The sequence below is a fragment of the Tenrec ecaudatus genome, chromosome 6 (genome assembly GCF_050624435.1).
Source record: "Tenrec ecaudatus isolate mTenEca1 chromosome 6, mTenEca1.hap1, whole genome shotgun sequence".
Taxonomy (NCBI): domain Eukaryota; kingdom Metazoa; phylum Chordata; class Mammalia; order Afrosoricida; family Tenrecidae; genus Tenrec; species Tenrec ecaudatus.
In genome coordinates, this window is record NC_134535.1 from 25901816 (window position 1) to 25955122 (window position 53307).

General features: G+C 45.7%; 1 protein-coding gene across 2 annotated transcripts; it reads right to left on the reverse strand.

The window, feature by feature from the left end:
* Positions 1-13193: 13193 nt before the first annotated feature.
* GAS2L3 (growth arrest specific 2 like 3) lies at positions 13194-52930 on the reverse strand. Of its 2 annotated transcripts, none has more exons than XM_075551105.1 (10): positions 52813-52930; positions 42991-43141; positions 39711-39753; positions 29861-30029; positions 28659-28774; positions 25221-25362; positions 23271-23334; positions 21638-21776; positions 18323-18430; positions 13194-16587 (listed from the first exon to the last, which is right to left on the reverse strand). In XM_075551105.1, exons 3-10 carry the CDS (start codon positions 39726-39728, stop codon positions 15280-15282), a joined length of 2064 nt encoding a protein of 687 aa, XP_075407220.1. In that variant the 5' UTR covers positions 39729-39753; positions 42991-43141; positions 52813-52930; the 3' UTR covers positions 13194-15279. The 2 variants fall into 2 exon arrangements, with proteins under 2 accessions (XP_075407220.1, XP_075407221.1); XM_075551106.1 differs by having other exon boundaries at positions 42991-43138; positions 52813-52908.
* Between the last annotated feature and the right edge of the window lie 377 nt (positions 52931-53307).

Sequence of the window (53307 nt, forward strand, 5' to 3'; positions counted from 1 at the left end):
TAGGAAAACACAGACTCGGTGTGATGGCAGAGACGGTCCAAACGCATCAACAGTCACAGCCGAGGGAAACCAAAACAAACTCACTGCCACCGAGTCGATTCTGACGCCTGGGGACCCTGTAAGACAGGACAGAACTGCCTTTGTGGGTTCCTGAGACTGGAGCTCTCTGTGAGAGTGGGAAGCCTCCACTTTCTCCTGCAGAACAGCTAGTAGTTTCAAACTGCTGACCTTGAGGTCAGCAGCCCAACCCATAACCACTATCCCACCAGGGCTTAATTAAGCCCACATATTACGATGGAATTAAACAAGACATATGAAGATGACTTCCCCATGGAATTAAACAAACGAAAATGTTTACATGGGGCGCCTCTACATGAGTCATTCCATTTCCTCTGCGGGGTGAATGTGTGGGTTAGTCATCATTTGGCCTAAATACTTTTTTGTAAGAGATTTTGGTGGCGCCTAGCAACTGCAAGTACAGTGCTTCAAACCCAGCTGCGGATCCAGAGGATAAAGGTGTGCTCATCCCAGTAACGTTCCACAGGGTGCCAGATGTCAGAGTCAAGGGCAGTGAGCGGAGACTTTGGCGGGCACAATTTTAACTTTGGCCTACATTTGGTACAAGCTGTATTAGCGATGGTGATTGAAGAGTGTCTCTTGGAAAGTTCTTCATCTGGAAATTGCAAAACACTGAAGATGTAGCACATGGAAGGGCGAGTGAGACCTATGGGAATGATGAAGAGACCACCTCTCTCTCCCAGCTTTGTACACACAGTGGGTTTGTACTGTGTGTGAGAAATAGGTTAACAGGATCATTTTCTTCGAAATGCAGCTACGAACACACACACACACACCCCAGCCCCACCGCACACACCGAAGGCAACCCACGGCCACAGAACGGTGATCATTCATTCATCGCAGTGTCAGCCAGAAGACCATCATCCTTGCCCAGCAATATCCACAGTAAGGAACGATGTAATTATCACTCGGTTAACTGGCTGCTTGTGGCACTCTTGCACGGGAGCCAAAAGCTCTCCTTTGCCTCTTAAGCTCAGCAGCCAGAAAGAAGCTGAAAGACGCCAAGTTTTGTTCTTCAATGGAGCTAATTACAGAGCCCCTTCCTGCCCTCAGTGTGAAGTCAGAATGAGAGTGCCTTTAAGCTGAACTGCTTCTCAAAAAGAACCTGCGCTTCGATGTTAATTACTCTCATAGGAATTGTTACATTAAACAGGACCGCCTTTGTGTTTGTGTTCTTTTACAATTCTGTTCACCAAATACCCTGCCATCAGAATGCTCTAATTTTAGTATTTCTACAGATGGTTTGGCAAAGATGTGAACTTTCCCCACCACCTTGACCCCTTTATTTCCTCACTACGTTTATTTTAATCCTATGTCACAGTCACTTTTAAATAATTTGTACAGTACGGAAAGCAGTAAATATGACGTGATTCGTTCTTCTACCCCACCAACCATTTATTAAAATCCACTGCCATCAGTTGATACCAACTCATGGTGCCCTTCGAGACAGAGCAGGACTCCTGCACTGGGGGAGCCAGCCCCCCCTCCGGATGTGTCCTAAGGGATGGTTATGTAATTGAAGGAAGACATTAAGAAAGAGACAAAAGTTGTGGGGTGTTCACCTCTAAGGGGCCAGCAACCAGGTCCAGGCAGGAGAGAAAATGTATTCTTAACATCAATTTATATAGTCTCGCGGCACACAAGCTCCCCCTAATTACAGGTAACTGCATATGTAACAAAGTGAGCTGTACCCTAACCATAGAGGTCCCTGAGTTTATTGGGGGAGTAACCTAACACCAGTGCTGGGGCAGGTAAGGGAGAGCAATAGCAACAAGTGTGCTCCTATAGATGAAGCCAGATAGCAGTCAGCCATGTTCTTTTCAGAGGTAACTTTAAGGTCCTACTATTATGGAGGACACTGTGGGGATTCTTCATAGTTATGAGAATGTGATTGAGACACATCTCTAACTCACAAGGCCTCCCTCTACCCAGAACCCTGACCTCCCCAGATTTCTTTCTGAGAATGAAGAATTTGTCCTCATGCACTCTCTTCCTGCTCCTCAGTTTCCCGCACTCCGTGGGCTTTCCAAGACTGTATATCTTGACCCAAGTGGGTTGCTTTGTCTTTCCCAGTGATGCGCTTGAACATGGGGGAGTGAGAGAGAGTGGATGAAATGAGGTAAAGGTCTGAAAGGCTCGTGAAAAAGTCAGACCAAATACCCTGCCATTGAGTCAGTTATGACTCATAGCGACGCTTTAGAGCAGAACAGAACTACTCAGTGGGTTTCTGAGGTTGTAAATCTTTATAGGAGCGGAAAATCTCATCTTTCTCCTGAGGAGTGGCTGCCGGATTTGAACTAGTGACCATGCAGTTAGAGCTAGGCTATTAACTAGACACTGTGATGGGTGATGCTAAAGAGCAAACCGATGCCTGGTTCAGATGGTGCAAAATTTTCATGGACTCGTTTCTAGAAATCAATTCTCAGGCCTTCCTTCCTACTCCATCTTTGTCTGGCAGTTCCACTGGAGCCTGTCATCACAGCGGCACTGACACATTGCTCATGGGTGTATGTGAAGCACAGTGCCCAGAAATTGTACCTGGGTTGCGTAAGAGGCGCTTCATTAAATATTGTTGAACAGATGAGTAACGAATGAATATTAGATCGTAGGGGACGGATCAAATTTTCAACCACCTTAGGATTCATATTCATTGACTCGATAGCCAGCTTCAGGTCCAAACTGTAAAGCCAGCCATCTGCAGAGACCCAGTTTATAGAACATGCAATATCTGTGGCAGGTGTGATGTTGTATATCTCACAGTCAATTTAGTTCATGTGCCTGTGTTGCTGGCCATGGTGATGCCATGCTTCTTCTTCTTATTATTTATAGTGGCAAATATCCTGTTTTCTTTTATTAAAGAAATGCAAGTTCCTGGGGCTTAATAATGAACCCAACCCCAACCTATAGAAAGTAACAGGCTCCCCCAGTGACTGCCCTCTGGGGACCAGAGGGTTGCTTTCTTAGCTGACACCTCTTTGTTGTGTTGATACATTCCTCTGAGATCATTTGCAAGTGAGGTCAAACCATCTAACTTCAAATAAAACCAGCTGCAGGAATGACCTTGCCATTTAAAACCACAAGGCATGTACAGTTCCATCAAGCATTTTCTGTGCTTCCTGGACACCATGGACCTCTTTTGAAACCTAAGGTCATTACCTGGGGTTCTTTCCTGCGTTTGCGCTCAAGATCACAAGAGGGAGAAAGTTCCTCTTGGAAGAGGCCACGGCTGGGGAAGCAGTGCTGTTTCTAGTGGTGGCAGGCTGGACAGGAAAGGATCCACTCAATGGGCAGCTGGGGCAGCTCTTTTCATACCAGTGAAGCAACTTTGAGTGAGGTGTGTGTGTCAGGCAGGGTTCTCTAGAGAAACGAAACCAGGACACTTATGATTATATATATATGGATAGGTTTATACAGCGAGAAGGAAAAAAACAGCTAATTAGTCCACACAGCAGTATAGAGGGTTCAATTCGCTTCTAAACAACAATTAATATACTGGAAGTTCTTCAACTCACATGAGCTGCTGGGCCCAAGCAGACAGCAGAGTCCTCCCTGGAGCAAGGCAAGCAGAGTCTGCCCACAGGCAGCAAGCAGCAGGTGGGCCACCAACAGTCAGTAGCTTAGCAAAACTCAGTGAAGCAGGCCCAGATGGGATATTGAATGCAAGCAATGCAAGGCGAGGGAATTCACCAACCTCAAGCTCAAGCGATGTACTCACCAGCAACGTGGTGAAGCAGATATCCAAGAATCCTCAAGCTCTAGAAACAGGGTCCATGGGTTGGCCTGGCCCAAAGGTAGTGTAGCTCACAGGTGGAGGCAGAGAACTAGCTACAACTGCAGCACACTCCAATCACGAGAGCAAGAGAGAGGAGGGCAGACCTTGCAGAGCCATTTATCTCTTTGCCCTCCAACGAAACTGAGATCTGATTAATCCCACTTGTTCCTATTGGCCAGGTTGGCACAATAAACTTACCTATCACTGTGGGTTACTGGAACTATATGCACTATGACACTGGTACCCGAAACTCAGGTTGTCTTTGTGATGAGGGAAGAGGGAAACATTTATAATGCGTCTGGCTGTTCTCTGGCCTATGTGCATGGGACGTGCCCACGTGGGCTGGGGGACAGATACACTGGGAATGTCTTCTTAGCTAAAGTGCAGCCATTTTGCAGTGTTAGCTAGTGTCCCTACATTCCTGAATCTCCAAAACGCAAGGGGAACCTTAGAGAAGCCCCCTAAAATAGTTCAGGTGGCACTCTCCAAAAGTCCTGTGAATTATTTCACTTCATTTCTTGATTTTGTTTGGAGAATGTAAGTAACTCTTTCCTGTTTCTGACCCTTTTAATCAACTCAAATTCACTGTCTTCTAGTGAATTATGACTCATAGAAACCCTTTATAGGGCAGACTAGACCCTGTGAGATGCCAAGACTGTAATTCTTTCTTTGCCTCTCTCTTTACAGGAGTCTATTTTTTTTATAGAATAGATAAACTGCCTTAAACTCCGTGGCCTCAGGTCTTCCACAGCCGCTACCCTTATCCTGCCACCCCTGCTTAACCCCAACTTGCTCCCTCCCAACACACACACACACACACACACACACACACACACAAAACCACCTCCCACCACAATCAGAGGAAGTCTACTACGTCCACACACACCCAGAGCGCCCCACTGTGCCTTTTGCTTGTGGGTCCCTGGGTGGTGAAAATGATGAACACGTTGGCTGCTAACTGAAAGGTTGGGGGTTCAAACCTACCCGGAGACACTCGGAAGAAGAGTCTGGGGACCTGCTTCTGGATTGGAAACCCGATGGAGCAGTCCTACTCTGCCACACTCGGGGTTGTCCGGAGTTGACATCGCCTACCTCCACAGCCATGGGTTTTTCTGTCTTTGTGTTTCTGACTCTGCTCACATGATCCCTCCAGCTGGGATAGGGTTCTGTGCTGGCTGTAGCATGGCAGGAAGGGGAGGGTTGTGAGCTCGAGCTTGGGGTTCAAGGCCAGGCACCACCACTTAAACATGTACGACTAAGCAAGGTACTTGTGCTGGTGATTTACCTGTAAACTCTCAGACCTACTCCTTTTCCTCCCCCTCGCCCTCTGCTCTGAGTCCTATGGGTTGTGTGCCCCAGACTCAGGGTCCTCTGGCCCCTGACCAGGGTCCGCCAATGAAAGGCATGCAGGTTAAGCAAAAGGGAGAAGGTAGAGTGTGTCTCCTCCTCTAGCTGCCGGGGGCAGCTGGTGGAGCAGCAGCTGGCTCCAGCTCCCGCTAGACAGGCCTGCTGTGCTCCCAGAGTACTGGAAAGGAAGGAGAGAGAGACCTGCCAAACCATCGAGCTATTCCTGAGGCAGGAAGATGGACCTTCTACAATCCTCACTTACACAGGCCATCTGTCGTCTTTGTGAACTTAGACATTTTGACTTACATCGTTCCGTGAGTCTCTGAATTGAACTCTTCCAGTAGGAACCCTGGTGGCCTAGGGGTGCTTTGAGTTGGTCTGCTCACCCAAAGGTCAGCAGTTCGAAAGCACCAGCAGCTCTCGGGAGAAAGGTGTTGCCTTCTACTCTTGTCTCGAGTTCCAGTCTTGAAAGCCCCCAGGGGCTGTTCATAGGGTCTCTCTGAGTTGGAAATGATGCCATGGCAGTGAGTGAATTAGTGAGTTCTGACTCTTTAAGTAACTCATGGAAGTGGACAAAACGGAAAGCTGTCCATAAAGAACCAGAACACAGCGTGAAAGTGCTATTTTGGTGTAGAAGTGTGGAATCTTAGAGGAGGGTAGCCAAGTCAGTGACGGAATGGGAAGCCATTGGGAGTGGGAGTGGTGTGTGGAATTCAAGCTGTAGATTACTGGATTACTAGCGAGGGATGGGGCCTGCAGGGTCGCTGGGTATGCAGTGCATAACTCCAGGGGGTGTCTTTCATGTAGGACATCTTGGGAATGGTGTTCCCTTGCGGTCTACCATGGACAGGTTTGAAACATGGAAACGGGAAGTGTGATCCATGAGCTGTTGGGGAGCTGCTGTCTTCCAGGAGAGGGGAGAGGCGCTAACTCTGAGCTGTAAGAGAGAGGGGGGGGGGGTGGATTGGAGGCTCCTTGATAAATTCAGTGGAGGGTTGTAGTGTGGAGAAAAGGAGGGGAGGTCAGGAGAAATAAGTAGGAGTCGGGAGGGAGGGTGTATTTAGTCACGATGGTAAGTTCCTTTTTTATTTATTAGATCATGTTATTTGGGTCTCGTACAACTCTTATATCCATCCATCCATCCATCCACCGTGTGAAGCACATTTGTATGCATGTTTGTTGCCATCATCATTTTCAAAACATTTTCTTTCTACTAGAGCCCTTGGTATCAGCTTGTCTCTCTCTCTCTTATTTTGGGTAAGTTCCCTTTTAGATAAGAGATTTTACTGCATGACTGCTGATCATGGAGCCAGGCTCGGGGAATGTGGCTGCCCGTACATATCTGGAAATCACTCTCACAGAAATGGTGTTGAAAACCCATCTTTGGAAGAAAGGTTCAAAAGGGAGAGTAGGTGTCAGAAGAGGGCCCAGGCCTGGTGGGTACAGAATCCAGTCAAAACCACGCCAGTGGCTGTGGAGCTGGTGCGGACTCAAGACAGCTCCTGTGTGGGTGTACGTCTATGGTCCAAGGGGTTTCAGCAGCTGATGATTCGGAAGCAGATCATCAGGCTTCCCTGCCAGGCACTGCCAATGTGTCAGTTAGTAGCCGAGCAGGTCAACCATTTGTACCACTCGGCAATAACCATGTGGAAATGGCAGAGGAGAAAGGCAAGTCATGAAACCAGAGTGAAGGATTAGAGAATCAGAAAAACAAACAAGAGAACCATGTCAGATGGACCAAGAGAGGAAGTTCTTACAGGAGGGTCTGGCCATTGTCATACATCCATTACTGAAGGATTTGGCCAGATGGAGTCTCCATAAGCCTATGTCCCTGAGCCACAGAGCAGCACGCTTCAGAGCACCCAGAGGGACATCTGCTATGAACGAGAGCTGGCCTTTATTGTCAGAAACCACCAAGATTGCTGTGGTGGACCGAAATGTCTTAATCTGGCTCCTTTACCCAGGTCTCTGTAACTCCCACCAAGTGATTGGGCGGGACTATGCAAGCAGGAGACCAGTCCCAGGAGAAGAACGTCATGCTTGGGAAAGTAGAGAGGCAGCAAAAGAGAGAGGACCCTAATGTGATGAGAGGCTGCAAGAGTGGGCTCCAGCACAGGGACAAAAGTGAGGATAATGCACGGGGCAGCTATGGGGCAGAAGCAACTCGATGGCACCTGACAACAGCAATATGCAAACACAGCGTATGTGTAACACCGAGAGGGGACTGGTCTGTGTTTTGACATCCAGCCACTAGATGTAAGGATGAGCCATGTTGAAACAGTGGTAGTGGGAGGAATCCCAAGGAACTTAGACGAGCACATCCAAGATCTGTCTGATGTGGCAGAGGCTCCGAGACCAGAGGCATCATAAGACGGTAGCACGGAGACTCAGGGAAGAGGGCCGAGGCTCTGGGGTACTGTGGGCTGACTTCCTGGCCCAGGGAGGCAAAGGCCCAGGGACCACATGGCTGAGAACCAGAGAGAGACTTGGCTATACCATGTGGCTGAGGCTGAGGAGGCCAAGGCTAGATCCTTACCATTTGCTGATCCTGACTTGGGGTAGCCTATTGACTTCCTTAAACCCCTCTCCCCTCTTGACTGTTAGTATTGTGGCCATTGAAAAGACTTATTGGACCCAGAATAGAGGTAGCGTATCATGGGCAGAAAGGATGGAATGTGGAGGCATGTCTGACCCTTGCCTCGTGGCAATAGGAAAGCTGGAGGTTGGTTATGTCCACCTCTATTCACTTTGTCATTGTTCCAGTTTCTGCAGTAAAGCCTAGGCCCTTCTGACTAAAACGGGGTGGCTATTTGGTGATGAGGAATGGGGAGATATAATGAGAAGGTTGAGCATGTTTACAGAGTTAAGGGAAGAAGTTGGACAAGAGAGAAATTGAAGATATGAGAGGCTGGTCTTGGCTCTGGGGGATGCCCAAGGCTATTTAGCCCTGGGCACACCAGGACATCACAGACCAGGCACGCTGGACTCGCACCTAATACACCCAATTAGATGTTCATGGCATAATTAGACTCAGCAGAACCATTTCTAGAGAAAGCTGATGATCAAATGTCTATCTGCCATGATCTAGAGTCAGCCTTTCAGAACAAGAGGAGGAGAGCAACAGCTTGCTCCCTGCCTCAATGTCCTCATCCAGAGAATGGGTTTCATGAAAGAGCCACCTGCATAGGGTGGGAAGACGTAAATGAGCTGCTGTATGGAAACCACTTACAACCGTGACTGAGGATGAGGATCAATAATGTCCTGATCGGCAAGGCCCTGTCCCATTCCTGGATCCTGGGGACTCAGCCACTTTCTCTGAGGTGCTCCAGGATGGGATCTTCCAAACCTTTTGTGGGACCCCAGAACCCTTTCAGATTTGGGGAACAGATCTAAATATGGAGGAGAAATCTGCTAATGGCTGTGTTTGCTATCATTGAAACAACGGGGGTGGGTGGGGGCGGGGTTAAGAAGCGGCGGAAAGCCGGGCTGTATTAGGGGTGGCAAGCACACCGTGAGCCCTAAATACCAATTCACCAGCTCCAAAGCCTCTGATGTCAAGTGAAAATCAATCTTCATTTATCTTCTAAGGCTGTGCGATTTCATCTACGAGCCATTTCTTAAGAGGAAAATAACCAGTCCAAGTCCTTGAGCCAGGTACAGTCCTTGAGCACTTTCAAGAAGTCACTGAAAGTCACGTTGGGACACCATGTGAGAGATGAGAGTGATTGTGTCGGAGAAAATACAGGCTCCGGGCATCATCGCAGAGTCCACAAAATACCAAAAGTACCATTTAAAAAGGCAACCAATCTGTTGTTTCCGTTGCGTGATTCCCACGCACTAATGACTAGATTCAGAGTTCACGCTGACTTTGCACGGTAAGGGTGCGGGTGACCCTCTAGGGATTTAGGATGAGAGTCAGCAAAAGGCTTCTCTGTGGCCCATTTGGGGAGGGGGTGACTCTCCAGGATTCAAGGATAGACCAGAACTGTGGGTTTGGACATTATTGACACCACACCTCAGTAACATCCATTTCTCAGCATTTTTAGCCTCAGGAGTGCAGATTTGGATTCGGCAGGGTCCAGGGGCATCGGGAAAGTAGGTGGTCAGTGAAGGAGAGGGAGATCCTCAGCGCCATGGATGGACCCGGTTGGTGGCCACGCCATGGCACAGGACGGGGAAACGTTCCCCTGTGATTCAAGGCTCTCTGTGAGACAGAGCAAGCTAGGCAGCACCTAATGGGGGACGTATTTGCATCAAGTTGGTCTCAATGACCTTGGAAGAAAATGTCAGTGCCAGAACTGCATGCACAACCTGCCTAAGTAGCTTAGATAAGAAGACATTGGGTCGATTGAACCCTGGACTTATGCTCCAAGGATATGAGATGAATCAATTATGCCCAGCCTTTTAGGGAAGACTTGTTAGTCTGTCACCTCTGCTAAGAGAATTGAGCCCATCAACTGTGGCAGTCATCTTTTAGAGCAGTGTTTCCAGAAGTGGGCGATATCACGCCCGGGTTAAGGGTGGGGGTGGGTGGGTAATGTTGCTGGAACAATCCAGGTGGGCTGAGACAGCAGATACACGTTTTATCTTGGATTATGGGCTATGGTGCAAAAGTTAATTGCCAGCGGTGGTGCTGAGGAGTAGTTTATCTGAAAAGGAGGTGAAGGGCCAGTGGATTTGAGAAACTCTTCTCTAGAGCGCGTGGCCTATCTTCTGCTGACTGGGCAAGGGAGATGAGTCCTGTGACCTAACGGCAGTCTCGGCTGACTACTGAATGAAGACGTGGCTTGGGCCCAAACTCCCTACCCCAGAGGAAACCGTGACAAGGAAGACTTGGACCACGTTGGCAAAAGTGAGGAGTATCAGGTAGTTGCTTTTGGCGAAGATTCAAGGAAACGCAGAAAGTGAAGGCCAAACTTGGAAGCTGGATGAAATGCGTTCCCAGCACAGCACCAGAGCAAAGAAGTTGGAACTGGGGCCACAGAAGGGGAGACAGAGATAGCCCCTCTCCAAGGCGTCCTCACTGCTGAAGGACTGCGCAGTGTCAGTGTCCGAGGCTCGCTGTGCAGTGTTCGGGCTTGCTGACAGATTCCTGTTGTCATTTTGGTTCTGTGAGTCCGCAAGCAACTCAGTTTAACCTCTCTGTTTCTTGAGGTTAAGAGATGGACGACCTCCTCCAGTGTTCCCAAGGTGCCCATGGGCCACTTATGGGTAAAGAGCTGCCAGGAAGATGCTAGGCCCAGAAGGTGCTTCACGATGATTCACAATTTCGACAGGCTGTGTATCGTTTGTCACCTTCTGGGGCAGCAGGACGAGGGACGGTGCAGTGACATCCGAGAAAGTGTCTGTTCAAAGCTGTGCTACTCTCGTTTAACGTGACTGGAGAGGGACCAAGCAGCTTTCCCACGTGGTGGCTCCAAGATAGCACCACCTTGAGCCGCAGCACACGTGGCGATCAATCCCAAGTGTCACAGAACATGTTCTGCAGTTAGAGAAGCAATCCTTTGGAGATTCATTTCTAGATTTTGAAAGTCATGGCTTACCCAGAGAAAGCTCAGATTCCTGTCGGTTTGAATCACTTGCTTAGGATTTGATTCTTGTTGCCTATTTTCAGGGTAATAAATCTTAGCAGCAAATGCCTCTAGTTCTTGTGGTTCGGACACCAATACCAACGGTTTATTTTCCTTTATGGGCACGAATGTGAAGCAATGAGACAGACACACAGTTCTCATCGAGTCCTGATACCACGAGCACAGCTCATCAGCCAGAAGGAACCGAGAGGGCTACATCAAAACAGAATGTCACGGCCAGAGTCAGGTTTTGTTTTTTGATTAATGATTGTAATCTCCTTGAGAGCCCAGTCTTACCACTATCACTCAGGTTTAAATTCCGGCACCAAGACACTAAAAGAAAACCCGCCTGTGAAATGAACACGCTGCTTCACTACAGTGTGGTGGCTCTTTAGAGCCAATCATAAACTCAGGTGACACTGGGAACCTGGGGATCAGACCCAGCGCATTGACGGCCAGCCTTCTTGAGCATGTTAGGACTTCATTCTGCTAAGTCTGCCAATTCGGGGCTCTCCCAGCAAACTCTCGAACCTGAATCCTTCATCTGTTTAATGTGAATCTTGAGTGAAGTAGCGACGGGACCTTTGCTAATCTAAGTCTGTAGCCATGCACTGCGCATCCTCTTAAAGTCTAACCGAGAGAGCGTTTACACGGCACGTTGGATGATGAACTGCGTCTCCTCTGTTAGCAGCCATCTCCGGTCAAACGCTCACATCACTAGAAGAACTCAAGACCTCAGGGCCTCGCTTCACCTTCATCTCCCCACTCAAGCAAGAGCCAGCAGCTCCGATCTGAGCTAGGGGCCGCTATGAAACAGAACTGACTCAATGGCAGCGACGCTTCTCTTGGAACTCTTCCACATTTCCACAGGAGAAACAACAGATCCTTGCTTAGCTGGTGAGCGAGGAAATTAAGCTCCAGATTCACTTTGCACGCACTGATCGCTTAGTTCTAGGAATCAAATGATATTCGTTTCCCTCCCATGGGCATTCAGACAATGTTCAAAATGTAAGAGATGCAATTGTGAGCAAGTGAGACTGAGCACTCCCCCCGCGCCCCCCTTTCTGGTCAGTGCGTGGGGAATGAGCGTGCCCAGCATAGAGCATGGACAGGGAAAATGCAAAGTGGGAAGCCGCAGTGCTGGAGGCTCAGGAAGCTTCTGAGAAAGTGAGGCTTCAGTGGTGCCGGGAAAGGGAACGGTGAGCCGGTGGAGAGCAGGAGTGGCAAAGTCAAGGGAATAGTATTTGTATTTCTTTCTGGAAAGTTCTCTTACGTTCTGATCCCAACTACCCTCCCTCACAGATCGCAAACACGGCACATTTCTCTGCAGGGTGGTCTTCCCACTGTCACCAGGCCGGGGGCTTCCTGACCCACAGACATTGCTTTTGCTGACCCCAACCATTACGAAGCCATAGTCAAGGTACGGGTCCTTTCACTTTGTTTTGGTGCTTAAGATGAAAACAGGAAATAAACAACACAGGACTTTTAAAATGTCCCATTCTGGTCCCTCTCCACTGCTGCGCAGCAGTTTGGCCGATTCTTCAGAAAGGCTTTCCTGCATTCCTGGGCGCCCAGCTAGAAGTTCTGGTGGCGCTGTGGGTTAAGCACAGGCGGCCAACTGCGAGGCTGGCTCCTAAGCTCAGCAGCCCTCAAAGGACAGAGAGGCGGCTGTCTGTGGCCAGGAGAGGCAGTCTTGGGAACCCCACGCGCGGCACTCTGTGCTGCAGGGTGGCTCGGGTCCGGAAGGACTCGGGCAGTGGGTTTGGGGTATCGATCGGGACAGGGCCACGGAGGGGGCCGCGTGACGTAATGTTGAATCACCTTTTTAGAGTCGTTCCGTACAAGCAAAAAGGCCACTTTACCAGCAACTGCATTAAAACGACTCTCCAATTGTGAATGCTGCAAATACGCCAGGGGAAGACTCCACACACAAACCGAGGGTCCCCATGTAGTCAGAACACACAAAACGCAACGTGAGCACAGCCCATCTATATTTACATTGTAATCCTTGAGAAAATATAAGTTAAAATGTGACACAAATGCCGCAATAAATATACAAAATAGGAATTTGAGTGCAGTATGTAAACCTGGATGTAAAAACAGATCCAACCTGTTACTGAAGCCTTTTTAAAAATTAATAGATTTTTAAATAACAGATAAATACATTACAGAAAGAACAGTAATGCCCCCATGCACCCTCCCAAAACCCCTTTCTTGATCTAGAATTATAAACTCAGTGTGGAGAACAAACTTAGACGTCACCTAATTTACCAATGCATTGTGAATATAAAAGCCTTTATTTACTTTCAGCTCAAAGAAACAAAAACAGCAGTTCATTTTCCTCTGAAGATTACTATAATAGATAAGTAACAGGGATATGATAGAAAAAATGCATTCCATTCTTTTTTTAAAATGGTAGGCATGTGTTTTCCAACCAGATAGTCAGTACTTAGCATTTAATTCTTGTTTGACTAAATATTAAAAACCAAACTCTTGCACTATTAAGCAATAAACACTTCTTTTCAACATCAGTAATGCAAAAGTTTGGTTTCAAACTGTGAAAATGATTAGAGAGTGAACTATTTAAGAGCATTTCAAGATACATTTAAAGTGAATTTTTGGCGTTGCTTAAACAAAACCTTTATTTTGAAAGCTAAGTTTTATATATATATATAAATAAATAAAAATTCATTCAACATGAATGTAATTGGACAAATTCCCTACTGGAAAGAATAGAGGTACTTATATATTGACTTGCAATTTCTCTTCAAAAAACAATTCCTTGAGCTCTTTTTATCCTTGGCCATTCTCAGAGTGAAAGTTCCTGACTTGGTTGTATCGGTTGGCTGTCCCAGCAATGACTCTAACTTCTAGAAGGCACTGATATGGAAGCACGCAGGGTCTGCTGGAAAGGAACAGTGGTGGCGGACGGTCACCACGTGGCCTGTGTTCTGCATGGTCAGCGACTGCAAACCACCAGTCGCTCCTCGGGAGAAAGTCTGGGAGTTAATGTCTCAGACCCGCAGGGAGTCGTCGCTATGAGTCAGCACTGACGTGAAGGCAGTGGGTTTGGTTTTATTAAAGTCTGCTGGGTCTTATAAGGGGACAAACTTGAAGTACAGTAAAATCGTTCCTCTCTAAAAGATATGGTTAGTTATTTCTGATGACCAAAACGTTTTTCATCTCTCTAAAACAGTGACTTGGCCTTTCAAAGATACCTTCTCTCTCAATGTCCAGATCTGTAGAGCAAAACCCAGTACTTGGGGAGTGTCTGTGTCTCTGACAAGGGAAGCACCAGTTCTTCTACAAAGTGGCCGGTACCTCGCTGTGATTTTAGTTGCGTTCTCAGGCAAAAGGACACCTATTTATAAACAAAGCCTTCTTGTTACATAAGCTATAGAACATTAGTAGTAGGCTTAAGATATTAATCTATGACTGTACATTTGTGTAAACTAGTCTTGTTGCTTCAGAAAACACACATTTCAGTTTAAAGCTGATAGGGAAATACAAACCCCCAAACAGTGATAACTGATAATAGTGTGAAATTATTAAAACACCCTTAAAACTCCTCAAGATACATAAACTTTTAAACAGTAACTGCCTATTTCAAAGCAAATTATTAACAAGTATCACCTTAATCTTTTGTTAAACATAACTCTGATGCAATGGCACATTGTTTTAATGTAAAAACTCACATTTGTGCTCAAGGGAAATTACAATGAAAATATATCTAGTATTTTAAAAAACTACCAAATCAATTTCCTTAATACATTGCACAATATCTACCTCAAAGGAAAAAATGCCTGTGTTTTTATACATAATATGAAAGGTCTTGGGTTCTTACCAAATTTCAACTCATGTTTCAATAAATTAATGGTTTAACAAAACTGGAAATATTAATAACGTAATACTACAATGTTAATATACACTGTTAAAAACTCAGTTCCTTCTGATGTGGAAAGTGTGAAACCATTTCCAAACAGTATGAGCTCTCCCTCTCCCAGAGCAGCACCCAGGCACCCACAGCAGTCTTAGTGTTGTGTCATCAGGGGACACTGACCAGGTCATTAAAGTAGGTGCTTTCTGTAAGTTTAGCATCTAACCATTGCTTTTTTTGCTAAAATGCAGCAACTACTATTAAAAGCGCTGCCGTAGCTATTAGGGGGCATATCGCACCTCCCCCCACCCCCGACCATGCTAAATATACACTTATAAAGACAGCAAATAGTGTTATCATCCTTGTAGTGTTACCCTTTACCTCCATGGAGACAGTCAGAACAACGCCTTGGAGTGAACACCGCAAACATCTCTATTATTAATTTGAACTCAGTGGTTAGAAGAGGGAACCACGTGGTGAATTCTGCTGTACCCCCTCCCCGCAAGCCTGAGCTCCCGTTCCAGCCTCCTAACCACACGCACTCCCACATCTCATCGTGTCTGCACACAGGCGGGCAAACACCCACACCCAGGAGACACCTTAAGCCCACCCTCTCCTTCAATTGCCAAGCGCACTCATTTCCTGGGCTTCTTGCTTCCCGTCATAACAAAATAGTGGTCGCCATCGTCCTTTTTCTCTGCTGTGGCTCTCTGCTCTCTGCTCCCTGCATCCTTGCCAGTGGCGGGCAGTTTCCTGGTGGGCACGGGGCCTCTGCCACTCTTCAGAGGTCCTGTAGCTGCAGACTGGCCCTTGGGGACAGCCTGTGCTGACTTGGTTACACTGTGGGTTCTGGCGGAAGTCTGGGGGACACTCACGCTGGCCAGGGGAGTCCGAGCAGGGGACCTTGAGGAGCTGGGGCCTACCTGCGGGTGGGTCATTTTATTCTGAGGCTGCCTTTTGGTCACTGAAACCAATTTCTTACTCTGGGGCTCTTGGGAAGCTTTTGCCGGAGAAAAGGACGCGGAAACCGGCTGGTTTAAATGCAAGGCTGAGCTCAGTTTAGGTGCAGGGCCTGGCGCTGCCTGTGCGGCTGCACCAGGGGGCCGAGACCTCGACAGGAGGCCTGCGGCTGTGCTTTTGGAAGTGGACTTGGCCGTTTTCGCAGAGGCCTGGACTGGAGGCGGTGGCTTGGGCTTTCTGGGTACATTCACTCTGGGGAGCTTTGGGCATTCTGATGAAGGAGTCAGATGTGCTGCAGAGCGAGACACCGCGTCATCCCTAGGAGAAATACAACTGGGCTTCACGTGCTGCGGCGTGGCTTTTCCAGACCCCTTACTTGGTGGGGGGGCAGCACTGGGAACACCTCTGGACTTCTGGGCTGGACACCGGGCTTTAGGAGTACTGGGTGGCAAGTCCCATTTCCTGCAAGGCTCCGATACACAAGGCGCAGTTCTTGATGAAGCTGGGGGAGTGCCTTTACCAACTCCACTTACAGAAGCGAGAGGAGATGGCACCTTGGTGGAAGGCACCGGTAGTGGCTTTGTGGCACCTTTTGCAGATCTGAGAGGCGCAGAGGCTGCTGGAGGCTGCTGAGATCTAGAACCCGGAGGACCGCCTTTCCGCGAGGATGCTGCCGGCAGCCCAACGCCTGGCGGATGAGCCCGCTTCTCTTTGCTCCTTCCAACACCAGCTGGTGGGGCCGGTTTGGAGTTTTGCTTCTGAAGCATGTTAACCGCTGACAAAGGATTCATCTCAGGAGGCTGAGGGGTTCTGGCAGGCGAGTCAGGTACACTTTCGTTAGAAACTCCTTTTTGAAATGCCAGAATTTTTTGTTCCAGTGTTGCAAACTGTAAGATTCGGCAGGGGTCGTATTTCAGCAAAAATCCTTGCAGAGTATCCCAGCCTCCACCAACACGGACCATGACATGTTTGCCGTGAAGCATCTGCCCCCAACAAAGAAAGCAAAAACAAAGTTGTAAAATTGTGGTGCTTAGTGTCAAGATTCATCAGCATTCACAGTGTCTGAGTCCACGATCAGACATTTCAGGGTACGTGCCAACAGCTCTCCTCCAAATGGACAGTCTCCTCTATTACTCGTGAATTTCACTCACATTGGATGATAAGAAGGACAGTTAACAACAGTTTCCAGGGTGTAAGGAAGATACACACGTATCTCGCATCCCGAAAAATCCAAATTATTAACATGCAACACTGTAAGGACAGTGTTGCTCAGTGGCGAGCAGAATGCTGAAGGAAGGCAGAGAGCGGGAAGGGGACGGAGGACACATGAGGCTTAGGGAGAATGTCTCCGCACACAGAAAAAGGCGTAATTACAGACGAAAGCTGACAACTAACGTTCATAAAGTTAAAGTAAAAATAATAATACCAATTAAGCTACTTTACTATGTAGTCTGTCAAGTTTACAATTTTTAGCTCATTTTTGCGGTTGAGAATATACGCAGAACATATGCCGAATCCAAGAGTTTCCCCATTCTTCCAGCCGTGAGGCCATTCTACCCCCTCCTTTGCCCCCTTCGACAATGTTCCTCCCCCGTCAACACAAGCTCGCTGCCCCTTCAATTTCCAACCCAACTCTCAGCTGCTGTGGTCAATCTGACTCCAAGACAGGTCTTACAAGAGCACAGTGCTCCAGGCGCACACTCTTCACTAGTGAAGGTGAACAGCTGTCCAGTCTTTAAAAACCTTGACATAACTTACTGTAGATCTGAGGAAAATGACAAGTACCAACAGACTGCCAGTGAGCCAATTCCCGCTCCAGCAACCCACTGGGCCAGGGCAGGAAAGTCCCTCGGGAGCAAAAAGCCTCACCTTTCTTTCTTAGAAAGGCTGGGAGGGGCCCAGTGTGCAGCTACTATGCGACCAGCGCATCCGAGAGGAAACGGAGGAATCTGTTCTAAGGCACACGGCGTGGCCTGGGCCGCCATACAGTGGGATGCCCATAACCCAAACTGTAATTAACTGAGGATCCCATACACTCTGGCTCTGCTCGTTCAGCCCCAGCTAGATTTCAGTACCTTGTCCATGTAGCAGGCCCGTTTGTACAACTGTATGAGATGGCCCTTCAACTTTAAACTCCAAGGCCCATGTTGTGTCCCTTATCACTATACCAGTTTTACTTGAGAGAGAGGAGAAATGGGGGAAGGAAACTGGAAGTGCATATAAGTGGGTTTCTGTGTGGGTTGGATTTGCGAGTGGAGGCTAATGATAAGATATGCAATAAAAGAAAATATGGATGATGACATTATATTTTAAAGTATTTTTATATTAATAGCTTAGAAATAAAAACAGCTTTTGGGTCAGGAGTGGACAAGCAAAGTGGGGAATGAATCAAGTGGCGATGAAACATAAGAAGGGAATGACCATGTATCATCGACAGATTGGCGCACACTGACAGTACGTCAACGAGAAAAATGGCTTACACTCAGGCCCAAAAGATCGACTACAAAGGAGAAAGCTGACAACCCCTCTTTGGACTCCTGCTGTGTAGCTCCTGACACATGGCCAGTGTCCCGTCTTATCCTCGGGCAGCACGCTTCCCTTCCCACTGTCCCTCACGGACGTTCCTCTTAGACTGTAAAAGGGAAGCTAAAGGAGGTTGCTAAAACAATAACTCCAATTTCAAAACAGCACCTGCACTTAAATACATGGAGGACTTACCCTTATAAAAAGTATCTTATCCCCGAGTCGGTACCGCCCTTCAGATAAGTACTCGATGGAAAACCGGTGGGAACAACTGCAAGGAGGGTCCTCAGCGATGTGTTTAACCTGGGATGGGAAAAAACACAAAATTTGTTCTTCTTGTCAGTTTATGTCAAGCGAACTCCAACTCACTTAAACAATAAATCACTGTATCGGGGGCTCTTACAACAATCCATACATCGGTTGCATCAAGCACATCTGTACACATGCTGCCATCATCATTTTCTAAACATTTTCTACTTGAGGCCTTGGTATCGGCTCCTATTTCCCCCCTTCCCTCCCCCACTCTTGTGAATCCTTGGTAATTTGTAAATTAGTTTTATTTTCATATCTTACACCATCTGCTGTTTCCTTGACCCATGTTTCTGTTGTTCATCCCCGCCCCCCAGGGGGAGACTTGTATGTCGATCACTGAGCTCACTATTGGTCCTGGGGATTTCTCTGTCCTGGATTCTGTGTGTCGAGAGCGCTTATCTGTACCTGTGTGCATGCTCTGGTCTAGCTGGATTTGTAAGGTAGAACAGGGGTCATGGTAGGGGGGCAAGGAAGCCTTAAAGAACTAAAGGAATGTTCTGTGTTTCATCGGTGCTATAGTGCAGGCACCCTGGCTGGCTCGTCTTGCGACCCTTCTGTGAGGGGATGTCCAACTGTCTACAGATGATGGGCTTTGGGTCTCCACACCGACCGGCCGACCTCCTTCACATCGAAATGGTTGTTTCTTTGGGGTCTTCTGATGCCTGATTCCTGATCCAGTCAACACCTCGTGATCACACGGGCTGGTGTCCTTCTTCCATGTGGGCTTTTGTTGCTTCCCTAAGAGATGGCCACTTATTTAACTTCAAGCTTTAAGACCCCACACGATATTTTGTAATAGCCAAGCTCGATCAGCTTTCTTCACATTAGCTTATGCACCCATTTTGTCTTCAGTGAGCAAATCAGGAAGGTGAGCATCATGGAATGCCAGTTTACTAGAACAAAGTGTTCTTGCATTGAGGGAGAACTTGAGTAGAGGCCCAATGTCCATCTGCTACCTCAATACTAAACCTTATATGAATTTATTTACATATGTCCATGTCTCTATTTATACCTCTTTAAATGTCTTTTGCCTCCTAGTTCTTTCCTCTCTTTCATTTTACTTTGCTTCTGTCCCACTGTCACGTTTGACCTTCCTTCGGCTCTCAGTACTTCCTCTCTGATACACTGCCCTCGATTGAGCCCCAGCAGGCATCCCACTCCCTCCTCACCACCGACTTTAGAGCTCTTGCTGTTCCCCTGGCCCTGGGTTTGCCAACTAAGCTTCAGTATCCTGTTTCAAGTTAAAGCATCCTGCCTAGAGTTAAGATTCGAAGTTTATTTAATAACTTGGAAAGTAACATCAGGTAAAAATGAAGACAGTTCAGTTACGTAACATCTCCTCTTACTAATCTGAACAACAGCTTGCCGAGGCGTTAGTCAATCCAGCACAGAAGCAGCAGTAAAGAAGGTCTGAGCCCCACTCCTTAAGGGCACTGCACGACAGAGGAAACGTGCTACGACTCCAGGGTGAAGTCCATTCAAAACACAGTTATGGAGTTTTAGGAAATCTACGAGGTCTCTATTAAATGTGAATCGCATAATTATTTGAACTAACTAATATATCTATGTTACATTAAGGCTATGCCAGTCAAATAAAGGATAAGTAGAAATCGGCATTCTTACTTTTCCTAACAATGTATTGAAGAACTTATTTAGGGAGCCCAAATGGAGCAGGGGTCAAGAAGAGCTGGGCTGTTCACTGAAAGGCCTGCGGTTCAAACCTAACAGGCCACTCAGGAGAAAGACGTGAGAGTCTGCTTTCCATAAAAATTCAAAACCAGACCAAACGCACCACCGCTGCACTGCCGCACTCACCGGGACTCCTTGCAGGGCTCCGTGGCTGTCCACGTTTCAGGAGCAAACCAACCTAGATGTGGGCGGTCCGGTGCTTCCCCAAGCACCACCAGGCCTGCACAGAGCCAAGTCATGATGGGAGGAGACAGGTCCATCCTTTCCCCAGGGACCTGAACAGCCTGGGTTTCAAGGTGGGTCCACTTACACATGGATTTTCAAAAGACATCCTGTGGTGCTGATGGACTCTCTCATAAACTGTGTATCAGAGTACAAACGATCTCTGGGGTTCCTGTGTGTTTTTCATCAATGTGTGGGGTAATGCCATAAGCACTGAGTAGCACCAGACAACCCACACTGGTGGCACTGGTGACGCTCCCAAGATGCAGAGAAATCCATGACATGACAAGAAAGAGACGAATGACTTCATACATATGGTTTAGGTCTGCAGCTGTGACTGCCCATCATTCCGTGAGAAATGAATCTACTATGAGGTCCATTTTAGAAAAAGAGAAAGAAATTTGTGCAACTGTCGTTGCAGCTAAGCCAGCAGGTGTGACAATGATGCACTTTTGGTGAACGACCTGTTTACCCTGTATAGAAAATGCAGCTTATGAGTGGGTGCAGTACACAACACCAAAAAGATCCAAAGCGTGTGCTAATCAACTGTTTGTTGTCGGTAAGGCTTCTAGGCGTGGGCGGCTTTGGTAGTCGAGTTTTGGGAGAGTCAAAGTCAGTCTGACCATGTGCGCTGTTCAAGGGCCAATCCCCCATGCACTATTATAAACTGCTAACAGCAACCACCTAAATGGCAACCATAGCAGCCGGTGCAGAAGGCACATGCAGCCTAAGCCCCCGCGATTTGATTACCCTTCACGCAACGACGAACAAGTCACGTTAGGAAGACTCACTCGTCGGAACCTATCACCTAACAAGTTTGTGCATCACCAAGATGTGCTCCCTCCCTCTCAGACCTCCTAAAGATGCCTGATATTTGTTCCGTTCCCTCCACCTTACAACGGCTGCTCCTCTTCAGGCTCTCATTAGCTTGTGCTCTGGTTTGTAGAATAAAACCAATATAGCCTCTCTCTACATGATTATGAGAATCATCCATATGTAGACCCGTTCACACACTACCATATTTTTTTAAAAGGGGGGAATCGCCAGTATTCTTTGTGATCTGTTCCCAGCCTGTTTGTGCCACCATCACCAACTACAAATCCACTGCCCATCACATACCAGCAACAATAAATTAACATAAAATTACCAAACTCGCCAGGAAATAAGGGTTGGTATACAGTCTGCATAAGAAATGCTTTAAGCACAGCATCAACTAGTCAACTAAAAGGGGAAGAGAACACGAGTCTATGAGGCATCCTAGTCAAAGGCAGTGTGGCAGTTACGTACAGCTTCGTGTAACTCCTCGTGCTGACAGCACGACTTGGGGATGCTGATGGATTCTTCAAGCCCAGATGTATTCAGCAAGGTCTCTTCCAGCTCAATTTCCTTCTCAAGTTTCACTAATACTGGCGGCTCAACCCCGTATCTGAAAAGCAACGAGGAGGTCTGATCATGCAATCAAAAGCCGGTGCACACACCTCCCTTAGATTAAGGCAGGCTGTGTTTTACATGGAAAGTCTGTAATCCCTTAGATTAAGTCAGTCTGTGTTTTACATGGAAAGCATGGAAAGTCTGTAATCCCTTAGATAATGGCAGGCTGTGTTTTACATGGAAAGTCTGTAATCCCTTAGATTAAGGCAGTCTGTGTTTTACATGGAAAGTCTGTAATCCCTTAGATAATGGCAGGCTGTGTTTTACATGGAAAGCAAAGTCTGTCTGCTTCTCTCCCAGTAACCGTTTCACTGGGACATCTGAAAAAAAATTTTAATTATCAAAACTAGACTACCATCTTCACATTATAGCATTTATTTGGCTACTAGATGCTTCCAGTACTGAACCCAGGATCCTGAAGGGTCCTACACCATCTGCTCCTGAGTAAAGACGGGGCCAAGGTAAGAGTGGAGGACACCAAGCCTTACACTTCTCATGAGCTAACCCTCTTATAAGAGCCTTTTTGGACACAGAAGGTGTGGACCTTTGTACACAGTATCTCTCCTGAGTCTATTCTGAATTTAAGTACCGGACATATTCGAGTATAAGCTGACCCGAATATCAGCCGAGGCACCTAATTCTACCACAAAAACTGCATTAAAAATGAGCTGAAAAACTCGGCTTATCCTCGAGTATATACAGTAATCACTTTTACAATTTGGTATCAATGAAGACTCTTAAAAAAGAATGGGCAACAGAAGAACTAAAAAAATGAAACATTATTAATGGGCACAAGCTATGAGAAAGCATTATTAATGAACATATGCTATGAGAAAGCCTATGTTGACACATGACAGTAGTGGTAGTTACATAATGTCATGTCAACTTGATAAATAGCTCTAGGGGTGGAGTCTAGTCTGTCAGTCAGTCAGGTCAGCCTAATGATACCTCCTTGTGGGTGTGGCCTTCTCTCTCTCCCTTCTGTGGACAAGCCATGTGGAGCTATACTGAGACCTGTGAGCCACGTGGCAGACACCTGCAGAGACAGCCCTGCGAGGCTCTCACTGTTCGTGGACCCACAAACTTTCCACCCACCGGCCAGTGATCTTTTTGCATTCGGTATCATTGCGTGTGCTGTGTGAGTCTGAAGAGGAACTTATGGACTAGTATTGGACATATGGGCTAATATCGGACTTATGGACTTGATCTGAACTGGAATGCTTTCTCAATATACAATTGCTCTTTGATAGAAAGCTCTCTCTTATACACATATGAGTATGTCTGGATTTGTTTCTCTAGTCAATCCAGACTAACACAACAGTTTATGAAATCAGAACAAACCTATTAAAAAATAAAAAGGAAATTCGGCTGATTTATTTTGATCAAAAAATCATTTCTATTTATAAAAAGTATTGTGCTAAGTTAAAATAAAGCAGCTTAATAAATTGTTTATCATATGGAAGTTTTGAAATATTTACTGGATACGTACCTTGACACAATTCGGCCAATTTCAAGGAGACAAAGATACACCTGCCTTGGATCTTTGTGTAAAACTGTGAAAAATAATACCATATATTTTAAAGACTGAAAATATATTTTTAAAATATGTGCATATTCTGGACTAGAAAAGAGTTTTAAAAAGGAATAATGAAAATAGTACCTTTAATACAGAAAGAGAGCTTAGGAAAAAACATTTTAATTTTCTTACTACAATGCGGGGGATTGAAAAACTTGGTGGATAAGTTCTATTATGTTTACATTCATTATTTCCAAACTTTTTAAAGCCTCCTCGTATATTGTTATATCATAAATTATATGTTTCAAAAACATGGCTGTAGGAATATGAACACTGTTCATGGACGCTCCCCTTTATTACACTATTTTAATTCTTAAAATGCAGTGGAGTTCATCCTGGCCCACCAGACCTTGAGGATGATATCCCTGCTCAGAGCAGCCAATGCACTGAGAGAACCATATGGCCAACCCCACTCTGAGACAAGAAATCCCTCACTGACCCATAGCCCTGCAGGGAACAACACTGGAGATAGAGTGTGGGAATTGCGCCTGATCCGACCCCACCACACCGAGGCAAAACACTAAGGGCATGCAAGAGAACAGCAAGGGGAGCAGAGCAACGAAGTCTCCAGGGAATACCTAAAATAGACTTTGGGACCAGGGTGTGGCACCCCATCAGACTCGACCGGAAAGCACTCTTAAAGGTCAACAAGCAGACCTTGAACTATGTACAGATTTTTCTCATTTTGTCATTGGTTTTTATGTTGTTATTGTTTGGTTTTGTTGTTTTGCTCTGTCTTGTTTTTGTGTATATTATTATCTCTGCAGGTCTATCTAGATAAGATAGGTTGAATAAACAATCTGGAGAAAAAACAATGGGACTTACTGTTCCAGGGGGGCATGGGAGAGGGACAAGTGGGGGAAAGGAAGTGGTGTTTTAACAAACCCATTGACAAGGGAACAACAAGTGATCCAAAATCGGTGGCAAGGAGGGTGTAAAGGCCTGGTAGATTTGATCAAAGACAATGTAACCGAGAGAAATTACTGAAACCCAGATGAAGGCTGAGCATGATAGTGGAACAAGGGGAAAGTAAAAGGAAATAGAAGAAAGAACTAGGAGGCAAAGGGCATTTACAGAGCTCTAAATACAGGTGCGTACATATGTAATTATATATGATGGGGAGATAGATCTATGTGCATATATTTATAGGCTTACTATTAAGGTAGCAGATGGACATTGGGCCTCCACTCAAATACTCCCTCAATGCAAGTACACTTTGTTCTATTAAACTGGCATTCCTGACACCAACGCTGAAGACAAAGTGGGTGCATAAGCAAATGTGGTGAAGAAAGCTGATGGTGCCTGGCTATCAAAAGATAGAGTGCCTGGGGTCTTTAAGGCTTTAAGATAAACAAGTGGCCATCTAGCTCAGTAGCAACAAAGCTAAGGTGACCAGTCACCCTTCTTTTGGTGAGAAAGCCCTATTTTTAACAATTTTTCCCACGTCCCGCGGCGTTTTAAAAAACTCCCAATTTTGGGAAAGAATGCACGACAAGCTAGGGTGTACAGCTTTCGGCTGCCATGTGGCTATTTTGCCAGTATATGAGTTTTATCAACGGTGTCCCGCTGGTGTCCCACTTTACCAATGTTAAAAATCTGGTCACTTTAAAACATTAATTAAACAAGTTTTGGTCCAAAACCTTTTATGAACTAAAGGAAGAGGGGGGGGGGGTAATGAGGGCAATCTAGATAGACAAGCTTTTTCTCTAACTAAAAGTAAATGCTTAATATATTTATTTAGCATCTGATTTTCCAATGAGATGTGGTATTTAAGGCCATGTTTGGAAAGGAAAACCAAAATGGCTATAAACAAAAATACCCTAATAAACAAGCATTACAGACAAGCACAAGGGCAACACTTACCTAAGCCCTCCGATTCAAAGAGGTACGTCTCATCAACCCCAATGTCCCTGCACCAGTGAAGGAAGTTTGCAGTATTGTCTCTAGCAAAGAACGAACCTGATGGGGCATCTTTCTTACAAGGAACTTTCCTCATTGGGAAATTCTGGAAAAAACAAAATGTGTCAAAGGCATTTTCATCAGATACTCATTTTCATTTTATAAATGCAAGGTTGATGCATTAAATTCAAGTAAAAAGAAAATAATATTACGATAAACAGGTATCCCCCCAAATCATTTTCTTTTCCTTTAAGCATAACCCAGAAAATGACTCCTAGGAAAATAATCTAGTCAAAATTAGCAGTAGAACCAAACATTTCCCACTATTCTCTTTTAAAATGGCAACAAAATCTAAATTAGAAATAAGAATAATGACAGGTTAATACCTCCCAAGAGTATCTCTGCTGTACGCGGTTCAGTACAAACACAAACGTTAGCGCAGTTAACAGTTAGCAGACACATTCATGTTTCTGATGTAAATTCATAAATCCCTGATTTCTGGTTCTGAGTCTCTTGAGGAAATATCAAATAAGGAAGGAGGAGCCCATTCTTAGGAGCTTGGTGGCAGAGTGGGTTAAAGGTTTAACTCCTCTCCGCCAGGGCAGGATTTCAAATCAACCAGCTGCTCTGCTGGTGAACGATGGGGCTTTCTGCTCTCATAAAGACTAACAAGACTTACAACCTCGCAATTCCACAGGGGTTATTTCCTGTCCACAAAATCAGAACCGCCTCAATGGCAGTGAATTGGGTTTTGGTTGGCACCTATTCTTAATATCTAAAAACCAATAGTGCAAGTTTTACAGAAAAATTATTTATTGTCCGCCATCACTCTGTCTTTCTTACTTACTATGTGGCCTAATTTTTTTATTGCTGTTTAAAATTTCCTATGTCAGTAATTCATGAATGATTTTGTTTATTAATGTAAAAGAGATCTACCGACTGCCAAAGAGTCGATTCTGACTCATAGCAACCGCACAGGACAGACTAAAACTGTCTCTGTGGGTTTCTGGAGCTGTTCACCTTTATGGGAGCAAAAAGCCTCAACTTGCTCCTGCAGAGAGGCAAGTGGGGTTGAACCACCGACCGTGTGGTTAACAGCCCAACAAACAACCCACTTCACCACCAGGGCTGTGGAAAAGGCACAGTAGAGTAACCTAAGTCTCCCTGTGATTACCCTGCCCTCTCCTTAGAGAGAGCCAGTGTTACCAGTTACTCAAATATCCTTTCTCTTGCTGTCATTTCCAATAGTAAGGCAGCCTTGTGAGCTGTTTGGTTCCCGCTGCCTCTCCCCTTATTGTGTATGTCTGATTCAAAGATGGTTAGCATCACCTGAAATCATCTCATCCGCGTTTTGGTAAGGTATCTATGCATATCTGCATGCATATTTCATCTACAAAAGGCTTCAAGGCACGTTACTCTGCTATCTGTGGTGGGGGAGGGGGTGTACGCAACTAAGTGCAAACTTTTGCAAAGTGAATGATGTACGAGGGGGTTACAATAAAACTTGTATTAAATTTAATTCCATTTTCCACAAACTTTTGAATCTACCTCATGCATTGCTCACAGGCCCCCACAAAAGATGGTACCACTTTATACTACTACCAAGAGTGCATGAGGTTACAGACTCCAAACTCCAGAAGACACTTTCATTGGATGACAAGAGACACTATCTTGGCTACTTCAAATCACAACTTTAGAGTTAATAGAGAAAAAACAATCTGCAAAAACTCTTATTCCCTTAACATTTAAGGAACCACGAAGGCCATATACAGAGAATACAAACAGGACAGTAACGTGTTGATACGTGCTAGTTGCTAAGGAACCAGCACAAGCTCAGTTTCCATGTTGCCATCACTGACAGCCTATAAAAAAGCTCAAAAGTCACTGCCACTGAGTCAATTCCAACTCGGATCGACCCTAGAGGAGAGGGGAGAACTGCCCCTGGGAATTTCCAAGCTTACAACTCTTTACAGGGGTAAAAGTCTTGTCTTTCTCCCAAGGACAGGCTGGTGGTTTCGAACTGCTGACCCCGCAGTTAGCAGTCCAACACGTAGCCATTACACAGCCAGGGCTCCTCCAATAAGAAAGGCACTCTTATTATCAAGAAGAGATACCTCCTATATGGAAGGGGAAGGCCGGGGGGGCGGGGGAGGGAGGGATGGAATCACTGGGTAGCGGGTAGATAAGCGGAAACCTGGGTGAAAAGGAAGTAATACGCACTCAGAAGGAGCTTGGCAAAAATGATGGAGAAAGGTGTGCATGTGGTATGGCAACAGAGGCAAATACTGCCATGTGCATACGCACGCAGTAACTGTGAGCTACAAACAGAGACTGGGACACACACCCAAATCAAACAGGTATGAGGGGGAGAGTGGGAGCATACCAACGAGTGGACAGAGCTTAAATAGAGGTTATTTTATATGTGTGTTGACTTTTGCTGCTAATACATCTATGAATGCATTTGAATATAGGGAGCAAAATTATGAAAAATTCAAAAAATCATTTTATTGAAAACTCATACAGCTCTTATCATAATCCATACATCCATCCATCGTGTCGAGCACATTTGTACATGTGTTGGTTGCCATTATCATTTTCAAAACATTTTCTTTCTACTTGAGCTCTTGGTATCAGCTCCTCATTTTTCTCCCTCTCTCCCTCATGAACCCTTGATAATTTATAAATTATTATTATGTCTTCATGTCTTACACTGACCAATTTCCCCCTTCACCCACTTTTCTGTTGTCCATCTTCCTGGGAGGGGGCTATATGTAGATCATAGTGATCAGTTCATCCTTTCTCCCCCACCTTCTCCTTATCGTCCTGGTATGGCTATTCTCAATACTGGTCATGAGGGGTTTATCTGTCCTGGATTCCCTGTGTTTTCAGCTCTTATCTGTTCCAGTGTGCATGCTCTGGTCTACCCGGATTTGTAAAGTAGAACTGAGGTCATGATAGCGGTGGAGAGGAAGCATTCAAGAATGAAGAAAAGTTGAAGGCTTCAATGGTGCTGCACTGCACCCTGAATGGCTTGTCTCTTCCTGTGACTCTTCTGTAAGGGCATGTCCAACTGTCTACAGACGGGCTTTGGGTCTCCACTTGCACTCGCCCTCATTCAGTGAAATGATAGCTACCAGACATGTGTTGTGCACCTGGCACAATTCAGGGCACCATAGAGACAGTGATTACATTTAAGTTCACTGAGCCATGGAAAATAAATCCTGTGACACAAATGCTAACATTGTCATTTTACACAAAGATATTTACCAGATGCTCAAAACGGTTAAGTACATTATTCACTGTCTCGTGGCTCGATGGGGTGAAAGTTTACAGCCTTGCAGAAACAATTATATACACACAAAATCAATCATCTAATTTCCCATCCCTCATATGTTTACTTACCCCAGGTGTGTCAGAAGTGCATGTTTTCACCGCATCTTGGAGAACAGCAATCAGTTGGCACAACAGGACTCCGTTATCAAGTTCGTGCAATAATCTTTCTGCTTTCACATCAGTTCCTACAAACATACTCCAAAATCACGATTCTTTCATAATGAGTACCTCCAAATGATGTGGTAAACATTATGTTAAATGGAATCAGATTAAAGCTGAAACCTTAGACAAATATCTGATCAGATTCCAAGTACTTATTCTTAGAAGATGGAGTTAAAATAAATGTCAAATTAAACAGGAACAAAAGTATTTGTGATACAGAAGCACACACACAAAATGGGAGGAAATGGTCATGGGTGAGATCTCTTGTTCATGAACCGAAGTGTTTATTTTGAGCACTTGCTATGCAAGTTGTTTACGTCACTGTGTACCACCACTGCCTACACAGAGTAAAAATTATACACAGGGTGGGCTCTGGTAAAAAATTTAAATGGCAATAATATAGCAAACATGAAGAGAATACCAACTTTCCTCCCTAAAACGCCCTTTATAATGTGTTATGCTGCAAAATGAACATTAAAATTATCCGCAGCACGGAATTGGTAGCAAACGATGAGCATGTGTGAGAGGTTCATCTTGGGAGCGGCAAAGTCCGGCTTGAGGAGACTCCTTTTTAAGACACCCGTGGAACTTTATTTGAAATTCTGGATATGAAAGAGATTTCTTTTTTTTGCTCAAGAGAAACTTTAGCGCATTCATCATCTTCTCCAGTAGACTATCGCCTCCAACCTGAGACCCTTCCTGGGTTTCATATGCCTCGCCCCTCCCTCCATGTCTCCCAAGCACGAATCCTAGCCAGTCCAGACTCCACTCCACTCTGAATCGCACGGCTCATACAGGGGGTTAAGGAAAAGGAACAGTAAAATGTCAATCTCAACAGCAAGCCTATGTACTGAAAAGGAAAAAAGATTGAAGTATTAACGATAAAAATGGTAATTACTCAAAGTTTAGTGATCTCTTCAGTTAAGCCTCAACCTTTCTTACTATTCAAAACCTAGCATTCTGGGTAAATTGTTCTCTCTCAGAACGAAAACTCGTTAAGAACAAAGATGATGAATATGTCATTCACTAGAGCATCCCCACCTTTGACATAAAGTAAGACTCTCAATAAATTTTCATTGAATAAAAGAATACAGTTTGGGGTCTCTTACCTAATAAGCCAGACAACCAGATGGACAGATCTTCTTGCATGGGCAGCAGCGTGGCTTCATGCCTGACAGCTATCCACTCATCGTACTGACAGACGTCAGCCAAGCCTGGGCCGTGTCTAGGAGTCAGAGGGCTCCTCGGAGTGAGAGGCAGGTCTTCTCCAAACCACACCTAGAGAGAACACCAAGTCCTCACCGTCATCCCCATGTATTTTAAGGGATGCATGGTAAACCAGCTGCACCACCTGTAGCAGCTCACACAGAATACACGCGGTTGCCGCTCTTCAAGACACGGGGAAAGCATGCGCAGAAAATATGAGAGCAAGTCAAAAAGTGCCGGAACTAAGGTTGCAGTTCATGCACGCAGGGTGTACTCCTAACAAAACGTGTTTCCACACATCTGCAATCACATGGCTGCAGACAAAGTCTCTAAGAGACACACATCTGTCTCATAAGAGATAGTTTTATAAAACATCCCATTAAAACAGTGGCTGCCAAGGGGATCTGGTGGGTTACTTAAATTCAAGGAAGAGGGGTCTACTCAGAAGGTTAAGACAATTGCATTTAGAATTCCAAAGGGGCCATCTCAATCATTTTCCTGGAAGGACATCGGACTGCGAAGACCTTTCTGGAACACAGAAAACTGCAATGGTGAGAAACTGACCAGGAAAGTGGTGCCTAAGATCCCCCCACCGCCCCCTCTCTACTCACCGAAATCAGAACAAATCTTCCAGGGTAGGAATGACTGTACTGAGAATTTTGCTGGGACCCTGCAGCCCTGATCTCACCCTTTCAGACAGCTTTTTGTTTAAGTGCAAAGCCACGCGGTGCCTCGGGGAAGTTCAAATGCCCTTGGTTAAGGTGCAAGTTACGGGCTGTAGAATTATTTGGGGGAGAGTTAGAGGCGCCTTCAGAAGTGTACAGACTGAGGTAGAGGATGTGTTGAGAAACACGCACTTCTTATTTTGATGTTTTTGTTTAACAAGGTTTTCTATGATTTTGTAGCAATACTTTTTGACATAGCCTCAACTATACACACATACAAGACTACAGCAGCTCAGAAAAGCAATCAGTCCAAATACTTGTGACTTTTTCATGTTTAACACAATAGAAAGGAATCCCTAATTAATAAATAACTCCGCGATAAAGCCAAATGAGTAAAGACCATCAACAACAACAAAAACCTCTGAGTAATTTTAACAAGTTGTTTAAGTCCAGTCTCAGTATTTCTGCTGTAAAATGGATTAGGATAATGTTTTTGTAGTACCTACCCCTGGATCTAGCAGATAGCCTAGATTAAATAAATATTTGTTCAATGAACGAGCAAATAGAATTTGAGGAACTTTGAAGCATAGTGAGAGTGTTATCTAAAGAGAAAATGATGTCCACTCTGGTTTAAGACCGAGGCTGGCATACCAGTCTGCGGCCTGGTTTTGCAGGGTGCACAGCACTGTGGATTTTATAGCTTTAAGTGGTTGTTACATAACCAAACCAAACTCCCCACCTTCGAGTCCACACCAATTCAGAGCGACCCTGAAGGTGGGTTTCTGAGACTTTAACTGTTTGCTGGAGTAGAAAGCCCAGTCTTTCTCCCGTGCAACTGCTGGTGGTTTTGAACTGCCGCCCATGCAGACTGCAGCGCATCATGTAACCACAGCACCACCTTGTACATTAACCATGATTTTCACCACTGACTTCAAAGACTAAAATATTTACTATTTGGCCAATCTCTAGCTTAGAATAAGGGTTGGCATAGCTACAATATGAAAATAGCTCGTAAATCTTTGAAATATAATCACACATGCTTTAATATAAGATTTATAGAAAAAGGCTGTATAAAACTCAAATAGTAGAGGGAAAAAAGCAATCAGAAGTCATTACATGAAGTCACTTTTTTAGAAAGGTGTAAGTATCCCTTTCCCACTCACCCCTTCCCTCCGTGAACAATGCAGGGAAGGGTATTAAGAGGAGGCTTCATGGGGAGGAGGGGTGGGAAGGCAGAACTGGAGAGTCCGGGCTTGAGGGAGCTGGGGCCCATGGGTACCAATGGGGAGCGAGGAGAGGATCTCCCAGTGCTTGACATCAGAGCCTAAGTGGGATGGCTAACTGTATGCTATCAACTTGACTAGGTTATAGTGCCTACTTGTCTGCGGAAACACTAGTTAGCTGTTGCATGCAGCAATCACATGTGATCAAATCCACTGGCCTCCAGTAAAGCAGATTGCCGAGCATAATACATGTGGCGGGCCTCAATCAGTTGAAGGCCGTAAACCATAGGTTCCCAAACTTATTTGGCTTATCACCTCCTTTTCAGAAAGAAAAAAAATACTAAGCACATCTCTGGCAACTAAAAGCTTTTGTAATATGTAGCACATAATCCAACATAAAGTGTGTGTATAGGCTTTGGTAAGCCCCCTCCTCCCAATCTGGATCATTCCTGTAGCCCAATCCCAGCAGGGGCATGGGGCTCAATATCACCAACTTTGGGAAACACTGCCTAAAATGCAAAAGGGGAGTTTCCCCAGGCTGTGTTCTGCTTCCAGACTATAGACATTTAGACCTATGGATTTTGGGAAACAAGCCTGTACCCACGAGCCAATTTGTATGTGCCAGTGGCTTGAAGTATATCAATCAATCAGTCTTTTTGTGACACAAAAAAGAAGGGCATCTGTCAGTTGGTAGAGGAAAGGGAGGGAGGTAACAGCCACAGGGGGAGATGGGCCACCTACAAATGGAGTTATCAGCACATGGAAGTCAGATTTCTCACGAGCAGAGGAAAGAGGGGCAAATACGAAATGAAAGAGACGCAGAAGAAATCCTCTGGGGTTGGATGGGAGCTAGGATGCGCTGGTGCGACGCTGGTTTTCAATAGTTGTTGGCAGGTGCTACTGAGTGTGCTCTGACTCATAGTGACCGTACGTTAAACACAATGAAGTCCTGGGGGTCCTGCACTGTGCTGACTCTCCTGGCTGTGTCTGAGCCATTGCTGTAGTTCCTGTGTTGATCCACACTGTTAAATACTGACCGATCTTCCACAGACCGCCTGTCTATTTTATCAAGCATGGATATATAAATATGGGTATTCCTGTGTGTATATGTATCTATGTACACATATTTACTCTGTGCGTGTGTCTGTGTATAAATTATCTACTTGTATCCATTGAAAGGGCCTGCGCACATCAATCCCTCAACAGCGAGAAAACCTGGCGCGCAGATCTTGTTTTCAAAATACCATTCTCCAGTGACGTCTCAAGAGAAATGGCTGATTCCAGGGCCAGAGGGAAAAGGACATAGAAGCTGGCCTGAAGAAATTTCTATTGGTTAAATAAAGAACCACTTAAACATCAAAATAAATAACAACAGGGCTGCATCATAATTTGTTGGATAAAACAGGTAACCATGAGCCCAGGGGTTTGGTTAGTTTCAAGTCCCAGTAGATAAAAGAAAACCAAACTCACTGCTATCAAGTTGAAGCCAACGCATAGCAACCCTAGAGGACGGGGTTAGAACTGTCCCTGTGAGTTTCCAAGAGTGTAACTCTTTACCGGAGTAGAAAGCCCCATCTTTCTCCTGCAGAACAACTTGCGGTTTCAAACGGCTGACCTCGCGGTGAGCAGGCCAACTCATGAACCACTACACCACCAGGCTCTCAAATGTTCAGGCAAACCAGTTTTTCAGTTTCCACTTTCAACTACTCTGTAAATCTGTTATTGTTTAAAATAGTCCATTTCCTGGGAGCAAATGAAGGGGGAGGAAGAGAGAGTGGAGCACACCCTGGCCCACCCGGCCTGGAGGATGATATTGCCGCTCTGAACATCACAGAGTGGACAATATGGCTGATCCCATTATAAGACATGCCGTCGCTTGATGGCCCAAGGCCCTAAGGGGGACAATATGGGAAACTCAGTGATGGGACTGGCCCAGAATGACCCTGTGACACCAAAGCAAACTACTAAAAGCATGCGGCAGAGCAACCATGGGAGCAGAGCGAGGAGCCCCAGAGGGAGTACAAAGGACAGACGCTGGGGCCAGAACATGGCACCCCATCAGACCTGACTGAAGGACATGCCTAGAGATTAATAATTAAACCTTGATCTATTTACAGGTTTTTCTTTCCTCTTAAATTTTTTCTTTTAATTAATTTATTCTTCTATGGATAATTGGTTTTCTTCTTTGTTGTCATCGCTGGGTTCTCATTCATTGCTATGGCTTGGTTTTTGGTGCACATTATTATCTCTACAGATCTATTTAGATAAGATAGACTGGATGAACAGTCTGGAGGAGAAACAATGGGACCAGTGGTTCCAGGGGAACATGGGAGAGGGGCAGGCAGGGGTAAGGAGGTGGTGCTGATCAACCCAGGGACAGGGGAGCAACAAGTGATCCAAAATCAGTGGCAGGAGGGTGTGAGAGGCCTGGTAAGGATTCAGCAAGGGCAAGGTAACTGAGAGAAATTACTGAAACACAAATGAAGGCTGAGCATGATAGTAGGGCAAGAGGAAAGTAAAAGGAAATAGAGGAAAGAACTAGGCAACAAAGGGTATTTATAGAGGTCTAAAGACTGTTATGTACATATGTAAATATATTTATATAACAGTGTGGGGAAACAGATCCACGTGCTATATTTATAGGTTTAGTGTTAAGGCAGCAGATGGACATTGGGCCTCCACTCAAGCACTTAATCAACGCAAGAACACGTTGTTCTATTAAATTGGCATTTCAGGATGCACACCTTCCTGACATGATTGCTGAAGATTTGATTGGTGACGAAAGCTGATGGTGCCCGGCTATCAAAAGATATAGTGTCTGCGGTTTAAAAGGCTTGAAGATAAACAAGCGACCATCTAGCTGAGAAGCATCAAAGCCAACATGGAAGAAGCACACCAGCCTGTGTGACCAGGAGGTGTAGAAGGGACCAGTTATCAGACATCAAAGAACTAAAAACCATATCAGTGGGTACACACCTTCTTGATACGATCACTGAAGACAAACGTGTGTATACACAAATGTGGTGAAGAAAGCTGGTGGTGCCCAGCTATCAAAAGATACAGCATCTGGGATCTTATAGGCTTGAAGATAAACAAGCGGCCATCTAGCTCAGAAGCAGCAAAGCCCACATGGAAGAAGCACACCAGCCTGTGTGACCACGAGATGTCGAAGGGATCAGGTATCAGGCATCAAAGAACAAAACATCATATCATTGTAAATGTGAGTGAGTGCAGAGTGGAGACTCAAAGCCCATCAGTAGGCAACTGGACACCCCCTTACTGAAGGGTTGTGGGGAGGAGATGAGCCAGTTGGGGTGCAGGGTAGCAATGATGAAACATAACTTTTCTCTAGTTCTTGAATGCTTCCTCCCCCCCCCCCACCCCCGGCGCCACTATCATTATCCCAATTCTACCTTGAAAATCTGGCTAGACCAGAGGATGGACATAGATACAGATAGCAAGTGGAAACACAGGGAATGCAGGACAGATGACTCCTTCAGGACCAGTGATGAGAGTGGCGATGCCTGGAGGGTGATGGGAATGTGGGGTAGAAAGGGGGAACAGATTACAAGAATCTAAGTATAGCCTCCTCCCTGGGAGATGGACAGCAGAGAAGAGGGAGGGGGGAGACATCAGACAGTGTAATATATGACAAAATAATAATAATTTATGAATGATGAAGGATTCGTGAGGTAGGAGGGAGTGGGGAGGGAGAGGGAAAATGAGCAGCCGATATTAAGGGCTCAAGTGGAAGACAAGTGTTTTGAGAATGATGATGGCAACAAATGTACATATGTGCTTGGCACAATGGATGTATGTCGGGATTGTGACAGAAATTGTACAAGACCCCAATAAAATGATAGAAGTTCTAAGAAAAAAAAAAGTCCATTTCCCCCTAGACTATATTTAATGCAGTGAGGTTCATTTAAGGCAATCCTTACTATGCCAAACCAAAAGCCATTATCCAGTTAATTCAGTCCAAAAACAAACCTGCCTCCAACCTCTTGTGAGAAGAACCAGGCCTGCAGAAAGCAACCTGCATAGGCAAAGGGAAAGTGCATTCTACAAAAGTCAACAGGAGACGTAAGCCCCCTCCCCCAATACTCAACCCAAGACAAACCACGGTCATTTGAGTGACGTTGTTTCAAGAACTGGGGAGGGGAGCGAAGTCCTTAATACATGAGTGTCCTGTAAGTGCTTGGGAAAAAACAAGGTGTTATTTATTTTCCTGAAATTCCTTTAAGTTTTACTTCAGAAGAAAATATGACAAGGTTTTCCCATCTAACACAGTGGTTCTCCACCTTTCTCCTGCCACGACCCTTCAAGACAGCTCCTCCTGTGGTGGGGACCCCAGCCATAACATTATGTTCGTTGCTACTTCATATAACTGTCATTTTGCTACGGTTATGAATCAGGCAACCCCTGTGGAAGGGTTGTTCAACCCCCAAAAGGGTCGTAACCCACAGATTGAGAACTGTTGATCTAATACTTCTTTGCATTAGCATTTATTATTTCTAATTGTGGTCTTTGGTCTTCAGTATGTCTGGCTCACAGTTTTTGGTTGAAAATATTTACTGAGTAGTTGACCTCTATAGCAAACGTTTCTATGGGACCTCAAAGCCTTAATTATCCATGTCTATCCCGCCCACCCCTGTGCAACACCATGGCCTCAGTGGCTCCTCACCTTTTTCCTATGCCCTCATCCTACAAATCCTGCCTCAGCATCGTCAGAACAAACAATCCTATCATTGTGAATGGGGGGGGGAGCGCGGAGTGGAAACCCAAAGCCCATCTGTAGGCCACTGGACATCCCCTTACAGAAGGGTCTCGGGGAGGAGACGAGCTAGTCAGGGTGCGATGTAGCAACGATGAAACATACAACTTTCCTCTAGTTCCTAAATGCTTCCTCCCCACATTCATGATCCCAATTCTACCTTACAAATCTGGCTAGACCAGAGGATGGACACTGGTACAGATAGGAACTGGAAATGCAGGGAATTCAGGGCAGATGATCCCTTCAGGGCCAGTGGTGATACTGAGAGGCTGGAGGGAGGGTGGGTTGGAAAGGGGGAACCGATTACAAGGATCTACATATAACTTCCTCCCTGGGGGACGGGCAACAGAAAAGTGGATGAAGGGAGGCATCCAACAGGGCAAGATATGACAAAATAATAACAAATTATCAAGGGTTCATGAGGGAGGGAAGAACAGGGAGGGAGGGGAAATGAGGAGCTGATGCCAGGGGCTTAAGTTGAGAGCAAAGGTTTTGAGAATGACGAGGCCAATGAATAAATCAATGTGCTTTACACAATTGATGTATGTATGGATTGTGATAAGAGCTGTATGAGCCCCTAATAAAATGACTTTTAAAAAATCCTGCCTCAGTTATTTCCGCTGCTTCTAGACACTCAACTCAGACAATTTCAACTTTCTGATTTTTTCAATGAAACAATGTCTTGTTTCATTAATTCTAAAACTATATATTGTTTAAATTTTCTTATTTCCAAAATCAAAATGCGTCTTACAATCAGTGATATTCAGTGAAACCATTGGCCTGAGCTCAAAGAGAAGACGAAGTAGGTGCCAATGTTTGGCAAGTAAAGGTCTGAACGAGGGAGGTTTTGAAGAAGTAATGTGTGAAAATGAAGACATAATGAAATAGCATTAACAGAGGCATTCTACTTTCTTGTCTAATTGGGAAGACGAATACCTCTTGGATTTTCCTATCATTGTAATCAGAAAACTAGATGTTAATAATACAAACCATGCACAACAGACGTTTTTCTCAAACACACAGAAAGCTGTCATATTGTAGCGATTCTTGATCCATATTCTCTAGATGAATGTGGAAAGGACCAGAATTTGCTTTTATTTAGGAAAAAACATGTATGTTTATGCATCTATGTGCCTCTTTCCTGGAGAGAGGAAATTCACAGTTTCTAGCATTTTCTCAAAAATCCTATGACTACGAAGAGGTCAGGAACTATTCTTCAAGATTTCCAGACTGAGTTGGTTTGCTAATCAAAGGACAGCAAAGAGGAAAGGCGAGAAGACCTTAATGAAGTAAGAGTAAGAAAATAATAGCTAGGTACTGATTGCCTAATTTTCATGAAAAAGTTGAAAATCTGCAAAATGTCTCCCATGTAACAGGGGCAGAAACGAAGTCTTCCTGAGAGAAGTCAAGGGTGCGCTTGGAGAAGAATCTGGTGGATCTACGAAATCCTGATCACAGAAGGTCTGACAGACTCACGGAAGTACGACAAAAGCAACAAGCTAAGAAAACACCACTGGCTCCGAGTGTGGGAGGAGGACAGCACACTGTAAGGAATCCAGAGAGTGTGCCTGACAAGAAGCAGGGCATTCCTGAGAGTCCCATCACAGGGGCCTGAACTGATAGAAAGTATGGAAGCCTTACAAGTCTACCGAATGTCGAGGTGAGAGGATGCAACTTTAGGGAAGGCTGTCAGTTTAGTCCCAAGTCCCCAAATTAAACAGTACGATGGAATTCTTCCTAACTAGAGAGGCAGAGCTGACTAGCGAGCAGAAACAGGAGCACATGCAGGGATCTTAGCCATTCGGTTCGTCGTCTGATCTATGCTGTTCTCTGCTGCTACTTCACTGGCCATTGCTCTTGCGGCTGTGGCCTGCTGGTTGAGTGCATCATATACAAGCTGATGAGAGAGCGGACCTGCCCTGCCCTGCAGTCCCTGTGGGACCCACTGCCATGTCTTTTCTCCAGGAGAGGGGCTGGCAGTTCCAAGCACGGATGAGCAGCTGAGTGCTTCACCACCTACCACCAGAGTCTGTGAAATGACCCTGAGAAATGGTCATTAACATGGAAGGGTTTTCATGATGCAATTATAATTCCTAGTTTTACATCTGGATAGTTTTGTATTGACAATGGTACAACCAAACTTGTGGAAGTGCTTACTGTCTTTTAAATTTATTCTTCACAACCATCATGCTGAACAGGTACTGCGACCCTCAACCTAGGGCTAAAGTAGCAGAGGCTTACCACACTAAAAACCAAGCTCCCTGCTACTGAATCGACTCTGACTGATAGTGGCCCCAGAGGGCCCCTGTAAGCAGAGATGGACAGAGGTCAATCAATTTGCCAGAGTCCCCGTCAGTGGCAGAACCAAGATCGAAACTGAAATCTGATTCAGAAATGGTCACTTTCAAAGGCAAGTGTGTTCACCAGCTGCTTGCCCATTTCTACGTAAGTCTTCAATGTGATTTTTATCGCCAATCGTCAATCATCACATACACACACACAAACACACAGCAAAAGAGGAAATTTGAAAATAGGTAAGACATAAAGCAAGGGCAACTCTGGCAATCATTCAAGTATAAAACAGCTCTGGTTTGTCCTCCGTGCCCTCATCTGCCTCCGCCCTGTCGAAAACAGACAGCACACAAGTCCAAACACAATAACAAACTCTAAGTGGTCATTGTAAAAACACCTGGCCGTGTACAAGCACGCGCAGAGCACATATGCAGTTATCTAAAATAAGCACATGTACACATTCGTTTTCACTGAAAGCACTTTTAACTGTGAGTATGCTCTAAATTGTAATGGGAAGAAACTATGAAACAGTTCAATCCTCTTCCCACTGTGGTACATGAAGACGACTCGCCATCTCTCAGGTGTGTCTGACTACTATAAATACTCAGTAGGCTTAAAAATCTTTTTACAATTACTTTCTAGTTAAAAAGTAACAGTATTCTTTTTATTAATATTTGGTGCTTAATAAAACTAATGACGTAAAAACATTCTGTGATGATTTTGGCATTTTCTAAATATGATCATTCAATTAACTTACTCTCATAATTTAAGGACATGTTCATCCAAGGGAAATACTCACTTGAATTGCAGGCTGCATGGTCACTTGAAATTAAGTTGCTTTCCTGAAAACAGAACAAAATCTTAATTTGCAGAAAACAAGTCTCTCACCCCCAAAGATAAGATGTAGGAATCGACTTCACTGCCCTTTTTGACTAAAATCTTTGATTTTTTCTTAGAATAGTTTGACTATAAGAGAAATGACCATCACCCCTTGCTTTGTGAAGGGGATGGAGATAGAGAAAAACTTAAAACTTACTTTAATACATAGTTTCTGGCATGAGTATTAAAGCAACTCTTGAAGCTTAGTAAAGTAAAATTGACAAGAAAACTTAGCAGCCATAAGTGTCCCCCAGAATCTTTTGTTGTAAATATAATCTAAATATAAATGTGATGTTTAAATGTAATGTACATAAGAGGACACAAAAACTCTGTGGAAAATGGAATGAAAAGATAATGGAATGTCCCCCCAAGCTTTCTGAAGCCCCTTGTATATAAACACCATAATGAGCGATTTTAAATCTCAAGCAGTTCTCATCCGATACTTACCTGGAAAACCACCTAAGGTCATTTGATTTTGTATAAATTCACAAGCTATCTATCTATTCGCTTCTTCTGCCAGAAGGCACAATAAAAAAGACAAGCCATCAATTTTAAGTGTGAAGTAAAACTACTCAGTGCCTTTCTGTAATAATTTCTCCTAAGCTGTTTTCTCTAGGCGGTGCAGAAAATAAAGAACAAACAGAATGATCAGCTCTGCTTCAGAGAATTATGCCTGAAACTATGGGAAACGTTAAGTTAGACAGGTTCATGCAATTCCTGAAAGTATTTCCAAGTTAAGGGAAAAAAGTAGAGTTTAATAATATTCCGAACAAAATAGACTATAAACCCAGGGATTGTGATTGCTTATTAGCAGCATAATAATCTAGTCTATTTTTTCGTTATAACCCACCGCTAAAATGGTCTAAGGGGAAAAATCTGTAAGACTGGTGACAAGGCTGTAAAAGCTATGAATTTCCAGGAGAAAGGGGCTTCTCCTCTAGGTTCTACCAGACGTACCTCACCCTCAGTGCGGCTACACATTCCACTGTCCTTCCAGGAAGATTTCTTCAACGGTGAGCCTGCGTTAAGCCTAACGGAAGAGTCTGCTACTACATCGCATTTCCTTTGCGGGAAGGCACAGAACAACAGAGTGTCCTTTTTTGATGTCATTTTCCCTTCTTGCTCCCATAGCAAAAGGCCAAAGTACAATTGAGCATTACTAATGAGCTTGTTATGCTTCCCACGAGCTAATTCAGTGGGGAATACATTTTCCTTCAGCATAAATAATCCTTTGTCCCCAACAAAGATCCACAGTAAGACACTTCCGAAACCGTTTTTAAAAAATGGCAGCAAAGCAGCTGCTCCCATTAAAATAAGGAGTCCCACATAGTCAGACAAGAGCTTTAACAGTTGGAACTGCCAAGCCCAAACAAAAGAAGGCCTGAATTATAAGGCGTGTGCAAATCAAGAACACTGACACATTCACAAAGGAGCTATCACAAGAATGCTTAGCAGTTGCACTTTCTATGGAAAATTCAACAAGAGCAGTTTTATGAAAGAAATGAAAAAATGGTGTGCAACCTGGGGTCCCTTGAATTTTTGCGTGAAGTGGTCTTACATAGCTTATATTTTCACGATACTTCTTGTGCTGATGGAAAGAACTACTTTTAAGATGACAAAAATATAACCATCCGGATTGCCGTTACAAGAGAAATTCTTTATTAAACTAACACTAAGTTGTAAGGTACCTTTGAAAGGCTATGATACACAAAGATATTCTTAGTGAGAAATGTTTTTAAACTGGTAAGATTGTATTTCAAACAAAACAAAACCAGTGTTGCCTATCAATCGTTCATCACTTAAACAACAAAAAACTCAACCCACTGTCCTCACTCACAGCGAGTCTCTATGGCAGCAGGAAGTCTTGCCTTTCTCCGCCAGGGCAGCGGGGGTTTGAACTTCTAGACTTGCAGTTCGCAGCCCAACACTTAACCACTATGCCACTAGGGATCCTAGCACTACTTACGAAGGATCCATTCATATCCTATCCCAGTGAGTAAGAACTAGCGATCAATGTTTTCTAGTCATTCCCTATTTCTTCTCGAAACTACTTTCGTGTCTCAGGCATGTAGGCCCACGAGCTGCGTCTTCACTTTGACAGTCACCCCGGTCGCTGACCTCCACCACAGTCACAACTCTTGCTCGGACTTGTCCTACAGCCAATTTTCCTCAGCCAGCAAGTCTTCATTTTTGGAACTGCATCGCACTTAGACGGTTTTGTATTTTATTTTGATCTTGTTTTGTCTTTGTGGAAAAGCCTGCTTCCACTCTTTCCTAAGTTGAGACAGTCTTTTTCTTTAGTCTAAGCTTAAAAAAGAAAAAGACCTCTCATGTGATCAAACCCAAACTACACTGCAGCCTTGCTGGGAAACTTTCACAAGATAAGGAACTTGGAGAAAGAGCCCAAGTTAGGAATATCACACTTCCTTTTATAATTTGGGAGAAATACTAAAGAGACGCAGCTGTGCTTATCCACTTGAAATTGGACCAGGATTTGGGCCTTACATACTTGTTTTTCAAAGTTTCAGTCATGTGGTCCCTATACTTTCTGTGGTACAACTCTTCCTCTCAATCTGACCTCAGACCACAGTGGAAGGAAAGCCGACCTACTGGCTGCGTGTCCCACAGCTGCAGTCTGACAGGGTGCTGTCTGACGCCTCGCTGCAGCTCGGAGCTCAAGCAGACCCAGCTCAACCCTCCTGCAAATCTAGGGGTCACCCAAGGAAAACAGTGACAAGACAGCAAAGAAGGAAGTTTGTTGAAGCAATAATGACAACATAAAATGCCACCGCAGATGCACTGCCCCCGCCGTGTCTATCCAACTCAGCCACCAGCTCCCTGCGCACACACTGACAGCGGTGAGGACGCGGCAGAGGAGAGGCTGCCGGGAGGGGCAGGAAGGGGAGGCTGGGGAGCAGTACACCTGCCTTCCCACTGCTTCAGGACTTTTCCCTTCCAAGGTGTGTGCTACACTACTGTCTGTGCGCGTCTACAATTGCAATGCTTCATTTAGAAGAATCATTGAAGAACCCTCTCTCTGATTCATCTGGGGGCAGGGAAGGGGCAAGGAAGCCACTGTTTGTCCGCTTTAATTTTTTTAGTTAAAGATTTTCTAATTGCCAGTTTGAAAAAATAGAAAGGTTACATCCTTACCAAAAAGAGTTATTTTTCCCCTTTAAAAAATGCTCTCTAATAATTACCTCCGGAACAAGCTCGGTGGGGGCAGGAAGCACCCGGGCCCTTGTAGGTGGCACTCCAGCTCTAGGGCACCGTGGACCGTGGAGGAGCTAATGTCCCTTGCCTCAGTGTTGTCATCTGTGAGTGGGGATCACCACGTCGCCGGCATGGCTGCTTTCATAGACGAGATGACACACATATAAAGTCAGACACACAGCCTGCACTTAAATGAGTTACTGCGTTTAACACTATGACGAAGCATAATTATAGTTCATTTGATATAATTTATCAGAGATAAATCAAGGTTAATACTCAGAAACCATTAAACATAATTTGGAAAGCTTCATTTATGAGCATAAAAATAAAGAGCTCTAAGTGAAAATAAAACTCCGAAGTACTCATGTATTAATCACGGAGACGACTGCTCAGATCCAAGTTTGCTTAGTGACTTACAATCCCCTCGCTGGGGTCAACGTCCTCAGGCATGTGCTGCCCCCGGCCCTTGGTTCACTCTCCTCCCCAGCCATCTAGGCCAGCGCTTCTCCACCGGTGGGTCACAACCCCTTTGGGGGTCAAACAACCCTTTCACAGGGGTCACCCGATTCACAACAGTAGCAAAATGACAGTGATGAAGTAGCAATGGAAATAATGTTATGGTTGGGCGTCACCACCACATGCGGAACAGTATGAAAGGGTCGCGGCATGAGGAAGGTTGAGAACAGTGATCTATCTACACGAATCTCTGGTGATTTCACTCTTGTCACAATCCAGGCTGGTTTGCATTGTGTGTGCACTCGTTCATTCGTTCATGCCTTCAGCAGGTACTTATTTATTTATCCAGCGCCCTTACTGAACGATGCCCCAGACTCCTTGATGAACAAAAGAGACCTGCTCTTGGGGCACTGACACTTGGGAAGATGACTAAGCAAATACACAAATGAGCACATGATGATCACTGTTCTGGGAGGAGAGCATGCCACAAGCCAACGGCAAGGGCCCACTTTAGGCTGAGACAGTGATTCGAAATGATTTTGCTGAAGGAAAATCACGAACGAGAGGAGTGATGGGAATGAGCTGGGCAAAAAGCAGAGGAAGACGAATGCTGTTTGCCGAGGCTCCGAGCACGGAGGCGCCGGGCGCATCCCAGGGCCCACAAGAAGTCAGCTTGGGACATGTGGCTCAGGCTAGGGCTAAGGGGTGAGGCAGTGGCCCCATCATGCCAGACCACGTTAAGGAACTAGGTTTCATTCTAAGTGGGGTATAAGATGCTTCTGCAAAAAAAAAAAAAAAAAAAAAGATGCTTCTGCGGTGTGGAAAGTACATTCCCAAAGTGCAGATCCTGATACAAACGATACTTCTGGCAAAGTTCTCGGCCAAGTCCTTCCTTGTCCCAAGTGACACCATTTTGCATTTTTCCTTCACTTCTGTATAAAACACTGTACCTTTTAAACCAGATACAAACTATTTCTACAGAAAAATGTGATTTGGCAATGATTATCTGATTTGAATGGGTGTTAAACAGACAGCACGTTGAGTGACTTCATGAGCCAAGCAGATTCTGAGGCGACGACTCCTTCCACCGGACTTGTGATTCTTCAAACCTTTCTCCTAACAACTGGATGGCAGCTGAGTTTGTGCGTTTTTGCCTCCTGACTGAACTTAGGATGAAGTTGTGACTCTTCTATATCTAAACCCCGTTTTTCCACTCCTTGTACATTGAAAGACCTAGCACTTTTACTTGGAACGTCATCAAACTCTTTGCTTCCATGTATCGACAGAACTCACCATCAATGCTGAAACAACTTGGCTGCACGTAGCCGCATGTCTAGAGGCTGGAACACACGTGATTTCAGGGGTCGTCCAAAACCCCATGCCCTGGAGCCACCTGACAAAAGCCAACTCCAGGAGAGATGGACAACCAAGGCACTGGCACCTGCAACTTCGTAAATGTTAGCCGACCAAAAACACAGTGGTGAACCCCTTCTTGACTTGCAGGCTGCTGCCTTAATGAACGTCTGGGAACAGAGCCCTGGTGGCAGAGTGAGTTACGAGTTAGGCTGCTAACCACAAGGTCAGCAGTTCAAAACCCAAACCACCAGCCGCCCCTGGACGGGCAGACGAGGCGACCTTCTCCCATAGAGTGGCAGTCTCTCACACTCACATGGGAGTTCTACCCTGCTTGGGAGAATTGCCGTGCATCAGAATTGACCTGACGGCAGTCAGTCTGTGTTTTTGATTTGGAATTCTGTAGGTCCTCCGAGTTACAGCAAGAGCTCTCAGATCCTGTGTTTGCCCCATAAGCAAAATGCCCGTTTGTTTTTCCTTTTAAAAGATTTGACAAGTTTTAACCGATGGAGTGAGGTGACTGAATTCAGTTTTAAAAGAGCACCCTTGAGAGAAGAGGCTCCCATAGCAGTGAACCAGTGCAGGCTAGCAGAGAAAAGGGGGAGAAAAGGGACAAAGGATAGAGGCTGGGGGGACAAGAGACAGAGAAGGGCAGAAACTGTCAGAGCCAAATAAACAGCCAACAAAAGGGAGGCAGTGCTTTACAGAACTTGCAGCATTTGTTTCTTGTCCTTCAGACGGGTCAGCATATGTAGTTATTTTATAACAAAAAAGCCAATTGAAGTAGCTAAATAGTAACTTTGCAATATGACGATTACTCATCACTTATACTTCTTTTTAACGACTCCGGGCCTTCTGAGGTACTGCCCATATGATCAATGTTGGCCTCTGTGGATGGCGGATCAGGGCTCCCCTTCTGGACTGACAGCGTGTCTGGGGAGGGGCCCAGCTCCAGCTGGCTCTCGGGTTTGATTCTATCCACGGGGAGGTTTGGGGGTGGGGGGCAAGCCTTTGCTCCTGTGTGTCCCAGTAACAGACAGAGCCTCATGTTGCTCTCTGTCTCCCCCTTTATTTCCTCTGAAGGGCCTAGTTTTCCTGGTCTGGTACTAGTAATTGTTTTCATAGTCTTATAATTTGTATTTTTGCATGTAGTTTTGAGTTTTTAAAGACATTAAAAGTAGAAATGTGAGGTAGGCAGATGAAAAATGTGAGGAAGGAACTTTCTTCTTGAGCTAAGGAGAAAGCTCAGAAAGAAACGGAACGTGCCAGCAATTCCTTGGGAAGTAAAGCTACAGGGAAGGATGCACTCACCTGAGACAACCCAGTGTGCAGGCAATGGAGAGGAGGCAGCAGAGGAGATAGAGAAGAACCAGTCAGAGATTCCTCATCATCTCCATCGACTAATGCAGGTTTATGACGTTTTGGTTTCGGCTCCTCCATACTAGTGATGCTCCCTGATTAGCCTGAATTACTTCTGATTATATCTGTAGCTGGGAGCCCCGCTGACCTCGTGGGTATGCACTGGACCGCTGACTGCAAGGTCAGTCTGAGGCTGGTTAGTCTTGGAAGCCCGCAGGGGCAGGTCTACCTTGTCTTATAGTGGAATCAACTCACTTGGTTTTTGAGGTTTTATACCTTTAGCTGAAGATTATGCCTTCAGTTAAGGGTGGTAGCACGGAGGTTGAAGCACTTGGTCGGTGGACTGGGCCCGTGCACCACTTTAAGGTAAGGGAGAGATGTGGCAGTCGGTTTCCAGGAGGATTTCCTGTCTTGTGGGACAGGTCAACTTCGTCCCGTAAGGTCACGCGGAGTCCAGATCCATGGGGCAGGAGGTGTTGCAGCGTTTGCCACCTTCGCTCTGGAATGCACAGCGTTTCTCCCAGTACTTGCTTGCTCAGTGCCCTGAACTATCTGACTGGTCCTTGTCCATTGTCTGGTCAAGTGTAGTACAAGTTCTTTACCTGCTGTTGGGAAAGATATTGATAGAAATACTCTGAAATTTTAGTGGGAGAATATGGGAAGACAAAAAACAAAATGAGGCTATCTCCCTTTTCTGTAGGGTGCCTGAATAGCTAGAAGACAGTAGAGCTTGAAGCCGTCACAGAATAGAGTTGTCTGACTTGATCTTGAGGAGAGATGACTTTAAACGGCAGCAATACTCAAGAGAGACGGAAAAGAAAAAGAAGTCATGCCCCTGTTTCTTGGGCCCTTGGACATGCTGTTGTTTGTTTAAGCCACTCCCCAACTCACTCATCTCAATTACAGTTTACTTTTTATGTAATTAAAGAGCTCTGGTTATGCATCAGGCTGCTAACCGCAAAGTTTGCACTTCTAACCCACACGCTGCGCGGTGGGAGAAGGATGAGGCTTCCGCTCCCACAATCTAGTCTCGGCGTCCAGGAGGCAGCGCTGCTGTGTCCTAGAGTTGCTATGAGTCAGAATCAACTCAAGGGCACTGAGATTGGGAGTTTGAGGTGGTTGGTTTGTTGTTTTTTTGTTTGTAGTATTTATTAAATGACCTGAATTGATGACTGGCTTTCTCTCTCACCAACATGTGCAACACGAAATATGCACTGTAGTACTGGTCCATGTACAAGAGGAATCACGACAAAAAAAATCACTATGCCCGGTATGCAGGGAGGGGGTCCAAATAAACAGGACGGAACAGCGGTCCTAAGAAGGGCAAGAATTCTGAACAGTGCACTACCCCAAATTGTATCTGACTGCCCGAGTGCGTGAGTACATTTTATCTTAAAGAGAGCCCACCAGTGAGAGAGTACCGGCAGCCCTCCCCAGGAAAAGACGCCCATGTCCAAAAGCCAACAATAGGTTACCTTATGGGGGAAAGTTGCACCATCTGGCTGAGCCCAATGGAATCACAAAAGGCCTTACCAGCCAGAGGCAGAAAGGGCAGGGGGCTTTGTAAGGACAGAAGCACAGAGAAAAAGGAGACGTGACCGTGGAAGCAGAATCAGAAAGATGTTACACCGGGCTTGGAAGATGGAAGGTGAGCCAAGGAAGGCCGGTGACGTCTAAAAGAGGCAAAGACACAGATCCCCACCGCCGGGGCCTCTGGACCAGTGGCTCTCAACCTTCCTCATGCTGCGTGCGACCCTTTCATACAGGTAGTTCCTCAGGTTGTGGTGAGCCACAACCATAACATTATTTTCGTTGCTACTTCATAACTGTAATTTTGCTACTGTTACGAATCGGGTGACCCCTGTGAAAGGGTAGTTCGGGTCACGACCCACAGGTTGAGAACTACTGCTCTAGATATAGCTCTACCAACTCCTCAGTTTTAGCCCCATAAGATTCATGTTAGACATCAGCCCTCCAGAATTGTGAAATAGTACATTTTGCTGTTTTAAGCCACTTGATTTGTGGTGATTCATTACATCAATAATGGGAACCTAAAACATGTGAGGGTTAGGCAAAAAATTATTACTAAGTCATAGAAACTTTGATTTAAAAAAATGCCCAAACATGAAGCTATTGTTTTTCAACATATCTTCCAACTAGGTCGATACACACTTCAGAAGACAGCCATTCCATTTCTCCAATCCTTTCCCCCAAATGATTCCACACTCAATGTGTGCCAGATTAAAACGGGAGGCTGGGCATTTCAAGGGACTTAAATAGTGCTCGTTTTCAATGTTCTTTCAGTTTGGGAATAAAGATTAGTCTGAAGGAGCAAGATTAGGGCTGTAGGGTCGATGGGATAGTTTCCCCATGAAATCCTCACAGGACTGCCCTTGACCAAGGACTGTGTTCATTGCCATGATGGGAAAGAACCCAACATTTCCTCGGGCAATTCTCTTGGTCTTTTTCTTACCAGTGAATTTTTCAATGTTCTTAACCTTCCTTCTTAACAAGCTCCTGTGATATCCTGTGTCCTTCTGGAACATTTGTCAAGCATTTTGGGGGGGACAGAAAAGTCAGTTGCCCTAACTTTCTAAGCTGACTCCTCCCCGGTGAATTTAACAGGCTCCGCAGATTCCCTAAGAAATCACTGTTTCTACGGGATCTGTTTGTGAAGGCCCTCTGACACGACCAAGACAAATGTTCTCCCTTAAACCACCGGACTGGAAGCCACCCACTTTGGCATGTTGAAACATGTTTGCTGTGGAATAAACCCCTGCACATCTGACACGGAATTCCTAGGAGCAATACTTCCTTACTCACCCTCACGTCTTACCAAAGAAAGATTTAACCAGACCCCCTTCAGCATCGCCCTGCCTAGTGGTGCCGTGGGGAACCACTGAGCTGCCAACCCAAAGGATGGCGGTTAAGACCCAGCAGCGGCTTCATTAGAGAGATTACGGCCCAGGAAACCTCCGGAGGTCCCTCTGAATGGCAACACACACACACACACACACAATTTAGACCCAATGTATTATTCTGTGGAACAAAGCCCACACTGTTGCCACGGGGCCTGATAACACGGAGTGCAACTGCCCAGACAGTGTCCAGAAAAGCAGCAGGTTGTCACCCGACTCACCTCGGAGGGTCTGGTGAATTCGAAACACCAGCCTTTGGTTAACAGTTCACCACGGTGCCACCAGGGGTGCTGGGTGGTGGGGGGATTACGTAATTAACTAATATTTCAACAGTCAACTTTATTTTTGGAACAAAAAATATTAGTAAGTCACCCATTAAGGGAAAATAAGTCACTGGGTTGAAACCTCCAACAAAAGGAGCCCATTGCCATCCGTGGCACGCTTCACAGAAAAGCTCACACTGGCATGTAATCGCAGCAGCAGGCAAACGTCTGCACACGAGTCATGACGAGCAACCTCTGGAATGACTAACGCTCATAACGTGGTAAATCCCCACGGCATTTTCTGCAGCCAAGGTAAAATTACCTTTTACTACATTTTAACACTGTGATTTAATCACTTACCACCTAGTAACTACTTTCCAATAACCTTACTGGACATAGCTTACAGAAGAACGCTTCATCTGAGGAATGTTTTTGAATATTTAGGAGAAACAATCAATAAAAGTACAATCATCTGTATCTTGAAAGCATGAGTTACTCCTGAGGCATTAAATTCCAATTAAAAATGAAGAAACACACTGTGAGTTGTTGACCTGGCTTAAAAGCTCAAGTGACCCATTCTTCTGAATTCGATTTACTGTCCTCTAGCAGAGAAGCCTGGAGGGACAGGGCTGCTAAGTGCCCGGTTAACAGTTCAAAACTACTAGCCACCCACTCCACGGCGACGCCCATCGAGTTCCAGTCTAATAAACCACAGGGTAGTTCTACCCTGCTCTCCTGGGGTCGCTAGGAGTGGGCTTCGACTGAACGGCAGTCAATATGAGTGAGCCCGGTATCACGTGGCTCATCAGGGATATAACTATACAGTTATGTAAAAATACAGCATAGAAAGTAATCAGAGGAAGAAAAAAAGTAATGCATACCTATACATCTTAGTGTAAGAAAGTAACTGTTTCAATACATAATAACTTTCTTAGTCCCTTACTTCCCTGATTAACTTGGGGGGAAATGGAAGCAAATTGAACCCTTGGCCCTCATCTCAAAACTAAAACGGAGGTTGACAAGAAAATAGAAGTGTATGAAAACATAAATTAGGAAACACTACTTCTGACTGATGAATTCTCTAAACATTTCTGGACTCTTCTGCTTCTTTATTCAAATCATATGCATGTCTCTCTTGGAAGAAACAGAACCAGAATGGTCTTTCCAAAGGAAGCTGGCGAGGCTTCACATCTTATATACTTTGGGTATGTTGCAGGACAGTGGTTCTCAACCTTCCTAATGCCATGACCCCTTAAAACAGTTCATGTTGTGGTGACCCCCCTCCCAACCACTAAATTATTTTTGTTGCTACTTCATCACTATAATTTTGCTACTGTTATAAATCATAATGTTAATATCTGACTTGCAGGGTGTATTTTCATTGTTACAAATTGAACATAATTAAAGCATAGTGATTCATCACAAAAGCAATATGTAATTATATATTGTGAAATATTTATTTCTAATGACAAATAAATGAAATTTTGTCTTGAAGCATGGTGTAACATGGTTAACAGTCTTCACACAGGGTACTCGGTAGGTGGACGTATCTGCATGTGGACAGACCCGCCTGGAGACGGATAGGAGTGGTGTCTTGGCTCCTAAGACTATGGGAAATATGTGTTTTCAAATGGCCTTAGGCAACCCCTGTGAAAGGGGTCTAGACCCACAGGTTGAGAACCGCTGTTATAGAAGGGCATCATGCTTGGTAAAGTAGAGGGTCAGTGAGAAGGAGGAAGATCCACAATTAGATAATAGGCGTAGTTGCTGCGACAGTGGGCTCAAACTCAGCAACAATTGTGAGGATGACACAGGACAGGGCAGGGTTTGCTCTGTTGTACCTGAGGTCACTGGGAGACGGAACCAACTTGGTGGCACCTAACAACATGAGTCAAGCACCTGGAAGGCAGTATCCAGCACATTTTAGGTAATCGAGAGATAGACAGTACTATGCCAAATCCTGTTTTATGTATTTTCCATGTATGAACTTATCAATGAATAAGAACTGCTGCCATCCCTGGCTCGGCTTTTACCTTCTGCTTCTCCCTGTCCTTTTGCGGTCACTCAGAAATTTGTATCTGACCCAAACAGCAAAGAGAGAAGGACTATGTGTCAGACACGGCCAAACTAGCTTTTTGGATGATTTCACCTAACCCATCCCCCCAACAACACTGACACCAATAAGCAAAGAATTAACCTTCTCTTCGAAGTTAGGAAATTTAGCCGTAGAAAGATGTCAACGCTTGCCTAAGGTTACAGACTCCGGTCCCTGGGTGGGGCAAACCGTTCAGTACTGAACTCCCAGCCAGAAGGTTTGGCGTTCTGAACCCAACAGGAGGAGGCATTGGGAAGGCCGACTTGGCGATCAGGTTCCCTGAGCTGGCAATTAGCATGGGCACATACCAAGTCAAGCCTGATTCCTGAACCCAAAAAGCTTAGCCACTCGGCTAAGAGGAAAGATCGGTTTTTATTCAATTTTGTCCTAGTGGCGGGCAACATCTAATGCCAGTTGGTTTCTTAAGGGAATGTTCGAAACAGATGAGTCAGACAAACATCCTATCTCAGGATCTATACTGGGAAAGTGCTGAGCAGAGTTCCCACTTTTTCTTCCAAGTTTCCTTCCAAAGAGGTAGACCCCTCCCACCCACACGCGCAGCCTCATCGGTACCACAAAATACACTAACTACATTTAAAATGTTCAATCCCTTTAGTTTGAGAAGACTAATAAGGAGGCCGAGGTAACTAGCTACTAAATTTCCTCTGGTTTCTGGAGCAATCTACGAGTCTCTCTTGCAAGCCTGCCCCCTCAGCCCTCCCCCAGGCTGCGGACGTGGGTGGGAGGAGATGGCTGGGGGCCTCTAGCTATGTCGCCTGGTTCCGGACGTCTGGGAGATCCGGTTCCTTCGTGGGCTGCCGAAATGGGGAAGTGGACTGGGAACTCTGCTTTGCACGGACGCTGCCGGCGGACAGCGGGCTGCGCGGTTCCCTTCGCGGGGCCAGTGACTTCACCGACACTTCCCGAGGGTGACAAGGGAGCAAGTGACCCCAACTGTGCTAAGCGCTCGCGGGCTGGGGACGCTGTGGGAGAACCTGCACTTTCCCCTTCGAGCTGAGAGCTGGACCGGTGGCGGCTCCGAGCCTCCTCCCCAGGCCCACGCGCGCACACCTGCCGCCCTCCGGACACCTGTAGCCCCTTCCACGCGCCACAGTGGGCAGGCGAAAGCAGACAGCATCACCTTGACGGCGGCACTGGCCAATCAGAGAGCGCGACCCCCACAGCGGGCCAATCGCGGTGCTCCTTGCGTCCCGGGGGGCGGGGAGAGACTCCCGACAAACCCACCGCGGCAACCTGGCTGCGGCGCGTGGGGCCCCCGCGAGGCTGCCGGCGGGAGCGGGCACGCCCGGGGACCGGGAGGAAAGGCTCGCGGGGAAAGGAGCGAGCACTCGGAGAAGTACTCACCAGCCCTGGCGCAGGACGGGCTCTGCTCCCGGCGGGACGGCATCTGGGCTCAATCAGTGCCCGGCCGCCACGCCCCGGACCAACCGCCCCCGCCGCCGCTGCCCGGGCCACGGCGTTCGCCGGCGCGCGCCGCCGCCTGGTTCGAAGGGACCAATCAGAAACCAGGAAGGGGGCGTGTCCCGGACGCCCCGCCCTGCTTGGCGGGTTGCTCCAGAGCCGCGGGGCCGTCTTGGTCGGTTGGAGACACCGGTCAGTCCCTGTTTTCAGCAGAAGGGACCGTGTCTTGGTGGCTGAATACGTTCTCACGCTTGGCCACTCGGCCCCTCTCATTCGTCCCAGCAGAGGCGAAGCGCCCCCACTCCCACCCAGTCCGTGTTCCGAAGATCCAGGAGTGTTCCCAGGTGGAGTTGAGGGCGTTTCCCTGCGGTTTATCCTGAGCTATTGTAAGACCCTGCACTGGGGGTCTGACAGTACTGAGCGCAGCTCTGTAGCTGG

Excerpts from the sequence above, each read along its gene's own strand:
- GAS2L3 (XM_075551105.1), bottom strand. Across the intron at positions 25,363-28,658 it reads GCACTTCTGACACACCTGGG|AATTTCCCAATGAGGAAAGT; the intron begins GTAAGTAAACAT and ends TGTTTTTTCCAG. Across the intron at positions 21,777-23,270 it reads ATTGGCCGAATTGTGTCAAG|ATACGGGGTTGAGCCGCCAG; the intron begins GTACGTATCCAG and ends GTTGCTTTTCAG.